The sequence below is a fragment of the Pinus tabuliformis genome, chromosome 4_2, assembly GCF_031772625.1.
Source record: "Pinus tabuliformis cultivar Carrire ecotype Pingquan chromosome 4_2, CPIR1, whole genome shotgun sequence".
NCBI lineage: Eukaryota > Viridiplantae > Streptophyta > Pinopsida > Pinales > Pinaceae > Pinus > Pinus tabuliformis.
Window position 1 is genome coordinate 882,469,986 of NC_142304.1, and position 72,089 is coordinate 882,542,074.

A 72,089-nucleotide genomic window follows, 5' to 3' on the forward strand; every position below is an offset into this window, starting at 1 on the left:
CCTTGAATACCATTGATTCAACATCAGAACCATCAATTCTAGATGAGTCTCTATTCCTCATTTTGTCATCTAACTTGTGGTATGGAGATATAATGATTTATCTCCAGACCCAAACTTTCCGGCCAGATACCTCTTACTCGCAACAATGACATATCTAATACCAAGCCAAATATTATCTGATCATTGGCAACACTCTTTATCGTCATGGTATTGAGACAATTTTTTGAAGGTGCCTCACTCATGAGGAAGCCGAGAAAGTTTTGAATGATTTCCATTCAGGTGCTTGTGGTGGAAACTTATCTGGTTATGCTATCATGTAGAGAATTCTCCGTGCTTATTACTTCTGGCCTTCCATATTCAAAGATTACATAATTATTGTCAGAAGCTGTCATGCATGCCAGATCTATGACCGTAAAGCTAGATTACCACCTGCACCATTGTATCCTGTCGTCAGTATTGGAACATTTTCCAAATGGGGCATTGACTTCATGACATGTAACCCCACCTCAGCTGGGGGGCATGGGTACATTATAGTCACCATTGACTATTTCACAAAATGGGCCAAGGCAATGCCAACATTAAACAACAGTGGCAAGATGGCTGCTATTTTCTTTTTCAACCACGTGGTTGCCCGGTTTGGTGTACCACAGGCTATAGTTACAGATCATGAGTCACATTTTCGCAATCACATGATGGCTAAGTTAACTACCAATTTAGGACATTCACATGATAATTCTACTCTTTATTATCCGCAAGTGAATGGACAAGTTGAGGCCATCAACAAAGTCTTGAAGCAAATGATTCAAAGAATGATAGGGGTTCATAAACGAAACCGGAATTTAATCCTGTACTCTACCTTGTGGGCATATCGAACCTCAGTGAGAAATGCAACTGGATTCATGCCCTTTCAATTGGTGTATGGTCTGGAGGAAATCTTGCCGATACAGTGTGAAATTTCATCTCTCAAACTCACGATTGACTTGTTACCTGACACTTATGAAGAAGAAGCGCATTTCTTGGAACTTATCCATTTGGATGAAACTTGTCATGAAGCCACATTGGCTAATGAAGTTCATAACAAAAAAATCAAGGCACAATATGATAGAAATGTCAAGCCTCACGTTTTCTCAGAGTGAGACCTGGTCTTGCTTTACGATCAGGAAGCTGCTAAACTAGGAGCATGAAAAAATTGAACCACTTTGGATGGGTCCTTATATTGTCAAGTGTGTTTTGGAAAAAGGTGCCTACGAGTTGGTGGATTATGATGAAATTCCATTGTCACAGCCTCGAAATGGGCTGTACCTCAAACGTTACTATGCTTAATTCAGTATAGTAAAAATCATTGTATATATGCTTTAATTGCATGTGTGTGTGTGTCAGTGTGTCTTTTAGAGTTTTTATGTGGTTAAGTAATCCGCTTTGCATTTGTTGCAGATGTTGGAACCTTTGGAACCATTTGTTGGTTACGCCGATGGTGCTAGTCGTAGTACACCGAACCTATCTTCTGTAGCATGGGCCATTTTTGCTCCAAGTGGTGAGTTAGTGAGTTTTCTCGCCGAATCATAATTAGGCTGGACTCACAACTTGTCATACTACAACTAACAAATGTTTATACTGTCTGAAACCCAACAATTCTTCATATGTTCCTTAGAGTTGGTATTTTGGAAAGACATTTTGAGTACATTAAATATCAACATATTTCCAGAAACTTTAACACATTAACTGACTCATTAGCAAACTATGTGTTAAACATACAATTGCAACACATGTAAAAGTAAATTTTCAATTCACATAATTAATTGAATAGGATTGCTCATAACCATATATATAAAAACTATAAAAGTAAAATAAATAGATGTTTTAAAAGTTTTTACAAACTTTGTGTCCAAGACATGTTTGGTCATCTAACCTAAACACTCAAAATGCATGCAAAAAAAATCCTAAGTAGACATAGTGATGCTCATGATAATAGGTCACAACCTAAGCTATCATGCGCAAAAGCTGCATCCAATGGCCTAGAACACCAATAGTATGGCGATGCAGCCTCATAGGTAACTCCTCGATTCGGACATCCAGAATACCAAGGGTCAATCCAACTACATGATCCTGCAACTCTGCCAGTGTCTTGACCAAATCCAAATGCTGGAGAATTGCTCTCCCAACATTTCTCCGCGCTTGCCCACCTTCCTCCTGTCGGTTCCTCATAGGTCAAACAATACCCACATATGCATGCATGAAAACGGTTTTAGTTTAGTCTTGGAACATCAAAACACAAAAACATGTAGAAACTCAAAAATAAAAAAACATTTTGGTCAAAAACAATTTACCTATATCACCCCATTGAGCACCCACTGGTAGACTCAACTCTGGATCTCCATGAAAGTCCATCCCTGAGTATGGATGCTCCTCAATGAGAATGTGTTTTTGATTGAGCCAACTAAAGAATGCAATGAAAATGTAATTGATGACTGACCAGCATGCCTAGCCATCGATTCGACCCACTGTTGCATTCGTGGATCTATAGGACCAACTACACCCAGTGTTACATGCTAGGGTTGTATCAATGGAATTATTTTTAAGGTAAAAGAAATTAAGAGTGATCCACATCTAAATTTATTTGTCTTACTGCTCTTTACCTTTGTGAGCTGCTCTTTCAGTGAAGAAAGTACTGCCTCACACCAGTTGAATAAAGTTGGCTCAAGACACTCAAGAGCATATTGCACATATGACGTGTTCTCTAGATGAAGTGTCACACTGCTTGCCAACTTTGTGATGGTGAAAAGGATTGTTCTCAAAGGAAAATCACAGATATCTTTGATGATTATCTTTCCGTCCTTGCTAGGCTGTGTACCTGGCCGACATAATTTTCGAACATAGTCCCTCACTGTCTCCCCTCCACGGGAAGAACCTGAAAGAGATATGGGGGCACCATGTCTCGACAACCCTATAAGAAAGTAAACATCATCGATCGCAATAGGGACAACTTTGTCCCTTATGTGAAAAGCCTGATCTGTCGGATCCCATGCATGAACTAGGAACTGCAATAGTTCTAATTGTTGCCTCATTTCGGAAAACTTGAAGTATTTGAGAAACCCACAGTTTATGAGGGCCTCAACTGTACCTAGATCATTTAGGGCAACCATTTATTTTTCTTCATGCTCTCTTTCTCACCAAGTAATAGACATTCTAATCTGATGAAAGCCTGAAATCAAACCATAAGCTTAGTTAGGATTATTTTCATGCAAAAAATTGGAGAAATTTTGGGTCAATTTGGTGAAACAAGTTTGTGAAACTCACCCAGCACAACCCAGGTAAGGAGACACTATGTTACAGTGTAGAATTCCTTCTGTCTAGGTGCTCCCTAGTGTAGTTTTTGACATGCAAGCTTGCGTTGATCCCAGGGCGAAAAATTCAAACCCCAGGGGCCCTAAAAACCCTAAAAGATTGCATGAAAAAGTAAAAGAATGACATGAAAAGAGGAGGGGTAGATATCCTAAATGGTCTGGAAGGCACGAGAAATGATCCATAGAATCTCTTGCAATAAAGTGATCAAGATTGAGGTAAAAAATAGGGTCAGAGCACAAACTGAATGATAAATATCAAATAGTGAAAATAACATGGTAAATTCTTGTTTTTATGTTTATTTCATGAACATTAAATGAGTAAACTTTAGTGTTTACCTATTTTTACCAATGAAACATGTATGTTTTAATCCGTTTGGGTGTTTCTTTGAAAAGATTTACAGCTGACTTACATAATTTGACATGCACGATTGTGAATTATACTTTGACCACATAGCATACTTTTATCTCTTTTTTGAGCTCTATTAAACATCGAAATAGGAACCCCCTTGGAGTCCTATTTAAGCTCTTTTTAGACTCTCGAAATATGAAAATATTAACGAGCTCTTGTCATTTTCAGCTCGTTAACGGATTTGAAATGACATCTACTCAATATAAGTTTAACCCTTTTTCAAACTGAGATGGATTATTTATGAAAAAGGAATACGTTGATCGAACATGGTCAATAGGTTCTCTCTTGTATTGTTTTACGCTTTTTTAGACTTGAGAGACAAATATACAAAAAAGAACCTGTGGAGTTTTCTTTTTGTCCCTTTTCAAACTCTCTAAACATGAAAAGGATCGAGTTATCATTGTCATTAAACTTGTTAAAACATCAAATAGCGACAAACTTGTCCATGATGAAAAGAACGAGTTTCACCTTTTCTAGAATTGTTAAAACATCACATAGCGATGGATTCACCTGAAGGGTGGAATTATACAACAAGCATATGTTATCCTCCTTAACCTTGATAAAAATAAAGAGGTACTGGTCAGTAATGACTGGGGAAAATGGGAAAAGGGGTAAACCACTTTATGGCATTAAGTCGCTCTTGAACATGACACTTTCACTTCATCATTATGACTATTTGGGTTTGGTTATCTTCTTGATGGTCATCATACCTTGGTCTATCATACCATCCATTACTTTTGTTTTGGGTCAATGCTACCAATCCATTCAGTGTCGCCGACATGTTCAAGAGAAGTCACTCAGTCTAAAATTCATCCTTTGCAATACTCATAAACCTTCATTTTCATGACTGTCATTCCTGAACGTTGTGTCGTCAGTCAAATTCCGTCTCCAAAATCATTACACTTGTTTCGTGTCATTGCTGTGGGATACATCAAGGCCCTCCTGCAATGAGTTGTTTCTTGTCAAAATTAGCACATTATCCAAGAAGTTGAATTAGAAACACCCTTCCGGTAACTCGAGGCTTGCATACATCAATGACAATTTTCTCGCTTTCGACGATAGGTTGACATCACTGGCCTTTGACCAAAAGACTGTTTATGGTGTGTGACATAAAAACATCCATTCACACCATGCATAATGTACAATAGTACCTTGAGGATCATTATCATTATCGGTGATTTCTCTCATGTTTGTTAAGGAATTACATCATTGGTTGATAATCAGATGGTGTCTTCCCATCTTCGACTTCGGATCACATATTCGCATGGTCAGACTTTCACTTGAGCGAATGATTGAATGAGATAGAATACCTTAGATCTAGTTTCCTCCATCCAAGGTGCGATTTTAAGAAATGTACCAAATCATTCGTACAATGGATTTACATTGATGGTCATCCTATCATGGGTCTATATCTGTAGACAACTGTCTATGTACTTGTAATAAAAGTTTATATGTTGAGCATGGGTATGCCTTCCCTCAACAATTCAAGAGAAAAAATCAAAATATCATGATATTATGGATCGCATTAGATGCAAGTCACCAACCACTTCGGAACCTCCTCATCACATCGTAAAGCATATCACTCGACATCATTATTTTTGAATTCATGCTTTAGGGGGCAACTGTTACAGATCCATTTGGGAAAATCACTCCCATCATTTAGATCAGTACTATTAGGGCTCATCAAACCCTAATTTAGTTGTTATATGCCCTAGACAAGTGATTTGGATTTAAACAGGAACGCAACAAATTACAGAGATAACCATATACACAAAGATGCAGCGGAAATAATACTTCATTTCATTAATGGAAAACACTGAAATATGCTTACAACCAGAAATTGAAATAAACCAGCTAGGGCGATGGTAGCTTATCTCTGAGAAGAGATGTGATGGCTACATGCCTCTGAACTGTCTTACAATGAGGCTCGAAGGCCTATTTATTGTTGAGAAACAATGGAAAAACCATTAACCTTCCAAAACCTAACCCTAGAAGATGAAACGCCAAACTATGGGCCCCGTTTGGGGTAAGTTGGTACATCAACTTCCCGGGGTCGTAACTTTGGCATACGATCTCCGTTTGACGCATACAATAGCTCGTTAGAAAGATCTATCCGAGCACTATCATTGTTGGAAGGGGAAACATCGGTCCATTCCATGGACCCATGTTGCCCCCGGATTCCCCAAAAAACGTCGTTTAAGGCCTCAAAATGGCTCCGGAAGTTCAGGACCCGAAAAACTGCTAAAAATAGTAAGTTGTGCTACAATTAAGGAAACTGAAAATGCTGAGAAGAACAATGGTGGGGGTCCAGGTGGACTTGGCAGGTGGCCACCAATATCCACCTGGATCAACAAGTCAACACTTTGAATGCCTCCTTCCCTGAGAGTTTCTTGGCTTTAATCCCTCCAAAAAAGCCTCCTTGAGGGACCAACGCAGCCTTGGATAGGGGTAAGTGCACTTTAGTGTAGGTAGGACCATGTCAAGGTGCTCTGAAGAGCACCTAGGCCCACTTTGACCTGCACTGGGCAAGATTGAGTAAAATTCACATATGGTTCTGGGAATATTCTTATCTTCTAGAGCCATCTAGAAGATTCCCACACTTATCATGTCCTATGAGCTCGAAATTGGATAGGGAATGAGTTAAGTAACCACCTATCCTCTAATCCCTTCCTCCATGGAAACTAACTCTAAGTTTGGAAGGCCATTCAATACCCTTATTTATGACCAAAACTCCTCCATTTTCCTATAAATTGAGCACTCATCTAAGTGATTAGAGGCTGGACTTTGAGAATTTGTAAGGAGATAATGTTGGTGTGAAGATTGAGATTATAAGAAAGTGTTGTTATTCTTCTCGAGTGTTGTGCTATTGATGTGATGTTGGTTGGAACCCAAGCTGGAAGAGTGACAATGGATCAGACTTCATGGTTGTAATTCTTCCTTCTAGTTAATAAAGTTGTTTACACCTTTTTCCATATGCTTGTCTTGATATATGATGTTTATATGTGTGAATGTAGCTTATTCCATTTACTTATAGCCAATAGATCTCTTGCTTTTATTGGTTCTCTATCCTCTGTTTATGCTTGCAGGTACTTTTTGAGGGAGTTAAGTTCAATAAGGAGCGATAGGAGTCATACAAAGGAGACAAAAGGAAAGCGAAAGAACAAGTAGGTCCTTTGATTCCCTTTGTCTTATTTATCATCTATAGAAAAAGGATAAGCTCTTTAATTCTATTGTTCTAGGTATATCTACCTACCTATGGAATTAGTATTTATATGTAGATGCAAAATTCCTCATAACAAGGAGAGGCAGTTGATATCCGACCCAGAATTGCTAAAAGACCTGACAGGGTGAGTGATCCGGATCTCTTCAACTACTGAAATTAACCAAGATCTTTAACTTCTATGATGTTAGAATAATTTCATATGAACAAGTATAATAAGCCACATGTGCATACTATAAATAAGATGAAATATAGTGATAACCATCAAATCACAAGACACAAACACATTGATAACAGAGTTCACCCAGTGTGGGTTATGTCTTCGGGCTCAGTGTCAAGAGTGGGATGGCTTCTTCATAAAATGTTGCAAGATGATGATGAGTACATAGTACATTCTTTATCATTACAAGGATAAATTATCTCAACCAGAGTCGCATGTCTCTCCACAAGACATTCTCAGGAACTCTCACTCAAATGGGCCCTCCTTCAACATGACAAGCTTATAAATTTTCACATGATGTGGCATACAAGTATACTTCAACATAATGGTAACAAGGATCTTGAAAATAAAATCATCATCCCATAAAATCAAAAGAAAGAGATGGCATAACTGCATCATATACCTCCACTTTCAAGGATGGTTGGAAAATGCAAAGCTCCGCTAACAAAATAGACTTCACCATTGAATTCGTGACATAAAATTGTATCAAACAACTATAAACTTGGCCCCTTTATAACAACTTCAAATTCTGGACCCTCGGGAATCTCGAATATTCCCTCAAAGATTCATTCCTAGAGATGGCTGAAAAATCTGCTGTTGGGATGAAAATTCTGAGCACACCATTGCACTCCTTGGGAAATTTTGTGAAAAATGACTATAAATTCGGTAACATTTCGCCTCAGTAAAAATTCAACGTCCAAGGGAATCTTTTAGATTCTACAAATATTCTTTGCTACTAGTTTCCTAAAGTTTTGCTGATCATATGGGGGAACATACCACACCATTGCATTCCCTATGAAATTCTGGTTCTTTTGAGTATAAGGTTGACATTATTTTGTCACTATGAAAAATCACCCTCTAGGGAATCTTTCAGATTCCTCGCCATTCTGCAAAAAAAAAATAAAAATTGTGGAATATTCACCTAGAATATTTTGTCTCAAAATACGTGTCCATTTGGGTGTGGTTCCTCGACTCCTGGTTCCGCATGCTCCTCTCTCTTGTATGAATTTACAGGGTAAGTTCCTTAGATAGAACATCAAGGGACACCACTCACAAACAGAGGACAAATTAATACACCAATATTCTTGACGTGGTTAAAACCCTCAATGAGGGAAAAAATCCATGGTCTAAGCCAACGCAGCCACTTCAGACAATTTATTAATGTAAAAGAAAGAAAATTTACATAAGTTTCTCTCATGAACAGTCACCTTACAAATGTCCCTCCATGCTCTTTAAATAGAGATCATGGACCAATCAGGTGTTAAGCCACAAATCAAGTGTCAGTAATACCAAGGAGAGAATGAACCATTGGATCACTTCATGTCTAGAACATATCACAACTGCCAGATTGTAAGTTACAAAAAGTACATAGTAAATAAACACACTTTACCTAACTATACACTAGACCAAGTTATACTTAACTATTTCCTATGTGTCGGAATATCCTAACATCCCCCCTTATGAACAACTTGGGATAGGATCCAAGGATGTAAAAAGATAACAAAATAGGAGAAGGAAGGATGCATTAGAGCCTATCCCCCCCTTTGTTTAGTAGACTTCACCTTTGTGAGAGCCTTTGTAAAGATGTCTGCAACTTGATCATCAATTGAAAAATATTGCACTTCAAGAACATGGTCATGAATGAGATTTCTGATGAAGTGCATGCGTAGTTCAATGTGTTTGCTAAGCTGATCTTGGATTGGATATTTTCATAGTTGAATAACACTTTGATTATCACACCAAAGTTTAGTCAGATGCTGGTGCTGAAAACCAAACTCTAACAGGATTTGAAGAAGCCATAAGGCTTCCTTACTAGCTTCTACAATGACACGATACTCTCCTTCTGTTGAAGAAAGAGAAATGCAACTTTGTTTCTTGCAAGCCCATGTAATAGGTCCAGAACGAAGAGTGAAGACATAACTTGCAATAGACTTCCGATCATCAGGCTCACCAGCCCAATCAGAATCAGTGAAGCGAACCAACAGATGAGATGCTTCTACACTGTAATGAATCCCAAACTGAACTGTACCTTGAACATAACAAAGTACTCTTTTAGCTGCTTTCCAATGAATTTCATGTGGGTTTTTCATAAACCAAGCAATAAGGCCAAAAAAAAAGGAAAGTTCAAGACGTGTATGGGTCAGACACAAACGTTTTTCTACAAGCTGATGGTATAAGGTAGCATCAACTTTAGGGGAAGTACAAGTGACTGAAAGTTTGGCTCCACACTGAAAGGGAGAACGGGATGAGTTATAGTCTTCCGTGTGAAAGTGGAGTAGAAGATCACATGCATACTTGGACTAGGAAAGGGAAATACCCTCTTTGGATTGCAAGACTTGAATACCAAGAAAATAACGCAAGTGTCCTAAGTCCGTCATTTCAAATTTATTTTTAAGGCTGGACTTCACATGGTTTATAAGGTTGGGATCACTACCAGTAAGGATAAGATCATCAACATAAAGAATAATAATGATAAGAGACTTACCCACTTTCATGGTGTAGACAACATTGTCAGAATGACACCTAGAAAAGTCGGTATTTAAAAGAAACATATCCATTTTGGTATGCCAAGCCCGAGAGGATTGATTGAGACCATAAAGGGATTTATCAAGCTGACATATAAGGCTAGAGTCTGTTTGTATAAAGCCAGGAGGTTGTTCCATATAGATTTCTTCATGCAATTCCCCATGCAAGAAGGAATATTTAACATCCATCTGATGGACTTCCCATTTGAAAGAGAAAAGAAGGGAAAGAACAAGGCATATAGAGTTCATTTTGGAAATAGGGGAGAATGTTTCAGTATAGTCAATGCCTTCACCTTGTGAAAAACCCTTAGTAACAAGACGAGATTTATGTTTATCTACTTTTCCATCTGGTCCAAACTTGGTTCTGTAAACCCATTTGCATCTAACATATTTTCGTCCCTTTGGAAGAGGAACAAGGTCCCATGTATCATTTTCCAATAGTGAATTATACTCCTCATTCATAGCTAAGTCCCAATTTGGATGGCCTCAAGCTTCTGCAAATTTCTCAAGATTGTAATTTGCCGAAGCTTGAGCCAGTAAAGAAGAGGCTCTATCAAATGGAGAAAGTGTTCAACGCTGAACTGTAGGATCACCTACAAGAGCACGTGCTACATCCTGATTAGTGCAGACCCATTTTGGAAGCAGAGGAGTTGAAGGAGGATGTCGAGAAGGGTGGGTGGGGGGGATGATTTTCATCCACGCTGTCATCATCTGAAGAAGAAGTATTTTCAGAAGTAGAAGGGATAGAGAGAGGTGGCACATCTACTAAACTAGGCTCGTACGATGATATATTTTTAGCAAACTTTACATCTATTCTAATGATAACAATTTTGGATTTAGGTGGAAAAAGTCTATATCCTTTAACATCTTCAGAATATCCAACAAAATTACATGTTTCACTCTTAGGTTCTATGGCTTTATGTTTCTCATCTGGAATATGGGCCCATGCTTCACTTCCAAAAACACGAAAGTGACTTACATCTGGTTTAATTGATCTCCATGCTTCTTCTGGAGTGATATTCTTTAAAACCTTAGTAGGAGTGCAATTTACTATGTAATTTGCATAGTTAATTTCTTTTGCCCAAAAATTAAGACTAAGTCATTTAGATTGAAGCATAAAATTAGCCATTTCCTTTAAGGTGCGATTATTCCTTTCAGCTACACCATTTTATTGTGGATTATATGGAGCAATATGTTGCAATTGAATTCCATGCTCAGTGCAAAAGTTGATGAATTTGTTGTTAACATATTCTCTGCGATTATTAGATATTAGCTTAAGAATTTGATGTCCAGATTGTTTCTCAACAAAGGCCTTAAAGGCCAAGAACATGTTAAAGACTTCACTATTGAGTTTTAAGAAGTATACCTAAGTGCATATGGAGAAATCGTCAATGAAAGTTAAGAAATACTTGTAGCTAGAGAATGAAGCAACTGGAAGTGGACCACATAAATCACCATGCACAATTTGTAAAGGGGTTGAGGCGTGCCAAGAGGCACGTTTTTCAAAACTATATCGATGATGTTTCCGAGTACACATCTGAAACAAACACCATATCTGCAAGATACCATAGGAAAACCTGTCACCATATTTTATTTACATAGATTTTGAAGGGAGCGATAGTTTAAGTGACCAAATCTCTCATGCCAAAGTTTGTTCCCTTCATCATTATGAGCAACAAATTCCGAGGGAAGAGTTGATGACCCAAATTTGTTAAACTTATACAACCTTGTAAAATCATCAACAATTCCAGTAGCTAAAATCTGTCTAGGATCTCTTAAGTCCTTAATTACAACATCATGAGGTGAAAATTCAAGAGTGAAAATTCAATGATTTTACCTTCACCTGAATGAGTTATAAGATACACAGATAGAAGGTTGCAAGATAAGGTAGGAACACATAATACATCATTAAATTGACCATTGTCTAGATGAATAGTTCCAGCCCCTATAACACTAATAGATATATCATCACAACCATATATATTTTTGGTGTTACAATCATTTAAAGAAGAAAACATGGCCTTGTTTTTGGCCATGTGATATGAAGCTCCAGAATCAATGAGCCACTCATGAGAATTAGAAGAAGAAGATACATTTAGTGCATAACCAGACCGAGATGCTTGACAACCACATGAAGAAAGTGATATTCTTGAAGATGAAGTTGAAGTTGAAGTTGAAGAGTGCTCCAAATGGATGTTATGCTTCTTCATTTTTGCTTCCAAGGATTCCATCTTCTTAAAGCATTTGGATTCTAAGTGGCCATCTCAACTACAAAAGTTGCAATGTCTATCAGTCTTCTTCCCTTTTTTTTATTTGCCTTATGATTTTGTTGAATTGATTTTTCATTTTGAGACTGAAATTCCTTAGGACCTTTGTTTGGTTTAGCACCATTCTTTTTAGGATACTGCTTCTTAGGATTCTTTGAATTTGGTTGCTGCTAGGCTGCTAAGGATTTCTTAGAAGAGTTTCCACTATTAATAAGACCAAGATGTAAGGGTGTTTGTTGTTCTCTTATTAAAGAATCACAAAAAGCATAAAAAGAGGGAGACTTGTAGGCTTTTACTATAGAAATAAAGGCTTCTCTAGTAGAATGGAAGGTGGAAGCAAACACAGAGTAGGCTGGTCCTAACTTAGTACGAATGGAATAGATAAGACTACCATATTCTTTCTTAACCTTAACATCTTCCAAGAGAATTTTAAGGGCCTTGAACTTGGACAAAAAATCTTCATTGGAAGAAAAATTATTGAGGTCCAATGTAAGAAACTCATTTTCGAGTTGATGGGCTCTAATTTTATTTTGAATTCCAAAAAATTTATTGAGCTATTTCATTGCTTCATTAGGGGTATCAAGTTCTACGATATGGAATCTAAGGTATGGAGAAATAGACATCCCTATCAACCCACGTGCTCCATCATTCTTATTTTCCAATTTGGTTGCCTTATCTTCATCTTTAAGTTTATATTCTTAGTCTGAGGCTATTCTATAAAGAAATTTACTTCTAAGTAAATCCACAATGTTGGAAAACCATTGGAAGTAGTTGGTGATGTCAAGAATAACTTAGCATGGAATTTCCATTTTAACAAAAACTGGAACTATAGATGATGAAACTAAGTGTTCCAATGGAAAGAACTCGAAAAATTAGGCTGATTAAAAAAAACGACTTCCAGATGAAGAAGTTATGACTTTTTGAAGAAACGTTGTTGAAGATGCCGACAAAGTACGTGAATGTTCGGAAGCGAATGATAATGTTATATTTAAAACCTCCTCCCTTCCAAAAATAATCTAATTAGCTCACTTTTAAAAAAAGTTTACTTTATGTGACCCACTTTTATAAATAAGTGAAAGTCACTTTTACAATGATACTTTGTGAGCTACCCCCCCGGATGCGGGTGCCACAGGTGAAGAGATGGGACCGCCACCTGGTCACCATGAGCGGTACCAAGGTTAAGTTGGGCATTCACTGCAAGCAGCCGTCGGGGACTGCAAGCGTGGGTGCTGTTGAGGGAAGGGACGACAATTTAATGCCTGGTCCGGATTACAGCCTTGGTTGCTGTGTGCAGTTATGGCAGGAGAGGGCCGAGTCGGTGCAGAGAAGAATAAATGCAATGAAGGTAAGGAATATTTTGCAGAGGATCATTTACAGTGGGGGGAATTAGGATTATGGTTGTCAGTTTCTGGAGGTTTGGCTCAAGGCGCCCCCGCTGCACTTGGATTTGGGAGCAAGCTTGCTAGCGCGGGCGACGGGTGTATTTCTGCTCACCCTGCTCCACTTCGCTATCTGGTATCCAAGTCCACCATGGTTAAGCTCTGGAAACGCCTCATCAGCCGTCGAGGCTCTAGTAGAGGTGGAACTTTGCGCCCAACCGTCGACAATGTCTCTTCTCGCTGTTGCCGCTGTTTGTGTCACCGAGTTGAAGAAGCTAATCCCTTGCAATCGCGCCAGTTCATGGATTCTGGCAATCCTGAAGCGGGTTCTGGCAATCCTGAAGTGGGTTCCGGCAATCCTGAAGCGGGTTCCAATCCTCTTCCTACGTTTGGAACCGCAGTTTTCTCCTTTAACAGCTCCCAGGCCAATTCGCGCATTAATGCCCATGTCTCTGTCCTTTTTCTGGAAGAACCAGTGGAGGAGGTCGGGGAGCAGCCCCGCCCATAGCTTCATCAGGCTGAGAGCTCCAGGGCTGCTGAAGGATTGCCGGAGGACCACCCGAGGCCAGACATCGACCCTCTAGTGACTCAGCTAGAGCCTTCGTCAAAGAAAGCCAAGGCCGATTGCCCCCCCCGGAAGGATCATGCTGGATATATGAGGAGGAGCCAGAAGATTAGTCGTCTTCTCGCTCACTCTCTTCCTTGTCTTCGTTGCTCTGATTTTGGTATGGAACGTCAGGTAAGCCGCTATGGCAGTAGGTGTGTTTTGAATGTCTCTGTTTTGTATGCGAATTCTTCTGTTCAGTGTGTCTCCACGCCCCTGCGAGGGAGTTTGATGAAGATTTTCTTTTTCCCCTCCACGCCCCTGAATGGAATGACTACTTCTGCTATCACTGTTACACTAAGGTCTAAAGCCCCTGCGTGGGCATTCAATTTCTGTGGTAGCGCTGCTCCGTGGGTGTCTAGTCTCAAGGATGCTGCCCCTGTGTGGGTAATTTGCTTTCATGTCAAGGCCCCTGCGTGGGTAATCAATCTAGTGGTGTGGACCCTGTATGGGTGGTTTTTTTAGCACTGTAAGTCTAGAGTGCCATCCCCGGCCTCTGGCACATGACTTCATGGCTGTAACCATTTTTCTGTTTTAATGTAAATAATAGCATAACATAGTATTAACGAGAAAAAAAAAAGATACTTTGTGAGCTACCCACTAAATTGTAACTTAAATAAAAGATAAAATGACTTTAGAATTATAACTGACTCACTTTTTATAATGGGTGAGAACATTTCTATATAAAGTAACTTTAAAACATAAGTTACCTGTGCTTTTTGAAAACGTAACTCAATAAAAAGAAAGACTTGAACGCAAGACCTCTATTCTCATAAGGTAACGTTGGACCAAGTGAGTTAGTTTAAAAAGTTAGCAATTTTTGGAAAAGATGAGGTTTTTTTTTTTTTTTCTTTGCTCACTGAAGCTTTGGGGTGCATTCTTACTTGAAAAATCCCTTTTATCCTTCAAAATAAAGAAAACCACACAACCCAAAATGAACATGCAAAAAAAACAAACCTTACGACTTAAAGTTAGATTTCACCAGAAACTAAACTTTTTTTCCTCAATGTTTCTGATTTTCCGAGATCACACTAAGGCACGGTGGAAAAGAGAATATGCATGAGAAAAATCCTTACTTTCTGTTTATGATTTTCCCAGATAGTATAGAGTTGCGGGGAAAAGAGCATATGCAGAAATGAAAGGTATAGATCCGGTAATAAAAACAAAGAGATAAATAAATCGAAATAAATAGAGATATAAATAACTAAAATTGCAAAATAAAAGGTTGCATACCTCCAAATCTTGAAAATGACATATCTAGGGCTACCAGAAACCTTTTTGCATGAAACGAAAGGGGTTCCTCACTGGAACAGATGCTCCTAACACAACAGAGAAGTCCTCTCAGCTTGAAAGTGGCTAGAAATAGTAGATCTAGGAAACGACAGTCGGATGCAGTTGTACCAGCTTCAAATTTGGATCACCAATGAATGCAGCCCTCAAATAACTCTGACAACATGTAAGAATTTACAGGGTAAGTTGCTTAGATAGAACACCAAGGTACACCGCTCACAAATAGATCATAGATCAATACACCAATATTCTTGACGTGGTTAAAACCCTCAAAGAGGAAAATAGTCCATGGCTTGAGCCAAAGGGGCCACTTTAGGAAATTTATTAATGTAAAAGAAAGAAAATTTACATAAGCTTCTCTCATGAATGATTACCTTAAAAATCACCCTCCATGCTCTTTAAATAGAGATAATGGACCAATCGGGTGTTAAGCCATGGATAAAGTGTTGGTAATACTAAGGAGAGAATGAACCGTCGGATCAATTCATGTCTAGAACTTATCTTGACCGTCAGATTGTAAGTTACAAAAAGTACATAGTAAAGAAACACACTTTATCTAACTATACACTAGACCAAGTTATACTTAACTATTTCCTATGTGTCGGAATATCCTAACATCTCCTCTATCCACAAATGATAAATGTCGGGGTTTAAATAATGTTTGTGAGGTGAATATAAAAATTATTGGCCACTTGGGCCATTGGTTGGCCCACAACTAGCAATCCATTGGGCGGATGAAGGACCAAGGGTTGAATCCACCAAAGGAAATTTTGTTGGCACAATAAGTTTTGTTGGAATTATGAAATGGTTAATGTGGTAATGGTTTGGGCGGAGTGTTATGACTATTTGGCATGCGATTACAATGCTTTGGGTTTTACGTTGTTGTTATGTGGTGTATTGAAATGTGGTAAGAACGCCACGTTGGGCGGGGCTGGTGGACCTGCCAATCGTGGGTTTGATTCCCACCAGTCTTGGTTTATTTAATGACCACATATATGTTGAAGGTGTTTGAAGGTTGGCGGAGTTTGAAAACCCACCAACCATATTTTTTGTTTTTAAATTACATATATGCAGTGTGTGGTTAGGGATTGGATGGCTGGGTTTGACCATCAGCCAACTGACCCATTTAATTTTTTTCTTTACTTTTTTTATTTTTTAATAACCAACCATTCAAAATTAATCTGTTAGTTTTTTAGGTTCACTGGAAAAACTAAAGAGGCAACAAATTTGCCCATTCTGGTGGCCATATTCTGTGCACTGTGATTCTACCAAATTGTTGCCTCATTAGTGATTGCCACTTGGTCAAGCTTGACCAAAAATTTGACCTTGAATATCTTTAGCATATGAACCCAGATTTGAGTGTCATTCACGTTGGAATCAGGACGTCGAGCACTATGATCTTGTCCTAGTTTCACTTCAATATGATGACTTTGATTTTTGAGATTTTCAATAACCATTGTTGAGTTCTGAGCATGTCTGGAGCCACTAGATCATTCCTCCCCACTAAGGATCTTTTGGTCGTCCAAAAGCATGAAGATAATCTGCAACTGTTGTGTTACATTGTTTGCACCACAAGTGTACTAGCAGGTCACACTTCCTTGTCCTTCACCCTTGTTCTTCAAATCCATAAGTGTTGAGCCAATACTTGAATCATGTAAAATCCTATAATACAATATTTGCAAACTACATGCTCAATTACATGACCAATTATGACCCAAGCATCCCCATACTTTCCAAGAGTCTATAAGAGAAACTCTTTGGTCAAGTTTACATGAGAATAAAAACCAATACCCTAGGTATCAATAAAATGCCAAAAAAACACCATTGTTGCTTTGAAAAGCGATCAAAAACACATCATCACTTTTACACTTATATGAAAACTCATTATTTACAAAATTCAGTCATGACAAGCTCCCATATATAGTAAAACCATTCTCTTACTCAACAAACTGAACCACCAGGAATGTGGCAGAAGATTCTCTTGTTGAACATCCTTTCCAACTAGTTCCTGCACGGGCCCTTTTTCCTTGAGACGCTACTCTGGGTGGAGCCTCCAACATGTGGCTCTTTGGTGTCCACCTCTGTTGAAATGTATGCAAAAGGCCTTCTTCCTCCAGACCTGCTTAACTTTCTTCCTTTCTTGATGTGGATAAGCCCTTTCATTCCTAATCCTTTTTCTTGATGCCATTCTCTTCCAACACTCAACAACCACATGGTTATGTAAACCAGAAAAACTACATGGTTTTATATGCCATGATTTCTTCTCATCATTAACATATGCATGTAATCAAAATGAACTTTAGAATAATGAGACTTTTTATACATCTCTTGTCTGTCTCTAGTGCAATCCCGATAATGAGAGCCTGCCTCAGCTCATCCTATGCAATGTGCACTGTCATGGGAGGATTGTGATGAGTTCCAATCATCCTCTTTCTTTGATGGCTTCAACAATTCCTTGGAAGGTTATGATACCTTTGAGCACTCTCCTCTAGTGTATCCCAAACCTGCAAATCAAGGTCTTTGTACAACCTCCAGTGGTTGAGTCATTCCTTGGCCATTAATAGCAAGAACTCCTCCTTTATACCCCATCTTGGTAAGGAGTCTCATGCAGTTCCTGAAATTTCTACTTCAAGACTTCAAAGATAAATAATATCATGTGAAAATGAAATTGAGGAATGATAAACATACTTTACCCCTGTTGTTGATTCTAAAACAGGTGATGATGACTTTTCTAAGTCTTCATTGTGCTTCAATTTTTCCAAGGCCTCTTCCATGGTTCTTAACCGAAGCTATAGTATTTATTTCTCCTCTTTTTATTCTCATAGAAGTATCCTTAATTCAACATTTTTTTCTTGAAGATTATGATTGATCTCCTCGTTTGAATGACGAGAAGATGATGAATAAGGTGAATGTTCACTAAAGGGGGTAGATTGAGCATCATCCTATGATATTTCTTTCTCCCATTCATCTCTTTCCATCTGCTCCTTATAATATACATACATTATGTCCACCATGCATGCCATCTTGAGGAGGTCCTCATAGAGATCTTTGTTGTTCTCCATTTCCCTTCTTGTTACATGTTTAATAATGCAATTCGCATCAACAAGAAGACTGCTTTGATACCAAACTTGATCCAAATCTCTTCAGCTACAAAAATTAACCAAGATCTTTAGCTTCTGTGATGTTAGCAAAATTTCATATGAAAGAGTATGAAAAGCCACATGTGCATACTATAAATAAGATGAAACATAATGACAACCATAAAATCATAGGACACAAACACATTGATAATATAGTTCACCAAGTGTGGGTTATGTCTTCGGGCTTGGTGTTAAGAGTGGGGAGGGTGCTTCATTAAATGCTGCAATATGAAGATGAGTATATAGTACATTCTTTTTCATTACAAGGATAAATTCTCTCAACCAGAGTGACATGTCTCTCCACGAGACGTTCTTTGGAACTCTCACTCAAGTGGGCCCTCCTTCAGCATGATAAGCTAATAATTTCTCACATGATGTAGTATACAAGTATTCTTCAACATAATGGTAACAAGGATCTTGACAACGAAATCATCATCTCATAAAATCAAAAGAAAGGCATGGAAAAATTGCATAATATACCTCCACTTTCAGGGATGGTAGGCAAATGCAAATATATGTCGATGAAATGGACTGCGCCTTTGAATTTGTGGCGTGAAATTGTGTCAAATGACTATAAACTTGGCCCCTTTCTGACACTGTGAAATTATGGACCCTCGAGAATCTCAAAAATTCCCTGAAAGATTCCTTCTTGGAGATGGATGAAAAATTGGTTGTTCAAATCAAAATTCTAAGCACAACACCGTGCTCCTTGTGAAATTCTATAAAAAATGACTATAAATTCGGCAACATTATGCCTTGGTAAAAAATGAACCTTCAATCTAGGGAATCTTTTAGATTCCACAAGATTCTATAAAGATTCCTTGCTGTCAGCTTCTTGAATTTCTACTGCTCATATCGGGAAATAGACCACACCATTATATTCCTTGTGAAATTCTGGTTATTTTGAGTATAAAATTGGCATGATTCTACCACTGTGAAAAATCACCCTCTAGAGAATCTTTTAGATTCCTCACCATTATGAAAAAATAATATTCTATGGAATATTCCTCTAGAACATTTTGTCTCGAAATATGTGTTTTGTTGGGCACAATTCCTCGGCTCCTAGTTCCATAGTTTCTCCTCTCTCCTCTAGCGGTGAATAATAAATGTTGGGGTTTAAATAATATGTGAGAGGTGGATATAACAATGATTGACCACTTGGGATGTTGGGTAGGTAGAAGACCAGGGGTGGACTCCCCCAACGGAAATTTTTTTTAGTGGGATAAGTTTTGTTGGCATGCGTTTTATGCGTTGGCAAGTCGTTATGAAATGGTTCAAGTGGTAACGATTTGGGTAGAGTGTTATGACCGTTTGGCTTGTAGTTACAATGATTTCGGTTTTATGTTGTTGTTATGTGGTGTCTTGAAATGTGGTACGACCACCGCGTTGGGTGACGTTGATGGACTCGATGGTTGTGGGTTCGATTCCCACCGGTCTTGGATTGTGTAACAACCGCATATATCTTGACAGTGTTTAAAGGTTGACGGGGTTTGACCACCCGCCAACCATATTTGTTGTTTTTTAATTATATATATGTGGTGTGTGGTTGGGGCTAGGTTGGCCAGGTTTGACCATTGGCCAAATCACCCATTCAATTTTTTTTTTCATTATTTTTTTTATTTTTTGATAACTGACCATTCAAAATTAATTCGTCGGTTTTTAAGGGTCACTGGAAAAATAAAGAGGCAACAAATTCACCCATTCTAGTAGCCAAATTTCATTCGTCGAGATTTTTCCAAATTTTTTCCTCCTTGGTGACTGCCACGTGGCCATCTTTTACCAAAACTTAGACCGTGAATATCTTGAGCATACTTACTTGGATATGAGTGTCATTCATGCCGTTGGAATCAAGATGTTGAGCACTACGATATGGTCCTAGTTTCATTTCACTTTGAGGACTTCGATTTTTGAGATTTTCCATAGCCACTATTCAGTTCTGAGCATGTCTGGAGCCACCTAGATCTTTCCCTCCCACTAAGGATATTTTGGCCCTCCAAAAGCATGAACATAATCTATAATTGTTGTGATCAATTGTCTACACCATAAGTGTCCTGATAGGTTACAGTTCCTTCTCCTTCACCCTTGTTCTTTGGAGCCATAAGTGATGAGCTGACACCTACATCCTTTGCAAACCTGTAGTATAATATTTGCAAACTATATGCTCAATTACATGACCAATCATGCCCCAAGCATCCCCATACTTACCAGAAGTTTATAAGACACACTTTTTGGTCATGTTTACACTATAATAGAAACCAATACCCAAGATATCTATAAAAAGCCAAGAAAACTTCATCGTTTCTTTAAAAAGCGATGGAAAACACATCATCACATTTACATTTATATCATAACACATGATTTACAAAATGTGGCCATGAAGAGATACCATATCTAGTAAAACCATCTCTTACTCAACAAAGTGAACCACTAGGAATGTGGTATATTCACTTGTTGAACATCCTTTCCAACTAGTTCCTACACGGGCGCTTTCTCCTTGAGATGTTGCTCAGGGTGGTGCCTCCAACATGTGGCTCTTTGGTGTCCACCTCTGTTGCAATATCTACAAAATTTCTTCTTCATGTAGACCTACTTAACCTTCTTCCTTTCTTGATTTGGAGAAGGCTTTTCATGCCTCATCCTTTTTCTTGTTGCCATTCTCTTCCATCACTCAACAACCACATGTTAATGTAAACCGCAAAAACTACATGGTTTTCTACGCCATGAGTTCTACTCAGCATTAACAATATGATTGTAATCAAAATGAAATTAAGAATACTGAGACTTTTTATACCTCTCTTGACTATCTCTGGTGTGATCTTGGAGATGAGGTTTGTCTCAGCTCTTCCTCTATAATGTGCATTGTCATGGGAGGATTGTGATGATTTCTAATCATCCTCTTTCTTCGATGGCTTTGAAAATTCCTTAGAAGTTTCTGATACCTTTGAGCACTCTCCTCTAGTGTATCCAAAACCTGGAAATCAAGATATTTGTACAACCTCTAATGGTTGAGTCATTCCTTGGTCATTAACACATAGTCCTCCTCCTTTATACCAGATCTTGGTAAGGAGTCTCATGCTAGTTCCTGAAATGGGTACTTCAAGGCTTCCAATAGAAATAACATGATGTGAAAATAAATTGAACAATGACCAACATTTTTTTACCTCAGTTGTCGATTCTGAAACATGTGATGATGGCTTTGCTAAGCCTTCGTTGTACTTCAATTTTTCCAAGGCATCTTCTGTGGCTCATAACTAAAGCTGTAGTCTTTGTTTCTCCTCTTTTTCTTCTCATAGAAGTCTATGCAATTCAAGAATATATGATTTAAGGCTCTGATTGATCTCCTCATCTAAATGATGAGAAGATGACAAATAAGGTGAATGTTCACTCGAGGGGGTAGATGGAGCATCATCCTCTGCTTTTTCTTTCTCTCATTCCACTCTTGCCATCTTCTCCTCATAATATACATACATTATGTCCACCATGCATGCCATCCTGAGGAGGTCCTCATAGATATCTATGTCATTCTCCATTTCCCTTCTTGTTACACATTTAATCATGCAATTTGTATCAGCAAGAAGATAGTTCTAATACCAAACTTGATTTGGATCTCTTCAGCTACCAGAATTAACCAAGATCTTTAACTTATGTGATGTTAGCAGAATTTGCAAATGAAAGAGTATGAAAAACAACATGTACATATTGTAAAGAAGATTAAACATAATGACAACCATCAAATCATAGGACACAAACACATTGATAACGTAGTTCACCTAGTGGGTTACGTCTTTGAGCCCAGTGTCAAGTGTGGGGAGGTTGATTCATTAAGTGATGCAATATTATGATGAGTACATAGTACATTATTTGTCATTACAAGGATAAATTCCCTCAACCAGAGTGGCATGTCTCTCCACGAGACGTTCTTAGGAACTATCACTCAATTGGGCCATCCTTCAGCATGAAAAGCTAATAAATTCTCACATGACATGGCATACAAGTATCCTTCAACATAATTGTAACAAAGATCTTGACAAAAAAATCATCATCTCAAAAAATCAAAAGAAATACATGGCATGACTGCATCATATTCCTCTACTTTCAAGGATTGCCTGAAAATGCAAAGATTTGCTAACGAAATGGATTGCACAATTGAATTCATGACAAATGACTATAAATTTGGCCCCTTTCTGACCCCATAAAATTTTGGGCCCTCACGAATCTCGAAGATTCCCTCAAAGATTCCTTTATGGAGATGGAAAAAAAATATGCTACTCGGATGAAAATTCCTGAGCACACCACTACGGTCCGTACGAATTTATGTGAAAAATGACTACAAAGTTGACAACATTCCACCTCGGTCAAAAATTAGTCTCGAAGGAATCTTTGAGATTACACAAGATTATGCAAATATTCCTTGCTGCTGATTCCCTGAATTTATTTTTCTCAAATGTGGAAACGAACCAGACCATTGCGTTCCCTACAAAATTTTGGTTTTTTTGTGTATAAAGTTGACATGATTCCATCATTGTGAAAAATCACCCTCCAAGGAATATTTTAGATTCCTCACAATTCTGTGAAAAGGGATATTCTGTGGAATATTCCCCTAAAATATTTTGTCTCGAAATACGTTTCCATCTAGGAGCAGTTCCTCGACTCATAGTTCCATAGTCGCTCCTCTTGCCTCTATCGGCGAATGATAATTGTTGGGGTTTAAATAATTTTTGTGAGGCTGATATAACAACGATTGGCCACTTGTGATGAAAACTTAAACATGAACACAACAAATTATAGATATAACCATAAATATAGAGAGGCAACAAAAATAACACTTCATTTCATTAATATCAAATACTGGAATATGCTTACAAATAGAATGAAAATAAGACTAGCGCAAGCGATGGTAGCTTATCTCTGAGAAGAGATGTGGTGATTACATGCCTCTGAACTATGTTACAATGAGGCTTGAAGACCTATTTACTATTGATAAATAATGGAAAACCCTAAACATCCAAAAACCTAACCCTAGGAGATGAAGCGCCAAAACTATGGGCCTTGTTTGGGTAAATTGGTACATCAACTTCCAGGGATCGTAACTTTGGCATACGATCTATGTTTGATGCACAAAATGCCTTGTTAGAAAGATATATCTGAGGGATACTATTTTTTAGTGGCCACCATAAAATAATGACCCATGTTGGCCCAAATTTTCCCAAAAACATCATTTAGCACCTCAAAATGGCTCTGGAAGTTCAGGACCCGAAAAACTACTAAAAATAGTAAATTGTGTTGCAATTAAGGAAACAAAAAAATTGAAAGAGACAATGGTGGGGGTCCAAATGGAATAGGTGAGTGGTCACCAAAATCCACCTGGATCAACTTGTGCCATTTGTTGGCCCATGGCTAGCAAGCCGTTGGGCGGGTGGAAGACAAGGGGTCGACGCCCCCAATTGCAATTTTGTTGGCGTAATAAGTTTTGTTGGCATTCGTTTTATGTGTTGGAAAGTCATTATGAAATGGTTAAAGTGGTAATGGTTTAGGCAGAGCATCATGACCATTTGGTGTGCGGTTACAAGCTTTGGGTTTTATGTTGTTGTTATTTGGTGTATTGAAATGTGGTAAGACTGCCATGTTGGGTGGGGCCAACAGACCTGACAGCTGTGGGTTCGATTCCCATAGGTATTGGCTTGTATAATGACCACATATATGTTGACGGTGTTTAAAGGTTGGTGGAGTTTGACTAACTGCCAACCATATTTGTTACTCTTTTAATTATATATATGTGGTGTGTGTTTGGGGCCTAGTTGGTTGGGTTTGATCGCTCGCCAATCGACCCATTCAATTTTATTTTTATTTTTTAACAACCAACCATTTAAAATTAATCCGTCAGTTTTAAAGGGTCACTGGAAAAACTAAATATGTAACAAATTCACCTATTCTTGTGGCCGGATTTCGTGCACTGATATTCTGCAAAATTGCTTCCTTGTTAGTGACTGCCACTTTGCAAAGTTTGACAAAAAATTTGATTGCGAATATCTTGAGCATACAAAAGCGGATTCAAGTGTTATTTATGCTATTGGAATCAGGATGTTAAGCACTATGATATGGTCTTGGTTTCACTTCAATATGAGGACTTTGATTTTTGAGATTTTCCATAGCCACTATTGAGTTTTGAGCCACTTGGATCATTCCTCCCCATTGAGGAGATTTTGGTCCTTTAAAAACACGAACATAATCTACAACTCCTATGTTAGATTATCTGCACCAAAAGTGTCCTGATGGATCGAACTTCCTTCTCCTTCACCCTTTTTGTTCAGAACCATAAGTGATGGGCCGGTCCCTGCATCCTCTGCAAACCTGTAGTACAATATTTGAAAACTATATGCTCAATTACATGACCAATCATGCCCCAAGCATCCCCATCCTTGAAAAGCTTTTATAAGACACACTCTTTGGTCAAGTTTACATAAGAATGGAAAAAAAATACCCCAAATATCAATAAAAGGCCAAAATGACATCATCGTTGCTTTAAAAAGTGATGGAAAACACATAATCACTTTTACATTTATATCGCAACATATGATTTATAAAATGCATCCATGAAAATATACCATATCTAGTAAAACCATCTCTTACTCAATAAAGTGAACAACCAGAAATGTGGTGGCTTTTCTTGTTGAATATCCTTTCCAATTGCTTCCTGCACAGGGGCTTTCTCCTTGAGATGCTGCTCTGGGTGGAGCCGCCAACATTTGGTTCTTTGGTGTCCACCTTTGTTGCAATGTCTGAAAAATATCTTCTTCCTCCATACCTACTTAACCATCTTCCTTTCCTGATGTGGAGAAGGCCTTTCATGCGTCATCCTTTTTATTTTTTCCATTCTCTTCCAACACTCACCAACCACATGGTTATGTAAACCACATAAACTACATGGTTTTCCACGCCATGATTTCTGCTCATCATTAACAATATGCTTGTAATCAAAATGAAATTTAGAATACTGAGACTTTTTATACCTCTCTTGACTGTCTCTAGGGCGATCTCAGTGATGAGAGCTTGCCTCAACTCTTCCTCTACAATGTGCACTATCATGGGAGGATTGTGATGTGTTCCAATCATAATCTTTCTTTGATTGCTTCAACAATTCATTGGAAGCTTGTGATACCTTTGAGCACTCTCCTCTAGTGTATCCCAACCTACAAATCGAGGTCTTTGTACAACCTCCAATTGCTGGTCATTCCTTTGCCATTAAAACCAATTCCTCCTCATTTATACACTATCTTGGTAAGGAGTCTCATGCCAATTCCTGAAATGGGTACTTCAAGGCTTCCAAAAGAAATAACATCATGTGAAAATGAAACTGAGGACGATAAATATTGTTTACCTCAGTTGTCGATTCTTAAATAGGTGATGATGGATTCGATAAGCCTTTGTTGTGCTTCAATTTTGTCAAGGCCTCTTTCGTGGCTCATGAATAAACATGTAGTATTTGTTTCTCCTCTTTTTATTCTTGTAGAAGTTTCCTCAATTCAACATTCTGTTAGGGTCCCACCCTAACCCCCTTATTTATGTCATGGGATCACGTCACAGTCAAGAGTTAATAAAGACCATATTAATATTTGTAAGTGGTTAACCCGCAATTAATGACGGGACCACAATTAGTTGCAAATGGGCCGTAGTATTAGATAGATGGTATTAATAAAACCCACGGTATTGGCCCGTGGTATTGCATGTATGAGTCATATATAAAGGATAGAGACTCCCTGCGAGGAGCATTGTGTCTTATTTCTGTAATCGAGCTCTGCTCTATTGGAGGTTGCCCCCTCGAAGAGGCATGTGAACATTGCTCTCTGAATAATAAAATCATTGCTATTCTGTGTTTTGGGTATCTTTTTCTTCGCATATTTTGTATTTGGGTATTATTTTGCAGGTTAAGAGAATAACAAGTGGTATCAGAGCACTTTCCAGGGCTCGGTGGGATCTCCAATTTTTAGCAATTTTTTTTTTTGGCTAGAGACGTGTTCCGGCGTCTTTAAACCACGGGATCTATCGTTGAGCGCATAAACCTGCGGATTTGGGGAGGCATGCACGCAGGAAATACAAGAGGTGGTCACGTCTGTTGGACTCCCTTGTAACCCCTGTGGGTACCCCTTCGAGTAGTAGCGCATTAGACAAAACCGCGCACAGACTATCTTCCACGTACCCTCTGGGTATATAGGAAGCCCCCTAGGTTCCCTTGAAACCTCACCATAGATAAACCTTCGGACGTCTTGTGGCTACAGTACACCGAGAACAGCACTCAGAGAGATTACTCGCCCGTACGATAGGGTAGTCGGGTTGTACGGCTAAGGGTACGGTCGATCCTCCTTAGTTAGAACCCTGAAACATTGGGCCGAGTACTACTGTCAGACCCTTATGTATATTGCGATCTGTAGCACCTGACACTCCTCTAGACCATAGTTCCCTTTCCTATACGGGGGTATACTTTTCGCAAGACTTTTGGCAGCATTGACATTTTGAGGATTTGGCGACTGCAGTATTGATCAAGAAGGAGTAAAACTCCGTTAGGAATTTTTGAGTCTGAGATCTTCCGAGGCGCTTATTGGTGATCTAGCCCATCAGCATCAGGACGACGAGTTGAGCAAGGTGGTACCATTCAATTTATTAGAAAAAAAAATTTAGGCGGTCCCAATTTTTTTCATCAAGTTGGTGTATGGTAGAAGCTAGAGCTCAAGCGATGGCCAATGAAAGGCTGGACAAACTTGAAGCAAATATGAGCTCCCTCCAACGTGAGATTAGCGGGCTAAGTCTCCAGATACAACAAGCACTCTCGGAGGGCAAGGAGCCAGCCCATGAGGAGGCGTATAATGGCCATGAATACCATGAGGGTGAGTCTAGCCACTCTCCTCACGTCTGGCCCACCCATCCACCACCCAGTCAGTGACCTCCCAAGTTGGATATGCATAAATTTGACGGTTCTCACACGTCCGCATGGCTAGCACAAATGGAGCAGTATTTCAAATTGAATCATATCTTAGATGATTGGACTAAGCTTATGGTGGGGACCATGTACTTGGACAATGAACGATGGCAATGGGGGGAATGGCATCAGCGTTGCAATGGACCTTTTCAGAATTGGGCCCAATTTACCAAAGCTCTTCGAAATCGCTTTGAACATGAAGACTCTTTTTTGGGGTGTCTCACTAAGCTCCGACAAATGGGTATAGTGGATGAATATATTACCGCTTTTGAAGCTTTAACCTTCCGCACTAAGGGTCTCACAGATGAGTTCTACACGGAATGTTTTATCAGCGGTCTTAAAGAATCCATCAAAGCTCAAGTTCTACTCCACCACCCTCCCACGTGGACAGAGGCTTGCCAGGTAGCTCGTAAGGTGGAACATGCATTAGCAGCCCAATACAGCTGCCACAATTTCCCCGCTAAAGGTTGTCCCCCATAGGCTCCCAACACGACTCAAACACTTAAGATTCAAAAGGTGTCACCTGCGGAAATGGCCGAAAGAAGGAAGCAAGGACTATGTTACTACTGTGATGAAAAATATTCCCCGGGTCATAAATGCAAGGAGCCCAAGTTTTCTCAAATAGATGCCACTGACTACAGCTCCATCGAGGAAGATCCACCACTTGAGGAACCAGAGGCAATCGAAGAAGAAAACCAAAAGGAGATTGTATCTGACGAACCAGTTATTTCGCTAAATGCGTTGGCAAGAATTTCTTCCCCTCAAACTCTCAAAATGAGGGGTTTTCTTAAACATCGCCTAGTAGTAGTCTTGATTGATAGTGGAAGTACCCATAATTTCATCCATCAAAAAATAGCAGAAGTAGTGCATTGTTTTGTACGGGCAGTCTCTAACTTCCAAGTCCAAATTGAAGATGGGGGCACAATGAAATGTGAAGGCCGCTGTGAAAATGTCAAACTTCAAATGGGGGATTATCAGTTAAAAACCCACATGTTTTCCATACACATGGGGGGTTGCGACGTTGTCCTAGGCACTGAATGGCTCCGCACTCTTGGGCCAATCACAATGGATTTCCAGGAGTTATATATGAGTTTTATGTAGAACAACTCCACACATACCCTCCGTGGACTCCAGGCGGGAGCCCCCTCTATCATCAGCTCGCATAGGATGGAAAAATTGTTAAAAAAGGGCCATCATGGAGTGGTCGCTCAATTTAATGCCATCCAGGTAGTTGAAACCCTGTCTCTGCCAATTCATCCTGAGATGCAACAGATTTTAAATAACCATCAGACGGTCTTTGACAAGCCTCATGAGCTTCCACCCTCGCGAGGGGAACATGATCATAGCATCACCTTGGTTCCAGGGGCCCAACCCCCAAATGTGCGGCCATACAGATATCCGTTCACCCAAAAGAATGAAATAGAAAAAATCATCAAGGAATTGTTGGAAGAAGGTGTCATTCGTCCCAGCATTAGTCCTTATTCATCCCCAGTGGTCATGGTCCTCAAGAAAGATGGGGAGTGGCGGATGTGTCCCGACTTTAGGGCCCTCAATAAGTTGACAATCAAAGATAAATTTCCCATCCTGGTGGTTGACGATTTGCTGGACGAACTCAATGGGGCTCAATTATTCACTAAGTTGGATCTTCGCTCAGGCTACCACCAAATTTGCATGAAGGAAGTCGACATTCCCAAGATAGCTTTCAGAACTCATGAAGGCCATTATGAGTTCCTGGTCATGCCATATGGTCTCTGTAATGCCCCCTCTACTTTTCAGAGCCTTATGAATCACATTCTAAAACCATATCTCAGAAAATTTGTCCTTGTCTTCTTCGATGACATCCTCATCTATAGTGGCACTTGGGCGGCACATCTTCAGCATGTAGATCTACTCTTGCAACTTCTCCGCAAGCATAAATTATTTGTCAAGATGTCTAAGTGTTCGTTTGTCAAGGTGGACCCCAAAAAGATCCAGGCAATGCAAGAATGGCCTCAACCTAATACCTTGAAGAGCTTGAGAGGATTTTTGGGTCTCACAAGCTATTATCGTAAATTTGTCCGCAACTATGGCCGCATAGTGAAGCCCCTCACTCAACTCCTAAAGAAAAATTCCTTCTTCTGGAACGAGGAAGCACAACAAGCATTTACCGCTCTAAAAAACGCCATGTGTTCCACTCCTGTCTTAGCACTACCTGACTTCACCAAATACTTTGTCATTGAATGTGATGCTTCGGGTACAGGTATTGGGGCGGTCTTAATGCAGGAAGGGCGACCATTGGCCTTCACAATCCAACAACTCAGTGGGAGGAATCTGGGCCAATCTACCTACGAGAAGGAAATGATGGCCGTCTTACATGCAGTCGAGACCTGGCGACCTTACTTATTGGGGCGACGTTTCCAAATCCGCACAGATCATCACAACCTTAAATATTTTTTGGAGCAACGCCTATCCTCCCCACAACAAAATAAATGGTTAGCCAAAATGCTGGGATATTATTATGAGATCATTTACAAGAAAGGGAAAGACAACAGTGTAGTAGATGCATTATCTCGCCAATTTGAGGATGAAATTACTCTGCTCGCAATTTCCCTCCCCATTCCAGACTGGATTAAAGAGGCTCGCAGGGAATGGTTTTCACACCCCGGGCTCTCCAAACTCATTTCTCAATTGCAGGTAGATCCTAATTCCAGCAAGGGCTACTCGTGGCAGAATGATATTCTTCGCTACAAGGACAGAGTTGTAATATCACCAACATCCACCCTCAAAAGTCGCATTTTGGCAGAATTGCACTCATCTCCCATTGCAGGACATTCGGGCTTTCAGAAGACGTATGCTCGCACCAGAAGATCTCCTTACTTTCGTAGCAGAATGTGATGTTTGTCAATGCCACAAAGGGGAAACTGTCAACACACAAGGCTCATTACAACCATTGCCCATTCCAGAATCTATTTGGACGAAGGTTTCTATGGATTTCATTACAGGTCTTCCAAAGTCAGGGAACAAGTCAGTCATCATGGTGGTTGTGGACCGACTGTCGAAGTATGCTCATTTCTGCTCCCTACCCCACCCGTTTACACCAAATTTGGTTGCTCAATCTTTCATGGATCAGATATTCAAATTGCATGGCATGCCCACTTCTACTGTGTCCGACCGCGACCCGATCTTCACCAGTAATTTTTGGCAGGAACTCTTCAGAATACAAGGCACTCAACTCAAACTCAGTACTTCATATCATCCGCAAACAGATGGTCAAACCGAAGCCGTCAACAAATGTCTAGAAACCTACCTTAGGTGCTTCACTTCAAAAAAGCAACACCTTTGGGTACAGTGGTTACCTCTGGCTGAATGGTGGTATAACACCAACTATCACGCCACCACCAAAATGACTCCCTATGAAGCAGTCTATGGTCAACTTCCGCCTTCCCCTACTTATTATCTAAAGGGGTGCTCCAAAGTACAAGAAGTGGATCAACTCCTACAACACCGAGCAACCATCCTCACCCATCTTAGAGAGAATCTTCATCAAGCTCAGAACTGCATGAAGCAATAGGCCGACCAACATCACTCAGAGCGCCAATTTCAAGAAGGGGATCAGTTCTTTTTGAGGCTGCAAGCATATAAGCAAACATCACTCAAAGACAAGGGTTGTCAAAAGCTCTCTCCAAAATTCTACGGACCATACCAAGTACTTCAGCGCATTGGAGAAGTGGCTTACAAGTTGGCTTTGCCACCTACGACAAAAATCCATCTAGTTTTCCATGTATCCTGCCTCAAGAAAGTGATTGGGAACAACTGCCGAGTTCAAACCAGTCTACCTGAATTGGACGAAGAAGGGTCAATCTGGCTTCAACCTGAACAGGTTCTAGATACACGAGACAAACACCTGCGCGGCCGCATGATTAAGGAAGTCCTCGTCAAATGGAAAGACACCTCTCCGGAAGATGCAACTTGGGAACCAGCCACTATTCTTCAGCAGTTTCTGCAGCTTCAACCTTGAGGACAAGGCTAGTCTTAAGGGGGAGGGCATGTTAGGGTCCCACCCTAACCCCCTTATTTATGTCATGGGATCACGTCATAGTCAAGAGTCAATAAAGCCCATATTAATATTTGTAAGTGGTTAACCCGCAATTAATGATGGGACCACAGTTAGTTGCAAATGGGCCGTAGTATTAGATAGATGGTATTAATAAAACCCACGGTATTGGCCCGTGGTATTGCATGTATGAGTCATATATAAAGGATAGAGACTCCCTGTGAGGAGCATTGTGTCTTATTTTTGTAATCGAGCTCTGCTCTATTGGAGGTTTCCCCCTCGAAGAAGCATGTGAACATTGCTCTGTGAATAATAAAATCATTGCTATTTTGTGTTCAGGGTATCTTTTTCTTCGCATATTCTGTATTTGGGTATTATTTTGCAGGTTAAGAGCATAACACATTCTTTGCTTGAAGGCTCTGATTGATCTCCTCATGTGAATGACGAGAAGATGTTGAAGAAGGTGAACGTTTACTCGAGTGGGTAGATGGAGCATCGTCCTTTCCTCTTTCTTTTTCCCATTCCTCTCTTGCCATATTCTCCTCAAACGTAATAAATAATGTCTACCATGCGTGCCATCCTGAGGAGGTCCTCGTAGAGATCTATGTTGTTCTCCATTTGCCTTCTTGTTGCATGTTTAATCATGCAATTCACATCAGCAATAAGACCACTCTGATACCAAACTTGATCTAAATCTCTTCAGATACTAGCATTAATCAAGATCTTTAAATCATGTGATGTTAGTAGAATTTCATATGAAAGAGTATGGAAAGCCGCATGTGCATACTGTAAATAACATAAAACATAACGACAATCATCAAATCACATGACATAAAAACATTGATAACAGAGTTCACCTAGTGAGGGTTACATCTCCGGGGCCGATGTTAAGAGTAGGGAGGTTGTTTCATTAAATGTTGCAAGATGATGATTATTACGTACACATTATTCGTCATTACAAGGATACATTCCCTCAACTAGAGTGGCATGTCTCTCCACGAGATGTTCTAAGGAAATATCACTCAAATGGGCGATCCTTCAACATTAGAAGCTAATAAATTCTCACATGACGTGGCATACAAGTATCCTTCAACATAATTGTAACAAGGATCTTGACAACAAAATCATCTCAACCGATGAAAAGAAAGACATGACATAACTGCATCATGTACCTCCACTTTCAGGGATGGCCAGAAAATGCAAAGATTACTGATGAAATAGACTGCAGCATCGAATTCGTGGCATGAAATCATGTATAATGAATATAAAATTGACCCCTCCTTTCTCACACCATCAAATTCTGGATCCTTGAGAATCTCGAAGATTCCCTCAAATATGCCATTCTAGAGATGACTGGAAATCTGCTGCTCAAATGAAAATTTTGAGCACACCACTACACTCCCTGCGAATTTCTGTGAAAAATGAGTATAAATTCTACAACATTTTGCCTTGATAAAAAATCATCCTTTAAGAGAATCTTTTAGATTCCACATGATTATGTAAATATTCCTTGATGTTGGCTACCTGAATTTCTGTTGCTCAGATGGGGAAACAAACCACATCACTACCTTCCCTGTGAAATTCTAGTTCTTTTGAGTATAAAGTTGACATGATTTCGTCACTATGAAAATCACCCTTTAGGGAATCTTTTAGATTCATCACCATTTTGCAAAAAGGAATATTCTGTAGAATATTCCCCTATAATATTATGTCATGAAATACATGTCCATCTTGGCACAGTTCCTCGACTCTAGGTTCCACAGTTACTCCTCTCTCCTCCATCGGCGAATGATAAATGTTGGATTTTAAATAACAATGATTGGCCACTTGGGCCATTGGTTGGCCCATGGATGGCAAGATATTGGGCGGGCGGAGGACCAGGGGTCGACTCACCCAATGGAAATTTTGTTGGCCCAATAAGTTTTGTTGGAATTCGTTTTATGTGTAACTTAGGAAGTCGTTATGAAATGGTTATGGTTAAAGCGGTAACAGTTTGGGCAGATTGTTATGGCCATTTGGTGTGCAGTTACAATGCGTTGTTGTTACGTGGTGTATTGAAATGTGGTAAGACTACCGCATCAACTGTGGGTTTGATTCCTACCAGTCTTGTCTTGTGTAACGACCACATATATGTTGATGATGTTTAAAGGTTGGCGAGATTTGACCACCTACCAAACGTATTTGTTGTTTTTTTTAGTTATATATGTGGTGTGGTTGGGGTCTAGTTGGTCGAGATTGATCGCCGACCAACCAACCCATTCAATTTATTTTTTTTGATTTTTTAATAACCAACCATTCAAAATTAATCCGTTGGTTTTTAAGGGCCACTGGAAGAACTAAAAAGGCGATAGATTCACCCATTCCAGTGGCCGGATTCTGTGAGCCAAGATTCTGCCAAATTGTTGCCTCATTAGTGATCGCCACTTGGCCAAGTTTGACCAAAAATTTGACTGTGAATATCTGGAGCATACAATCTCGGACTTCAAGAACTACAATCTGGTGTTGGTTTCACTTCAATCTAAGGACTTTGATTTATGAGCTTTTCCGTAGCCACTATTGAGTTCTAAGCGTGTATGGAGCCACCTGGATTAGTGGGTGCCAGACCCTAGTCACACCAAGGGGAGAAAGAAACAATACTTGAGCTTAGTTTCACTCCATTGTAAAATGAAGACATTCTTGGGTTTGGTACTGAGAGATAAATAGGTCAAGAAATACAACATTTTCGCCTCCCTATAGGATGTCAAAAGGATGTTGAGGAACTTGCGGTTCTATGTGGATATAATGGATGATCGACTCATGCACGTGGAGATCCATGTTCCTTATGAGTCAAATGGAGGAGATACCAGAGACCCTCCTGGATCAAATGTTCGTGTTCCGATAAATGTGTCTTGTTCAAATAATGAGAAATGATATTGGGTGGTGGGTGATGGCTTTTGGCTCCCTCCTGAAGCACTTGTTTTTTGTTTCTGGTTGGCCCTATGATGGCCTTCTTTCATGGGATTATGATGACATATTTTAGTCGCAGCCATGTTTTTTTGGTTTGGATATGGTCTTTTTTCCCGAACTCTAGTGCATCTTGTCTAGTGTGGGGTTTATATTTCCTAAGTCCTCTTAGTGGAGGGGTCTGGGGTTGGTGGCTATTATGTCATGGGTCTACAACAATGTTCACGCTTTAGCGGTGTGATGGTGACAATGATGCCCTTGGGGACTTTACCTGGCGACATTTCGGTGGGTTTCATGGATGAGTAAGAAGCAATGAAAGTGGTGTTCGTCTCAGTTTTTTTGGCATTACCTCCATCTAAGTTGTAATGCTTCCTTGTTTGGAGGGTTTCCAGGCTTAAATAGGTCAAGAAATACAAATTTTGTATGCATGTAATTAGTATCAGTTGGTATAAGCAACAAAGGTCAAGATAAAGTTGCTAGAACTTCTTATATACGCAAAAACTATTTATATATCTTAATTTTTTTTATTAATACACAATTCTTAAATTCACACAACAACAACAACATAAAAAAAATAATAATTTGATTAATTAATTAATAATTAATAATTAATAATTAATAATTAATAATTAATTTCAATCTTTTATAATATTGACATATTGTTTTACAAACTTCTAAGTAAGAAATAATTTTTAAAAATATTTTTGATAAAATATTCAAAATATATTTACATATATATTAAAATTTCATATTCTAGAAAAGAATTAGATGATTAATAAAAAAATTACCATAGATCAGCAATAAAGTTAAAAAAAAAAATGAAATTTTCAATTTTTTTTCTTTTTCTTTAGCATTTCCAAAAATTCATTTATTTCAAGTTTAATATTCTTAATTTTTAAAACCAATTTTATATATATATCTATATATAGAATAAGTTTTTGAAAACTATCTTTTAAACTAATTTTAGTAATACTTTTAACAAAATCATCACAATTCAACATAGTTGTTAAACTATATATTGTAATATATCGTTAGTTTTTATTATTCAAATAACTCATTGGATTACTTTTATTTTTTTTTACTAAAAATATATTGCTCTTCGAATCTATATCATGTATTGTTTTATTACAAATATTATTGTTATTGATAAATTTCCTAATTTCTTTTTTGGGTTAAAATAAGATTTCAATTTTAATCGGAAAGAAATTAAAATAATTTTAATGATGATTTTTACAAAATCATCACAATTCAACATAGTTGTTAAACTATATAAATGTAATATATCGTTAGGTCTTATTATTCAAATAACTCATTGGATTACTTGTATTTCTTTTTAGTAAAAATATATTGTTTTTCTAATCTATATCATGTATTGTTTTATTATAAATATTATTGTTTTATATATATTAAATAAGATTTCAATTTTAATTGGAAAGAAATTAAAGTGATTTATTTAAAATAACTTAACTATGTAAATTAAATGGCTAATAAATGTGGATGAATATAAAAACACTTAACTACATTAATATTTTACTTGAAATTATTATTGAGTCGAGAGACTCATTTTACAACCCAGGATGATGTGTAACACTATGTCATCAAAGTTGAAATTTTACTCATGCACGGCAAAATAAATTTAAAAAAAATCTAAAAATTAAAGAATTAAATATCTATACAGAATATTTAAATAATGTGGACTCATAAAACATTTTGCACATGAAGAAATTGGATCCCTCTCCACTCACGTTAGATAAGCATTTAAGATGAATCTATGATAATTTTAAAAAATTTAAAAAATTATTTATGTAAAATTCAATGTTTAACAATATATATCTATATATATATATATATATATATATATATATATATATATATATATATATATATATATATATATATATATATCTCAAAATAGTTACTTGATAGTTATTATACATATAAATTTTGTTGTTTTCATAGTTATTAGACATAGAAATTTCACAACATAAATCTTTTCACTTTCACTATTTATTAATGCAACCATATAAATTAGATGGCTGAAAAACATGGATAGGCATCAAAATACTATAATAAACATCAAAACATATACTTATTTATCATAAAAATTAACTAAATTATAACTTTATTTTAAATTGTTATTATTATTTTTTGTATTTAGGTAAACATCAAGACACATACTCATTTATCATAAAAATTAACTAAATTGTAACTTTATTTTAAATTGTTATTATTATTTTTTGTATTTAGGGGAATCAACTTTCAAGCCTTCCTCCTACTAGGTAATAGGTTCATCTCAAAGATTTGAAATTGAGACCCTTATACTCATATTTTCATCTCAAAGATTTGAACTTGAGACCTTTAGACTCACATTTACTTTATATTTTTAAGGGCTTGCCTTTCCTCCTACTAGGCAATAGGTTCATCTCAAAGGTTTAAACTTGAGACCTTTAGACTCATATTTTCATCTCAAATTTGAACTTGAGACCTTTAGACTCACATTTACTTTATATTTTTAAGGGCTTGCCTAGTAAGCTTTCTGAATTGTTATTATTATTGTTAATTATAAAAATAATTCGTATATAAATTAAACATATATACATTTAAAACAAAATTTAACAATATTTTTAATTATGGAAATCCACACCATTTTACCACGCGGATTTTTATTTTGTGAATAAGATGTTTCATAATACCATGGCTTATCAATGCCACATGCCTAAAAAACCATAACTTCCAAAAAAAACAATAATTCATTTCATATGACACTAGTTATTATAACAAAATTTTTAATTAATCAATTTAATTAAAAAACAAAAATAAATCTCATTACTTTAAATATATATTATTTTAAATCTCATATATATTATAAAAAATATTTTAAAATTATTTCACTAAAATTAAAACCATACCATCATTAGTTAAATTAACATTTTGTGACCCATATTCCAAAAAATAACCTTATGACATAGTTACGTTACTTCCATGAGAGTGATCCTTGTTTTCCTTATTGGAAATGGTTATTTTGTTGCAACCAATGTAAAAACTGTCATAATAATATATTCTCCATATTTTGGACCGCATATTGCAATTAGATTATGAAGATAACCTTATGACATAGCTACGTTACTTCCATGAGAGTGATCCTTGTTTTCCTTATTGGAAATGGTTATTTTGTTGCAACCAATGTAAAAACTGTCATAATAATATATTCTCTATATTTTGGACCTCATAATGCAATTAGATTATGAAGAAATATGTAAGGATTCTGGCTCATAATTTAGATTTTCTTTCTCATATAAATTACTATTCATTTGTTTGAAAAAAGAAGAAGGGTAGAGATAAAGGTTAACAACCACCCTTTCATGCATAAAATTCATTTGTTTGAAAAAAGAAGAAGGGTGGAGATAAAGGTTAACAACCACCCTTTCATGCATAAATCTTATCTACGAAATGGGAATGAAGTAATTAAAAATGGTCTAGAAAATAGATTCTAAGGGCCATCAAACCTAGAAAAAAGTTTTAAAAGTACCTTTCTTTAGTCCCTCAACATAAAATTATTTTGATTATCACATAAAAAATTTCATTTAAACCTAAACCATGGTGTGGAACAAGAGAAAAATCCACATGTTATACATCTCAAAATTTACACAATATCCCATGTGCAGGCTAGATATTCCTTCTATATAACATATGTGACATGGCTTAAGACCTTGTGCATAGATCATGAGTTACAGAGGTGAACGTTGTGGCATAAGGCAATTCCTATTTCCACCTCCATAGCAAAGTTAATGGTATGTCCTTACACCATCTGACAACGACAGACAACCTCCTTGACGTCATGGCGCCCTTACATGCTCGACCATGGATCATGGCATGCATCCCTCTCCAGTGATTACAAGTCACGTAGCTCCGGCGACTCTGTCGTCTACCGTGCTCCTACCCATCAACCCTGTGTGCCTCCACTTTGGTCTCCACTCTGGCGTATTGATGAGGCACATTTACGAACCTTACCAACCATCCTCCAAGCAATTCAAACTCCCGGCAATTCAAACTCTCGACAATTCACGCATTGAACTCAAGCGAACAGAGGAGAGGTTACAACCATTGAACTCTGGTGAACAGAGGAGAGGTTACAGAAGGTGATTCAGTGCATGCAGTGCTTCGAGGACAGAAGATTTCAAACGCTCTTTCGACCTATGTCTTGCGTGTATACAGGTATTATTGTATACCCCTGCATACCTTTCTTTTTCATCATGGTCTAACAGTGGCAGTAGCAACCTAGCCGGCCCGAAATTCCTCCCAATATTCAATAATTTCAGCGCATATAGCCCAATTGACATTCCAAGACAGGGAAATTTCACATATTTCCCAAATGCTTCATTAAATTTTACTTTTGCAATTGTAATTCCTATCAGATGTAACACTGGCTGAGTTTTAACTTGATTTATTTACTGTAATTAAGATTGGAATCGATCTCCAGTGATTTGGATTCATAGCACAAACTCAATATGTGAAACGATCCTAAAAATTAAGCATTCTACAATTCAACACAATCAATGTCGATCCAACACATAAAATCTCCATTTAATCAGCGCACAACACATAAAATTCAGAATGCGACACCCGATATGGAATTGGAACTGTAACTGTGAGGGCTCTCCAATGGGTTATAGGAAGGAACAAAACCAAGGCCCATCGTTTTAATAATGATAGAACTTTTAGTGAAATTTTGAAAATGTAGTATACAACTCAGAATTTCAATAATAGAGGAGCTTTTACTGAAAGTTTGAAACTATATGCAGCTGGCCATTGGTGATCGAAAATTTCTTTTCGCAAGGTTAGTGTGCATCCTTTTCATGCCTCGAAGCCGTATTTTAAAAATCCATATGCAACGCGACAAAGCCCTAGCATTTTGAATAGATTCCGAACGACATTTCATGTTTTATGAACTCTTCCCTGGTTAATGATCTGTAATTGATTTAGCATAGATTCCAAAACATGTTTCGATTGATTTAAAGATTTAAATATATTCTAAAGATTCAGAGATTACAGCTCGATTTGCTCACTCCGCCAAACTGTCTTGTAAAAGATAGCAAATTTATTCTAGACCGGTAATATATGGCCAAATTTAGATCACAACTGGACTCACAGTTTGGAATAAATTTTATTTGACTCCTCAAGAATGCGGTGCCATGAAGAATCTTGTTCATCATTCTCACAAGCATCAGTCCTGGTCACAGTTAATTATAAGGAGTATTCCAAAGCCATATGGCTCTGAAAATCTTATTTTGGTTGGAATTTGATTAATAAAAGGTTCAAGTTTCATATGATTAGATGAATTTTAAAAAATTAGGGTTTTGATGAAGTCAGCGCTCGCAAAATTTTATGAGACAATGAAGAACCGTGTTCCGGAATTTTAGTTAGGAAAATCGAAATTTCTTCCCAATGAAGGAAAGTTAAAGTTTTAAAGAATCTTTTTTCTACATGTTTAGTCAAATATCTTGTGACTAAAAGCATTTAAATATCGTAAATGCAGTAAGCAAGCATTTAAAGATTCTAAATAGATAGAAGTTTTTCCTCGCTCTAATTTATTTTTTCCAACGTGATAAAAAAAGATTTAAATTTTTGAATATAATTATAATTTTTTGACGATTCAATTTTTTCTCCTAATGACTTGTTTTTCTCAAAAATCTGCTTTAGGATCGTAAAAATTTTCAATTAAATGTTTGATTAATAAGTATTCGTGTTTCCTATATTCACAAAATCTTACAACAAATCATCTATCCTCATTTCATTCAATTTTATATTATACAAATGAATTATGAATACTGTAGGTATAATATACGCAGTGGAATCGGTAGATGAATCTGGTGTCATCTGTTTGGATGGAGAAATGGAAAACCATAGTAAAAAATCACAAAACAATTGCACAGTCTAATAAATTTGGAATATTGTTGTTAAGGAATCTGTTTAGTTATTAACACTGTGAGTATATATACACAGTGGAAACAATAGATAAATTTGATCTAATAAGTATAAATGGAGAAATAAATAAATGAGGTACACATGGAAACAGCAGAAGGATTCGATGTCATAGGAAGAAATGAAGAAGTAAAGAAATGAGAGTTGACATTATTTACATTAAATATTAACACTTTAGATATTCAGACTAAAATCAGTTGATGAAAGCACTTACAGACTTTGTCCTTGCCGGATCTAGACGATAACGTTTTAAATATATCAAGGATTTAAGAACATTTTATTCTATTCCAGTTTTCAAAATTTTAGTGTTTAAAATGGATTTTAGTGTTTATTCTATTATTATGTTGTTCTTTTTAGATTATGGTATATGGAGAGCATTAGTGTCTTTACTCTCCTGGTTATGTTTGCAGGGAAAAAATATGTCATGTAAATAAATGGCATCCTATTTTTCCTTTGTTGAAGAATCCATAGAGCCCTCCCCCATGGAGTGTGCGGGTTACGAGCAGTATGTGCATATCCCCGAGCTCAGTGCCATGTGGAAATTCAAGGAATGGCCTGGTTGGTCTAGAGAGGGGTTGGTAAAGGCTGCCTTACAGTAATTGGAGATTACTTTTCGGTTTGTTTCGTCTGTCCTCTGTGACACAAGGACTTACATTGACAAAGAGGAATGGAAGAGAAGGCTTGAATCCTTAATTAGTTCCCAGATTGAGTTGATTTCAATGATTTGTGAAAATGACAAGTAGGTTCCCACTCTTCAATTGTTAGTAAGTAGTGGTGTTCTCTCATGGAAAGTTTTCCATGAGGTATGGCAGAGACCTGGTGCTTTACTTGTGGTTAGTAGAACAAGTGAAGAGGGCTTACTTCCTCGTTTGGGTACATGGAAAAGCGCTGGAGCTATGGTTTCTAGAATATGGCTTGCCATTGAAGGCCATATGCAGAGGACTCCCTTCACTTTAGGTCTTGGGGAACCAAATATGTCAGGTAAGCCTCTTCTTTAATATGATAGAATCTGCAAGCCAAGATATTTTCACTCTTTAAAACAACATAAACAGTTCCATAATACAGAAGATGCCAAACTTTGCAATGTCCTATAGATCTTTGAGGCCTGGGTATTTGTAGGCCAAGAATTGTTGCACATAGTATATGAAAGAATAGACTCTGGGGATTTCGTAGGAGCATCCACAGACTGTTGGATGGTTGAAAGGATGTGGAACATGCTCACAGAAATTGTGAATTTCCTTCTAGTGATGGACCCATATGATTTCCTTTGCCTTAAACACCAGTTGGTAATTAGCAACACTAGTATGCTTGCAGGCACATATTACCTTCGGTTTGCCCCCCTTAGAGACCTTATAAATTCATGGAAGGAACTAAGGCATCTGGTGCCCAAAGTCATGGGTGTTGAGGCTGATCCAAAGGGTGGAGCAAGGCTCCAGGAGGCACTTATGCATTTGTTTCATTTACATGGACTTCGCTCACATAACACTTCAGGTGCTTATCATGTTGCAACAATACATGTTCTGTTGGCCTTCCAGGTAATAAAAGCCGCAGTGAAAAGGTTTTTCTTCTCATATCAGCAGCTGGTAGTAACAACCATGGGTAGCATTGAAATGAAGGGTCCATCATATCTAGGTGCTTGTGATGCCCTGCGTCAGATATATTTTGAACCACCTTATTTCCCTAGTGTGGATGGTGCAAAGACATTTTTGGGTTACTATTGGCACTAGAAGTCTACAACTATGGTGGATGGTACACTGGAAGATCTACAGACAAATCAAGTGAAGTTTACAAGACAAAGAGCAATGCGTTCAGTTTTTCAAAGTATTACCCCAAATTCATACATACACTTCTTACATTGACAGTTTTGAGTACTATACATAGAATTATATTGGATATAGGATTAGACTCATTTTTGTTCATCCCCATCAGTAGGACCAATCAATAGAACAGTGCTAGAAATTTGGAAAATAAAATAAAATTTCTCTCTCCAACATGGATAGGATACTAAGGATTCATAGTGTGCAATTCCTCCTTCGTTAAATACTGTAAAAGATTGTCCAAAATTAAAAAGGTAATTATTAAAATTATTAAATTTTACGAGTTGTTTCTTTTTTTTAATTTTTTAATTCTTTACCTAAATTCTATGATGAGTTTAATGATATTTATATAATTCATTATAAATTTTAACATGAAATTTAGTTTAATGCTGTTATTCTTTTTATTTTTTATTAAGATTTTTTAAATCAGCGTGTGAAACTCAGATAATTATAATTTTAAATTGTTAAGTTTATTTAATGGAATGCATCATAATTTTTTTGATGCATTATTTTTTTTATATTTAATCATTTTTAAGATTTTTTAATTCACCATGTGAAATTGAGCTAATTATAATTTTAGATTATTGAATTTATTTAATGGAATATATCATAAAAAATTTAATGTATTAAATCTATATCATATTTAAATATATAATTTAAATGATGGAACGAAATTGAGATAATTATAATTTTAGATTATTGAATTTATTTAATGGAATATATCATAAAAAATTTAATGTATTAAATCTATATCATATTTAAATATATAATTTAAATGATGGAATGAAATTGAGATAATTATAATTTTAGATTATTGAATTTATTTAATGGAATATATCATAAAAAATTTAATGTATTAAATCTATATCATATTTAAATATATAATTTAAATGATGGAACATTACAATTTCATTACGGGTCATACTAAATAATTATCTCTTTAAACTAGGCCTCAAAAAATATAATTCTTTTATTTGAATATTTTCTGCTTCAAAATTAATATGAGTGAACCAACTATCCAAGGGTCTTATTGGATCTTGTTCTGATTTATTGATTTAACGATATATAAGATATATCATTATACTATTGATGAGTCATCTTATACGGTGGCTTTATCCAATTTTCTCTTATTGACAAAGATAGTTATCTTATATATATATATATATATATATATATATATATATATATATATATATATATATATATATATATCAATTTTTTGGATATATTGACATCATACCGTTATGTTTTTTTCCTTTTTGCCCTACATTTGACATTTCTGTGTTACGTGTTTGTGTCATAACAAATTTGAGTGAGTAGTAAGGGGTGAATGAGACTATTCTAAAGGTTGTCTCTTGCTCATCATCTCTGCAACGCTTTTCATGGTGGGTTTCTACTTTGACAGTGATTTTCTTCCTTTGCAGATTGTTCTTCAGAAACCATTTTGATGCATCTTTTCTATAAAAGTGGACATACTTTGTAAGTCAAAACACCAAAACCATAATGAAATTTGTTCCTTCATACTTTGGTATAATTGTAATAAAATCCATTATGGCCTCTTCCCAACACTCACTTGGTATGGACAATGGTTCTAGTAGACTTGGTCTCTTGATTATTCCTCTTTTGTATTCAAGCTACATTCCTAGCATAAATATCCACTCATTTCCAAAGTTTTGAGAAAAAATATTATATAATGCATTTTGGATTGACTAATAACATATAATTAGTATAATTTTTTATCTCTACATTTATTTTTCAAAGTGCTCTGATACTTATTTATACTCTACTTTAATTTTCTTGCACATGGCCTTGTGTTATTGCTTAGGATGTCATTTAATTTAACTGAATTTATGGTAAATGTATAAATTTTGCCTTTAGTTCTTCAATACTAATTTGTTTTAGTGAGATTGTAAATTTTAGTCAAATTATTTCTAGTATGGTATCATTTATAAAATACGTTGTTCTTTAATCATATAAGTTTAAATTTAGAACATTAATAAATTGCTTATAATCATTCTCACTCTTAATATCTATAATTTGGCTTAACACTTATCATTTTCTTGCAGATTGACACACGGTTCGCTCTCTTGTGCATAGCCTAACCCCACAATTTACAAAGAACAAAAACAATCATTGTAATTTTTCTTTCGTGGGTGACTGGAAACCTTTAGTGAATTGCCTTCACCTCTGCAATTTTTTTCCATATAGTTCAGATTGTTTTAATAATCAGTATTAGTAGGGCAATTACTTAGCCTTTACTTTAAAATTTTTACATTTCACACATAGCTTAATTAATGGGAAAAGTAAGTGGCCATAATCCACACTTTTTTTTCAATTTGTTTTGCTATTTTACCCAAGTCAAATAGCTTAATTAGCAAAGGAGTAAGTGGACCATAATTTACTCATATTTTTTACTAACCAAAGCATCTTTACTTCATTAGCATTGGGACTAGGAACTGGTGTTATTAAAGAAAGGGAGTAGCCCCTGCTTCCCTTGCGTCTTTTAGACGATCCTGGGCTTGCATCTGAAATCTTTCTCAAAGCACTCAGTTTTTCATCTCCCTTTTTAGGCTCACATAGTGTAATAGGAAGGAAGTAAGTGGCCCATAAACCACACATTATTTCATTTGCAGGTAAGGAACAAATATAATTTAGTGTAAGTAGACGAATTTGAAAAGGATCATCGAATATCCACATGACTACAAACTTTGTATGTTCACTCTGTCACTTACACACACATTTCACTACACACACTAAGCTACTCTAAACTTTGAATAAAGGGAATCAAGTGTAAAAACCTTTTGTACTTAGTTTATTTAAGCTTAATTTTTCACACCATAAGTGAAGGAAGAAACGTAAAAGAAATCATAACTTGAACAAACTAAATTTCCCCACATGGGCCACAAAAAATTTATAGTTTAGGTTAGGACTGTTGGGGGTAGGCATCCAATAAGCTGCCATGGTCATGTTACATTTTGAAACATAGAAGTTGTCTCTTAGGGTGCTTTAAATCCTTCAATCAGTCCACGGAAAAGACAACTAGGCCGCACATAGACCCGATTCAGAGGGGATTCGGCTTAGGCTCAGTGTGTGTGGTCCTATATGGGGCTACCCAACCTGTATAGTGCTCGGTACTGATAACCGATTACCAAGAAGCTAAAGACTCGACTGTCTCCGTGAGACGAAGTATCATATTGGCCAAATTTTAGGGCATCTTTCCCTATAGGTGGAGGTGTGGGAAGCACTAAAGCCTCATTCAATACCTTGGTTTATTCTTTTTGTTGTTGGAAGCATCACCAGTTCCTTCGGGATGTAGCCCCAGTACTCATCATTTTTTGGTTGTTGGAAGCGTCACGAGTTCTTTTAGGACGTAGCCCCAGTACCCATCATTTTTTGGTTGCTGGAAGCGTCACCAGTTCTTTCGGGACATAGCCCTAGTACCCGTCACAAAAGATATCTCCGCAAGGCCCAATTACTTATAGAGTAGAAAGGATGAATAGGTCTTCATAGGACCTTTTATCATACACAAAACAAACTAAAATATTTTCCTTGTTTGATTGATCACATAGCTTAAATTAAAGGGAAAGTAACACTTTATTTTTCATTTTGTTTTATATATGTAATTTCCTTTTATACACATTCCTCTCCTCACCAAAAAAGTGACACACATTCCATTTTAAGAATACATAAATACTTTTTCATATTAAGAATAATAAGACAATGCTACACAAAACATTCCAATTCTTGTTTCACCCGAATATACATTAAAATAAATTCTACAAATAAAAATTGAAATGAAACATTTTTTTTAACTGATTTAAAATGAATTATTGGATAACTTGTTATTTATTTTGATATTTTTTGGGTAAAAAAATTGGAGGAATTATCTTTTGTGACATATTTTATGATATGTCTTAATTTTGAGATTTAGAATTTAAAGCCCTCTAAAGTTATTTTGGGATATGAAATGAGTGAAAGATTTGTGAGCATAGCTCTCTGCCTCTTGATGTCGTTTTACACACCAATTCTAGATCTCAAACAATGTGAAAATCACCTTAATCAAATTTCATATGGAGAAGCTATGCCTCCCATAAGTTCAACTAACTTGTTCATACGGTGGTACCAAGTGGACGCTGCATCAACACCATTACTTAGATATGTGGAGTTAGTCACGTCTGGAAATTCAAGAAGATCCTAAAAGGTCCAAAACCGTAACACTAATAGTGGCTTGAAAAATGTGAAAACCCTAAACCTTAAATAGTTTCCAAGCTATGTTAAATACTACGTCACTAGGAAGAGAAGGGGTTCCATCTTTTTAGGATTGTATTAAAACATAGTTGAGCACAACATCTAGGAGTGGGATTTGAGATCAAAACAAAGGAGAAATATAATTTGCAACAACCATATAGACAACAATGTCATAGGCAACTCGATCATAAATACCCCTTTCTTTGTATTTGTATTTCCATAATTAAATAAAAAAAGAGTAGAGTATAAGCCTCACCTTCTAATTAGGTTTTCTTTTATATGATATCCCATGAGTTATATCTTGTATTAAATTATATGTTTTTTATATTCACTTACATTTTTTTCTTTTATGGGTTTAAATATTTATATGTATTTAACACTAACGAAGTGTTGAGACATGTGAAAACCCTAATCTGAAATCATTATCAAACTATGTTAAACACCAAGTCACTAGAAAGAGGGGGTTCCATCTTTCTAGCATTGTATTGTGTCGTGGTAGAGTAGAGCATCTAAGAGTTAGATTTAAGAGCATAACATAATAACCATTTAGAATACAATGTAAAAAAAAACTCTGTAATAAATACTCGTTTTTCTGTATGTAAAGTTTCATAATTAAATAAAATATAATAGAATATAAGTCTGCTTTTTAATTAGATTTCTCTGATATCATATTTTATAAATTACATCTTTTATTAAATCATATAACTAATATTTCCATTTACTTATTATTTTTTAAAATTATTTTCAAATATTTGAATAATAAAATAATAAACAAAATTAAAATTCAAAAAATAAATTAAATAATAAAAATTCAAAAATGACAATGTAGGCTATAATAAATTACTTCGGGTGAATATCTACAATAATCTATATATCTTTCACAATAACTTAAACTTAATATTACTTTTTGAAAAATTCACTCTCAACTTTCAATACCATGACATCTCATGGTGAAGACCTCTCCAATATACTTATGTAAAAAACAAAAAAACGAGGGGTATTATTAGACTCGAGAAGCCTCAACCTATGCTTTTACACTTAAAAGTTACCTTTCTCAATGACGCATTATCATCTATAACCACATACCTTGAGATCTGGTAAAGGACTCTCCATAATCTACTTAATTAAAAAAGAGGGGTGTTATTAGGCTAAATAAGCCTCTAACTTATGCTTCTAATAAAGCAAAGATGCGGGGTGCATCAGCTTATGTTAAGTTGGTTCATTGTTTAATATTAAGTATGTAAGCTAGGGTGAACAATGATATTATGGGGACGACTAACTTAAATTCTTTTTTTTGCTGAAGCAAGATTCGTACCTTCTATTCATTAGAAACAAAGAAACAAATTACATATAATACAACTACCCAAAGAGACCTGAGGGACATAGAGTCAACTATCCACTCAGGGCTTGGGTACCAAGCCAAAAGCTTAACATCCGGGCCACGGGCCCACAAATTTAACTATGAGACCTTCAAAATACAAACAAAAGCCTAAATCGGCCAATCAGTTTGCAAAGTTCTGGCGGATGAGACGCAAATCGGAGCCAAAAAAGTCATATTCTAGGATTCCAAAAACGGACCCGATGAAATAATAGAAAACACACTAAACGGATTTCGAGTCCGAATGGTGGAATAAACTTAGCGCATGTGAATCTCCCGAATCCACCAATTCAAACCTCAAGGCTCAACATGCACGGAAGATAACAGTGAATCCGAGCCTGAATTGAAAATAACCCAAAATTGCCACTCACCCCTGTAGCCCGCGAGATCTCCCGCAATTCTGTCCCCAACAGAGTCCCTTTGACACGAACAATATTGACTGTTGTTCCACATAGAGAAATCCAATGGAAGAGCATAATATCGCACCGAAAAAGTGGACCAGACGTTAGTGTGCGATGGAGGGTAGTTTTCCAAACCCTCTATCTACCACGTGTAGGATGTTGGATGGGATCGCTGCAAAATCGCTAAAACCGTTTTCCACTTTAGAAAGATGCGAACAACCAAAAACCATCAAGGAAGCGGTTTTACTCTACGAGGCCCAAAAATGTAAAGATTCCGGTTGCAGGTAAAACAAGGATTCCTTCCATGCCTGCTCAACTTTCTTGCCTGAACCTAGATCCCAGAAAAGAAGAGAGGCTCTCCATTAATTAAAGAACTATGGTATCCACTATGCTCACACCAATGAACAATGATGTTCATCTGACTGACTCTAGGTATTTTAGCGTCCAACCTGTGATTTCCATAGAAAAAACTATTGTATTTTATTGAGTTCTTCTTGTGGTAACGAATCTACTCCTCCCGTGGTTCCCTGTATCAAAAACCCTTGCAGATCTAGGTTTTCTTTATCAAGAATTTCTTGTAGTTCATGATCCTCCAGGTCCATCTCATTTTGGTTCATTTCCCGATCCATCTCCAGTTCTGCATCACTCATTATGGCTTCCTTTTGATAATCGATGTCTTGTGTGTTTTCCCGGTTTTCTTTAGATTCCTTGTCCATAGGACTTCCTTCCATTGCTTGATCTTCTTTTGAGATCTCTTCATCTTCCTCAAGCACTTGGAATTTGTTCTGACTCATTTTTTGACCTTCATCTTGATGTTGTTTTGGTCCTCTTTTGCCGCCCTTTCAACGATTCACCACTTTCTGAAAGCTGTATGTTTCCTTAATTGTGTTATTTTTGCTCTTGCTTACTACTTTAATGAGTGGACAATCTCTGAGAAGGTTTCCATGTTCATGAGATCTGCGACATCTAAATGGAATGTGCTCATAATCTACTGTTTGCACCCATACTTCATCAAAAACTTCCAAGATCACCTCATCCAGTAGAGCTCCCGATAAATCCATTTCCACACATATTTTGGCAAATGAAGTATATTTTTCTTTTCTTGTGGCTTCAAAAGCTTTAACAAAACGACCTAATTTATTGCCGATAGCGGCCAACAATTCATTTTGCCAGTAATCAAGAGGTAGAGAATAGAGCCTTACCCAAACCGATACTGAAGTAAAAGTTTCACGTTCTGGAACAAAATTCATCATCCATGGCCACATGTAGAGTCTAGTTGCTGCATAGAAGTAAGGTCCTCCTTCAAAAACTCTTTGATCAATATATATGCAAATCAATGCCACCCTTTATTCTTCAAGGACGATGGTTATAGGCTTTGGCTTTTTAGCTAGAGGAACTAGATTGCAAATTGAGGTGTGGTTTGGTGAGTCTTGTCTTTTCGAGCTAGTTGATCCTATTATATCCTAGTCGAGTCCCTATCCTACTCTATAACATTACTAAGTCACCACCACCATGTATTTTTTTCTCAAAGAAGATTTAATAGAGGGGATTTCCTCTTGTCTTAATTCACAAATTTTTTTAGTGGTTTTACTCTTGATATTGGGGGGTTTGTTGGGGACAGGTTTTATGTCTCTCCCTTTCATCCCTATTTGAAGGGACCCATTAATGCACCATCTTATGTGTCAGTGTTAGGAAGTTCCCTTTGACCAATTCCAGCTTAGCGACTCATCACAAGTCGCCCCTCGATAATAACATGGTGGCCCCACCTCCAGAAAGAATTCATATGTCATACATGGGTTAGTCGAAATTTGTCAGAGATATTTAAGCTTATTATGACCCAATTTCTTATGATCTTAGTTATCGTACAATGTCATCTAAGATCCCCTGAATATTACTTAATCCCAAAGTGGTTTACGTGAAAAGTATAAAATATTTACTAAAAAATGAGACTTCCATGCTTAGTATGCTATGCATTGATCAAGACCATATTATTTACTCAAACTAAATTATTTTCGATGCAATTTGGACAGGTATTTTAAGAATGAATAAGTGGGGGAGGATTAACGAGTTGGAAGTTGAAGACCTGGAAGATATGATACAATTTTTAGCAGAAGACTTAACATGGAAAAAGATTGAGGGGGACCAAGTTGCAGTTATTCCATATTGTCGACTTGATGATTTCATAAGTGGAGAGGAATCAAATGAAAGTGCACCCACTCAATTTCTTCTTAAGAATCATCGAAGTAACAAAATAGAGGATATCAAACACACCAATTACTAAACATTCGTGGAGTACAGTGTGTGAGTCTCTATATGCTTTTTCAAGGTACGTATAATTTTTTCAATATGCATAAATATTATATCTAATTTGTAGTAATTTTTTTACATACAGTTATTGGTGTTCATATGGTCCACAGTCGACAAGGAGAATTAGGATTGCATCATCATATCCAAAGACAAACCACAATCGACATGAAAGTATTAAAGTTGGTTGGCAATGTCACTTCTTTGTGCGACGACTTCAAATGAGACCAGATGATGCTGTAATAATATATACTACATGTAGACATATTGATAAATCCAATGTTATTTGTCATGGGACAGATGCAATCGGTAGGTCCATGAGATTCAATTATGCACCAAATTTAAGTTGGGATATGCGATCTAGTGTCCAACATTTCGTTAAAAGAGGTTTTAATGTTACAATGATATGGGACAAGTTCATCTCTGATGTGAAGGATGGATCTGGTGAGTTATACACAGGGATACCTCGAGATACCTACATGACAAAAAAATATATAAGTAACATTTACAATGATATTATAAGGCTAGAGTATGTTAAAGATCAAAGTGATCCAAAGAGTGTAGAGTGCTGGTAGAAGGAAAACCCAGAGAGTTTTTTCTTCTACCAAAAACAAGATCTTGTTGAAAATATCCCTCTTATCATAGGTATACAAACAAAGTGGATGTGTTCAATGATGCTGAAATACTCTCACAATAATATTATCTCAATGGATTCAACCTTTAGTACAAATAAGTACGGGGTGAGTACATATTTATCCTAAATCCGATTCATTTATTTAACCTCATATTAATGCATGTATCTTATATAAATATAATTATGCACATTTTTTGTAATGTAGTATCAACTTTACACCTTAATGGTTTTCGATGAACATCACAATGGGGTCCCAATAGCTTGGGTGATATCATCACGCAATACTATAGCTGATCTTTCTAAATGGATGTTGGCCTTACTTGCAATTGGAAACAAAGAGCGACCAGATTGGCATGTTCTTGCCTTCATCACAGATGATGCTACTGCCGAAATTGAAGCATTGAGGTGATGTGTTTATAATTTTTATAAGAGGCATAAAAAATATTGTTAATGTATAATCTCTCTAAGAATTATGTTATTACAGGTCTTCAATCAAGTTCAAAGTATTATTATGTGTTTGGCATGTTCCTCGTGCATGGTTGAAAAATGTTGGAAACAAGCTCAAAGGGAGGGAAAACCAAATACGCATTTTTCGTGGTTTAGGAGAAATCATGCACATGTGTAAAGATGATGAATCTGTGAGAAAGAAAGTTGAAAACTTATTTGAAGAATTCAGTGAACAAAAAATATTTTTGGAATATTTTAGAAATACTTGGTTGTCCAACAACAAAATATGTAAGCTTCTTATTGGTGGTTTTAATGAATCTATTTTTCATGTCATATGTATACTTATTAATATATAACTAATAAATTTCTTTCTACAGATATGTGGGCAAAAGCATACATAAATTTTCCACATTCAAATCAAGATACGAACAATGCCATTGAATCTTACCATCGGTATATCAAGGAAAGGTACCTATGTGAGAAGAACAATGCATGCCATAGAAGGGTTGATTGGTTAATCTATGTTTTGTTGACAAAGGTTGTATTATTTTACAATCATATGCACCGTTTAAAAGAAGCTGGTTTTGTACGACCCAGAAAAATACAGGAACAATTGAATTCATCCAAGTGTAGAGCTAAGAAAATCCCAAATGAAGATTGTGTGCCTGATGAAAAGAGTAATGACTACTGGGTTTGTAGCCAAAATAAGGATACTCGTGACATTTGGTACAATGTTATATATAAGGGTTCTATTCTCACTTCTGCAATTGCAATTGGGCCCTAAATGGAAATATCTGTAAACATGTATTGAAAGTTGAGATGTTAGTGAGTAACACTATTTTGGGTGAAAATGTAGCACCTAGTGTCACTGATCCCATGACAGAAAGGCCTAGAATTTTATTTGATTTGAATGAAACACCTATATTGGTCCCAGAAATCCAAATAGGGCTTTCACCATGCTTTGATTCTCCTCCCAATCCGAATTATCATAATGAAACGAGCATTGATAATTTTGAGAATTTCTCATATAATGTTGAATCGACCAATGTACGACAAGATAGTGCATTCTCTGAACATGATGAGATGAAACGTGTTAACTCATCAACTCTTGAGAAATTGAGATCCATAATACCTAAAAATTTGGAACAGGCATATGCATTGAACAACTTGGTAGACAAAGCATGTCAAGAATACAACAAAATGTTTTTCAATACTATAACTCCATCCAAGATCACTACCAAGAGAAAACATAGTTTCTTGAGTCCAGTAAATAAAAAGAGGCGATGTGGTCGCAAGTCAAAATCAGGGACAGATATACTACAATTTGAAAGGGTTGGACGAGTTCATGTAAGGAAAAAAAAATGGATGAACAATTGGAGTCATCTTCTCAAAAACAAAGAAATGTGGACCACGCGCCTGAGATAATGTAAGATTCTATTATACCCAATATTGGTATGGAAATTTCATGCTATGCATTGTTTTACGTTAAATGTGATATATTAGCATGTTCAACACATTTGCATGATTATATGAACTATTTTTATTGTTACAACTGAGGAACCCACATCTCACAACATTCCAAATTGTCGAATTCATTTATTTGATGAACATGCTATTGAAAAAAGATCTAGCATTGGGAACACTGCTTCAACCATTAACACCCCAATATCCTCCCCAAGGGTGCTCCCCCCTATTGTTGAACCAATTAGGATGTATCATCGCCCACACCTACCACTTTTTTCCTCCATAAATTCTTCCATGCCTATAACCACCTTTGTAATACCTTCACAATGCTCACCCCTACCCTTCAATCATCCACCATTCTCATTTTTTCAATCGTCCACCCTTAACATTCCAATTTCCCCCCTAGGTTTATCCCCCGGCCTACAGTGATTCCCATTATCGTACAACCGGTGGGGGTGTATCATCGCCCCCACCCACTACCTTTTCCCTATTTCTCATCCACCATGCCTTTATCCAGCACCCCTGAACCATGCCTAAATCCATCACCAAGTGCTTTGCCATCTACCCAGGAAGGGTTGACTTCTCCATTGCCTCAAATCCTCATGGTGAGAATGAGTATTTGATCAAAATATCATCATGAATTAATGAAATTGATTATATGCCTTTCAATTTTTACAACTAATTGATTATTGTAATTTTTTGCAGAGATATCAATTTGGAAATCTACCTGGGAGTGCCAAGAGGGATGAGGGTGACTTATAGACCCATACTTTAGATCGATCATGATGTTGTTTTTCCATTATGTCATTTATGGGCATGAGATTCCATTATTTATGTTGGAAATGAAGTTCTATTTTATAAAAAAGAAACATGTATAGTTGGACCTATTTTGAATAAAAATACATAAATTTATATTTGTGTTTATGACAACATCTTCATTGAATTTTAAATCCTTATGTGGATGCAATGTTATATTCCATCAATGTTACATTACTTTTGATGAATAGTTGTAACAGATTTTGTTTTTATTATTTACAAATTATCAAGTTTATAAGTTAAGTTACTTTTATATTTATATCTTATTTGATGTTTAAAATGTAATCTTAAGACTTATACCTCGCACCTCAAGATTAATCTGTCTAAAAGTACATATGCCTTTCAAACTTGATACTAGATAAAAAAACAATAACCACACATTACAATCCAATATCACTTTAAAAATATTCCTACCAAGTCTCTTAACAAATATGTAACCATAGATATTTTTATCATAAGCTACCATACAATAACCAATCTCAAGTATAAATAAAATATATATCGAAAAAACAGTTTCCGTATATGCGCAATTCCTGTATATGGAATCTGCGCATCTGCGATGCATATACATAAACGATGTGCATATACGGAAGATATGCACATACAAGAAAGTTAGGGATATATGAAAGACATGCGCATATCTTCCGTATATGTCCAATTTCTGTATATGCGCACATCTTCCGTATATGCACAATTTCCGTATATGCGTAGATACATAAACGAAGATATGTACAATTTCCATATACAGAAATTGCACGTATACGGAAACTGTGTATATACGGAAGATGTGCGCATATACGGAAATTGGGCATATACGGAAGATATGCGCATATACGGAAATTGCGCATATACGGAAGATATGCGCATATACGGAAATTGCGCATATACAGAAGATATGCGCATATTTTTTGTATATCCCTAACTTTCCTCTATGTGCATATCTTCCGTATATGCACGTCGTTCATGCGTCTACATCGTATATGTACAGATTCCATATACAGAAATTGTGCATATACGGAAACTGGGCATATACATAAGATATGCGCATATCTTCCGTATATGCCCAATTTTCGTATATGCGCATATCTTCCGTATATGCACAATTTTTGTATATGTCCAATTTCCATATACAGAAATTGCGCATATACACAAACTGTGCATATATGGAAATTGGGCATATACAGAAGATATGGGCATGTCTTCCGTGTATCCCTAACTTTCCTGTATGTGCATATCTTCCATATATGCATGTCGTTCATGTATCTGCAACGCAGATACGCAAATTCCGTATACAAGAATTGCGCATATACAGAAACTATGCATATACGGAAGATGTGCGCATATACGGAAATTAGGCATAAACGGAAGATATCTGCATGTCTTCCGTATATCCCTAACTTTCCTATATGTGTATATCTTCCGTATATGCACGTCGTTCATGTATCTGCGTCGCAGATGCATAGATTCCATATACCGGAATTGCACATATACGGAAGATATACGCATATACGGAAATTGGGAATATACGGAAAGACATGCGCATATCTTCCGTATATCCATAAATTTCATGTATGTGCATATCTTCCGTATATGCACGTCGTTCATGTATCTACATCGCAGATATGCAAATTCCATATACAGAAATTGTGCATATACGGAAATTGGGCATATACGGAAGATATGCGCATATCTTCTGTATATGCCCAATTTCCGTATATGCGCAATTTTTGCATATGGAATCTGCGCATCTGCGATGCAGATACATGAACGACGTGCATATACGGAAGACATGCATATACATGAAAGTTAGGGAGATACGAAAGATATGCGCATGTCTTTCCATATATGCCCAATTTCCGTATATGCACATATCTTACGTATATGCATAATTTCTGTATATGCGGAATTCCTGTATATGGAATTTTCACATCTGTGATGCAGATAAACAAACGACGTGCATATACGGAAGATATGCACATACATTGAAGTTAGAGATATACAGAAGACATGCGCATATCTTCCGTATATGCCCAACTTCCGTATATGCGCACATCTTCCGTATATGCCCAACTTCCGTATATGCGCAGATACATAAATGAAGATATGTACAATTTCCATATACAGAAATTGCGCATATACGGAAACTGTGCATATACGGAAATTGGGCATATACGGAAGATATGCGCATATACTGAAATTGCACATATACAGAAGATATGCGGATATCTTTTATATATCCTTAACTTTCCTGTATGTGCATATCTTCTGTATATGCACGTCGTTCATGTATCTGCATCGTATATGAGTAGATTCCATATACAGAAATTGTGCATATACGAAAACTGGGCATATACGGAAATATCTTTCGTATATGCCCAATTTCCGTATATGTGCATATCTTCCGTATATGCACAATTTCCGTATACAGGAATTGCACATATACGGAAACTGTGCATATACGAAAGATGTGCGCATATACGGAAATTAGGCATATACGAAAGATATGCGCATGTCTTCCGTATATCCCTAACTTTCTTGTATGTGCATATCTTCCATATATGCACATCGTTCATGTATCTGCATCGTAGATGCGAGATTCCATATACAGGAATTACGCATATATGAAAATTGTACATATACAGAACATATGCGCATATACGGAAATTGGGCATATACGGAAAGACATGTGCATATCTTCCATATATCCCTAACTTTCCTGTATGTGCATATCTTCCATATATCCCTAACTTTCATGTATGTGCATATCTTCCGTATATGCACGTCATTTATGTATCTACATCGCAGATGCGCAGATTCCATATACAGAAATTGTGCATATAAGGAAATTGGGCATATACGGAAGATATGCGCATATCTTCCGTATATGCCCAATTTCCATATATGCAGAATTTCTGTATATGGAATCTGCGCATATACGATGTAGATACATGAACGACGTGCATATACGGAAGATATGCACATACAGGAAAGTCAGGGATATGTCGAAGACATGCGCATATCTTCCATATATGCGCAATTTCCGTATATGCGCACATCTTCCGTATATGCACAGTTTCCATATATGCGCAATTCCTGTATATGGAAATTGTACATATCTTCGTTTATGTATCTGCGCATATACGGAAACTGTGCATATATGGAAGATGTGCACATATACGGAAATTGGGCATATATGGAAGATATGCGCATGTCTTCCGTATATCCCTAACTTTCCTGTATGTGCATATCTTCCGTATATGCACGTCATTCATGTATCTGCATCACAGATGCACAGATTCCATATACAGGAATTGCGTATATACAGAAACTGTGCATATACGGAAGATATGCGCATATATGGAAATTGGGCATATACGGAAAGACATATGCATATCTTTCGTATATCCACATATAGGAAAGTTAGGGATATACGGAAAGATATGCACATACATGAAAGTTATGGATATACGGAAGATATGCGCATGTATTTCCGTATATGCCCAATTTCCGTATATGCGCATATCTTCCGTATATGCACAATTTCCGTATATGCGCAATTCCTGTATATGGAATTTGCGCATCTGCGATGCAGATATATGAACGACGTGCATATACGGAAGATATGCACATACAGGAAAGTCAGGGATATATGGAAGACATGAGCATATCTTCCGTATATGCCCAATTTTCTTATATGCACAGTTTCCGCATATGTGCAGATACATAAATGAAGATATGTACAATTTCCATATATAGGAATTGCGCATATACGGAAATTGTGCATATACGAAAGATGTGCACATATACAGAAATTGCGCATATACGGAAATTGTGCATATACGGAAATTGAGCATATACAAAAGATATGCGCATATCTTCCGTATATCCCTAACTTTCATTTATGTGCATATCTTCCGTATATGCACGTCATTCATGTATTTGCATCGTATATGCACAGATTCCGTATACAAAAATTGTGCATATACGGAAACTGGACATATACGGAAGATATGCGCATATCTTCTGTATATGTCCAATTTCCGTATAGGCGCATATCTTCCGTATATGCCCAATTTCCATATACAGGAATTGCACATATACAGAAATTGTGCATATACGGAAGATATGCGCATATACAGAAATTGGGCATATATGGAAGATATGCGCATGTCTTCCGTATATCCCTAACTTTCCTGTATGTGCATATACAGAAACTGTGCATATACGGAAGATATGTGCATTTCTTCCGTATATCCCTAACTTTCCTGTATGTGCATATACGGAAACTGTGCATATACGGAGGAAATTGTGCATATACGGAAATTGGGCATATACGGAAGATATGCGTATATCTTCCGTATATGCCCCATTTCCATATATGCGCAATTTCTGTATATGGAATCTGTGCATCTACGATGCAGATACATGAACGATGTTCATATAAGGAAGATGTGCATATACAGGAATGTTCGGGATATACGGAAGATATGCGCATGTCTTTTCGTATATGCGCATCTCTTCCGTATATGCACAGTTTCCATATATGCGAAATAACTGTATATGCGAGTATCTTCCGTATATCCCTAACTTTGCTGCATGTGCATATCTTCCATATATGCATGTCATTCATGTATCTGCATCGCAGATGCGCAGATTTTATATACAGAAATTGCGCATATACGGAGTGGGGCATATAAAGAAGATATGCGCATATCTTCCGTATATGCCCAATTTCCATATATGCGCAATTTCTTCCGTATATGCACAGTTTCCGTATATATAAATACAAGAAAGTTAGGGATACATGGAAGACATGCGCATATTTTTCGTATATGCCCAATTTACGTATATGCGCATATCTTCCATATATGCACAGTTTCCGTATATGCACATACAAGAAAGTTAGGTATATACGGAAGACATGTACATATCTTCCATATATGTCCAATTTCCGTATATACCCATATCTTCCGTATATGCACAATTTCCGTATATGCGCAATTCCTGTATACGAAAATTGTGCATATACGAAAGATATGCGCCTATACGAAAATTGAGCATATATGGAAGATATGTGCATATCTTCCGTATATGCACAATTTATGTATATGGAATCTGCACATATACGATGCAAATACATGAACGACGTGCATATACGGAAGATATGCACATACAGGAAAGTTAGGGATATATGGAAGATATGCGGATATCTTCCACATATGCGCAATTTCCATATATGCGCATATCCTACATATATGCGCAATTTCCGTATATGCACAATTTCTGTATATGTGCACATCTTTCGTATATGCACAATTCCTGTATATGGAAATTGTACATATCTTCATTTATGTATCTGCGCATATATGAAAACTGTGTATATACAAAAATTGAGCATATACGGAAATTGAGCATATACGGAAGATATGCGCATGTCTTCCGTATAACCATAACTTTCCTGTATGTACATATCTTTCGTATATGCACGTCGTTCATGTATCTGCATCACAAAAACACAGATTCCATATACAGGAATTGCGCATGTATGGAAACTGTGCATATACGGAAATTGGGCATATACGGAAAGACATGCGCATATCTTCCGTATATCCTTAACTTTCTTGTATGTGCATATCTTCTGTATATGCACGTCGTTCATGTATCTACATCGCAAATGCGCATATTCCATATACAAAAATTGTGCATATACGGAAATGGGGCATATACGGAAGATATGCGCATATCTTCCGTATATGCCCAATTTCCGTACATGCGCAATTTCTGTATATGGAATCTGTGCATCTACGATGTAGATACATGAATGACGTGCATATACGGAAGATATACATATACAAGAAAGTTAGTGATATACGAAAGATATGCGCATGTCTTTCCGTATATGCCCAATTTTCGTATATGCCCATATATTCCGTATATGTACAGTTTCCGTATATGTGCAATTCCTGTATATGGAATCTACGCATCTGCGATGCAGATACATGAACGACATGTATATACGGAAGATATGCACATATAGGAAAATTAGGGATATACGGAAGACATGCGCATATCTTCCGTATATTCCCAATTTCCATATATGCACACATCTTCTGTATATGCACAGTTTCTGTATATGCACAGATACATAAACGAAGATATGTACAATTTCCATATACAGGAATTGCACATATACGAAAACAGTGCATATACAGAAGATGTGCGCATATACGAAAATTGTTCATATACGGAAAATATGCTCATGTCTTCAGTATATCCCTAAGTTTCATTTATGTACATATCTTGCGTGTATGAAAGTCGTTCTTATATCTGCATCATATATGCGCAGATTCCATATACAAAAATTACGCATATACGGAAATTGGGCATATACGGAAGATATGTGCATATCTTCCGTATATGCCCAATTTCCGTATATGCGCAATTTCTGTATATGGAATCTGCGCATCTCCGATGCACATACATAATTGATGTGCATATACGGAAGATATGTACATACAGGAAAGTTAGGGATATATAAAAGATATGCACATGTCTTTCCGTATATGCCCAATTTCCATATATGCGCATATTTTCCGTATATGCATAATTTCCGTATATGCGCAATTCCTGTATATGGAATCTACGCATCTGCGATGCAGATACATGAACGACGTGCATATACGGAAGATATGCACGTACAGGAAAGTTAGGGATATATGGAAGATATGCGCATATCTTCCGTATATGCCCAATTTCCGTATATGCACAGTTTCCGTATATGCAAATTGGGCATATACAGAACATATGCGCATACCTTCCGTATATGCCCAGTTTCCGTATATGCACAATTTCTGTATATGGAATCTGTGCATATACGATGCAGATACATGAACGACGCGCATATACAGAAGATATGCACATACAGGAAAGTTAGGGATATACAAAAGATATGCGCATATCATCCGTATATGCACAATTTCCGTATATGCGCATATCTTCCCTATATGCACAATTTCCGTATATACCCAATTTCCGTATATGCGCACATCTTCCGTATATGCACAGTTTCCGTATGCGCACAATTTCTTTATATGGAAATTGTATATATCTTCGTTTATGTATCTGCGCATATATGGATACTGTGCATATACGGAAGATGTGCGAATATACGGAAATTGGGCATGTACGGAAGATATGGGCATGTCTTCTGTATATCCCTAAATTTCATGTATGTGCATATCTTCCGTATATTCACATCGTTCATTTATCTACATAGCAGATGCACAGATTCCATATAGAGGAATTGCGCATATACGGGAATTGTGCATATACGAAATATATGCACATATACGGAAATTTGGCATATACGGAAAGACATGCGCATATCTTTCGTATATCCCTAAATTTCTTGTACGTGCATATCTTCTGTATATGCACGTCATTCGTGTATCTTCCTCGCAGATGCGAAGATTTCATATACAAAAATTGCGCATATACGTAAATTGGGCATATACGGAAGATATGCGCATATCTTCCGTATATGCCCAATTTCCGTATATGCGCAATTTCTGTATATGGAATCTTCGCATCTGCGATGAAGATACATGAACGATGTGCATATACGGAAGATATGCACATACAAGAAAGTTAGGGATATACGGAAGATATGCGCATGTCTTTCCGTATATGCCCAATTTCCGTATATGCGCATATCTTCCGTATATGCACAATTTCCGTATATGCGCAATTCCTGTATATGGAATCTGCGCATCTGCGATGCAAATACATGAACGACCCGCATATACGGAAGATATGCACATACATAAAATTTAGGGATATACGGAAGACATGTGCATATATTCCGTATATGCCTAATTTCTGTATATGCGCACATCTTCATTATATGCACAGTTTCCATATATGCGCAATTCCTGTTTACGGAATCTACGCATCTGTGATGCAGATACATAAATGACATGCATATACGGAAGGTATGCACATATAGAAAAGTTAGGGATATACGGAAGACATGCGCATATCTTTCGTATGCCCAATTTCCGTATATGCGCACATCTTCCGTATATGCACAGTTTCTGTATATGCGCAATTCCTGTATACGGAAATTGGGCATATACGGAAATTGTGCATATATGGAAGATATGCGCATATACGGAAATTGGGCATATACGAAAGATATGCGTATATCTTCTGTATATGCCCAGTTTCCGTATATGCACAATTTCTGTATATGGAATCTGCACATATACGATGCAGACACATGAATGACATGCATATATGGAAGATATGCACATACAGGAAAGTTAGGGATATACAGAAGATATGCGCATATCTTCCGTATATGCGCAATTTCCGTATATGTTCATATCTTCCGTATATGTCCAATTTCCTTATATGCGCACATCTTCCGTATATACACAGTTTCTGTATATGCGCAATTTATGTATATGGAAATTGTACATATTTTCGTTTATGTATTTACGCATATATGGAAACTGTGCATATACGGAAGATGTGCGCATATACGGAAATTGAGCATATACGGAAGATATGCGTATGTCTTACGTATATATCTAACTTTTCTATATGTGCATATCTTCCGTATATGCACGTCGTTCATGTATCTGCATCGTAGATGCGCAGATTCCATATACAGGAATTGCGCATATACGGAAACTGTTTTTCGATATATATTTTGTTTATACTTAAGAGTCGTTATTGTATGGTAGCTTATGATAAAAATATCTACGGTTACATATTTGTTAAGAGACTTGGTAAGAATATTTTTAAAGTGATATTGGATTGTAATGTGTGGTTATTGTTTTTTTATCTAGTATCAAGTTTGAAAGGCATATGTATTTTTAGACAGATTAATCTTGAGGTGCGAGGTATAAGTCTTAAGATTACATTTTAAACATCAAATAAGATATAAATATAAAAGTAACTTAACTTATAAACTTGATAATTTGTAAATAATAAAAACAAAATCCGTTACAACTATTCATCAAAAGTAATGTAACATTGATAGAATATAACATCGCATCCACATAAGGATTTAAAATTCAATGAAGATAATGTCATAAACACAAATATAAATTTATGTATTTTTATTCAAAATAGGTCCAACTATACATGTTTCTTTTTTACAAAATAGAACTTCATTTCCAACATAAATAATGGAATCTCATGCCCATAAATGACATAATGGAAAAACAAAATCATGATCGATTTAAAGTATGGGTCTATAAGTCACCCTCATCCATCTTGGCACTCCCAAGTGGATTTCCAAATTAATATCTCTGCAAAAAATTACAATAATAATTAGTTGTAAAAATTGAAAGGCATATAATCAATTTCAATAATTCATGATGATATTTTGATCAAATACTCATTCTCACCGTGAGGAGCTGAGGCAATGGAGAAGACAACCCTTCCTAGGTAGATGGCGGAGCACTTGGTGACGGATATAGGCATGGTTCAGGGGTACTAGATAAAGGAATGGTGGATGTGAAATAGGGAAAAGGTAGTGGGTGTGAGCGACGATACACCCTCACCAGTTGTACGATAGTGGGAATCACTCTAGGCTGGGGAATTAACTTAGGGGGGGAAATTGGAATGTTAAGGGTGGACGATTGAAAAAATGAGAATGGTGGATGATTGAAGGGTAGGGGTGAGCATTGGGAAGGTATTACAGAGGTGGTTATAGGCATGGAAGAATTTATGGAGAAAAAAGGTGGAGAGTGTGGGCGATGATACATCATAATTGGTTCAACAATAGGGGGAAGCACCCTTGGGGAGGATATTGGGGTGTTAAAGGCTGAAGCAGTGTTCCAAATGCTAGATCCTTTTTCAATAGCATGTTCATCAAATAAAAAAATTTGACAATTTGGAATGTTGTGAGATGTGGGTCCCTCATCTGTAACAATAAAAATAGTTCATATAGTCATGAAAATGTGTTGAACATGCTAATATATCGCATTTAACGTAAAACAATGCATAGCATGAAATTTCCATACCAATATTGGGTATAATAGAATCTTGCATTATCTCAGGCGTGTGGTCCACATTTCTTTGTTTTTGAGAAGATGACTCCAATTGTTCATCCATTCTTTTTCCTTACATGAACTCGTCCAACCCTTTCAAATTGTAGTATATCTGTCCCTGATTTTGACTTGTGACCACATCGCCTCTTTTTATTTACTGGACTCAAGAAACTATGTTTTCTCTTGGTAGTGATCTTGGATGGAGTTATAGTATTGAAAAACATTTTGTTGTATTCTTGACATGCTTTGTCTACCAAGTTGTTCAATGCATATGCCTGTTCCAAATTTGTAGGTATTATGGATCTCAATTTCTCAAGAGTTGATGAGTTAACACGTTTCATCTCATCATGTTTAGAGAATGCACTATCTTGTCTTACATTGGTCGATTCAACATTATATGAGAAATTCTTTAAATTATCAATGCTTGTTTCATTATGATAATTCATATTGGGAGGAGAATCAAAGCATGGCGAAAGCTCTGTTTGGATTTCTGGGACCAATATAGGTGTTTCATTCAAATCAAATAAAATTCTAGGCCTTTCTGTCATGGGATCAGTGACACCAGGTGCTACATTTTCATCCAAAATAGTGTTACTCACTAACATATCAACTTTCAATACATGTTTACAGATATTTCCGTTTAGATATTTCCGTTTAGGGCCCAATTGCAATTGCAGAAGTTTAGATTAGAACCCTTATATATGACATTGTACCAAATGTCACGAGTATCCTTATATTGGCTACGAACCCAGTAGTCATTACTCTTTTCATCAGGCACACAATCTTCATTTGGCATTTTCTTAGCTCTACACTTGGATGAAATCAATTGTTCCTGTATTTTTCTGGGTCGTACAAAACCAACTTCTTTTAAACGGTGCATATGATTGTAAAATAATACAACCTTTGTCAACAAAACATAGATTAACCAATCAACCCTTCTGTGGCATGCATTGTTCTTCTCACATAGGTACCTTTCCTTGATATACCGATGGTAAGATTCAATGGAATTGTTTGTATCTTGATTTGAATGTGGAAAATTTTTGTATGCTTTTTCCCACATATCTGTAGAAAGAAATTTATTAGTTATATATTAATAAGTATACATATGACATGAAAAATAGAGTCATTAAAACCACCAATAATAAGCTTACATATTTTGTTGTTGGACAACCAAGTATTTCTAAAATATTCCAAAAATCTTTTTTGTTCACTGAATTCTTCAAATAAGCTTTCAACTTTCTTTCTCACATATTCATCATCTTTACACATGTGCATGATTTCTCCTAAACCACGAAAAATGTGTATTTGGTTTTCCCTCCCTTTGACCTTGTTTCCAACATTTTTCAACCATGCACGATGAACATGCCACACACATAATAATATTTTCCACTTGATTGAAGACCTGCAATAACATAATTTTTAGAGAGATTATACATTAACAATATTTTTTATGCCTCTTATAAAAATAATAAACACATCACCTCAATGCTTCAATTTCGATAGTAGCATCATATGTGATGAAGGCAAGAACATGCCAATCTCGTCGCTCTTTGTTTCCAATTGCAAGTGAGGCCAACATCCATTTAGAAAGATAAGCTATAGTATTGCGTGATGATATCACCCAAGCTATTGGAACCCCATTGTGATGTTCATCGAAAACCATTAAGGTGTAAAGTTGATACTGCATTACAAAAAATGTGCATAATTATATTTATATAAGATACATGCATTAATATGAGGTTAAATAAATGAATCGGATTTAGGATAAATATGTACTCACCCCGTACTTATTTGTACTAAAGGTTGAATCCATTGAGATAATATTATTGCGAGAGTATTTCAGTATCATTGAACACATCCACTTTGTTTGTATGCCTATGATAAAAGGGATATTTTCAACAAGATCTTGTTTTTGGTAGAAGAAAAACTCTCTGGGTTTTCCTTATACCAGCACTCTACACTCTTTGGATCACGTTGATCTTTAACATACTCTAGCCTTATGATATCATTGTAAATGTTACTTATATCTTTTTTTGTCATGTAGGTATCTCAAGGTATCCATGTGTATAACTCACCAGATCCATCCTTCACATCAGAGATGAACTTGTCCCATATCATTGTAACATTAAAACCTCTTTTAACGAAATTTTGGACACTAGATCGCATATCCCAACTTAAATGTGGTGCATAATTGAATCTCATGGACCTACCGATTGCATCTGTCCCATGACAAATAACATTGGATTTATCAATATGTCCACATGCAGTATATATTATTACAGCGTCATCTGGTCTCATTTGAAGTCGTCGCACAAAGAAGTGACATTGGCAACCAACTTTAATACTTTCATGTTGATTGCGGTTTGTCTTTGGATATGATGATGCACTCATAATTCTCCTTGTCGAATGTGGACCATATGAACACCAATAACTGGTAAAAAAATCACTACAAATTAGATATAATATTTATGCATATTGAAAAAATTATACGTATCTTGAAAAAACATATAGAGACTCACAGACTGTACTCCAGGAATGTTGAGTAATTGGTGTGTTTGATATTCTCTATTTTGTTACTTCGATGATTCTTAAGAAGAAATTGAGTGGGTGCACTTTCATTTGATTCCTCTCCACTTATGAAATCATCAAGTCGACAATATGGAATAACTGCAACTTTGTCCCCCTCAATCTCTGTCCATGTTAAGTCTTCTGCTGAAAATTGTATCATATCTTCCAGGTCTTCAACTTCCAACTCGTTAATCCTCCCCCACTTATTCATTCTTAAAATACCTGTACAAAGTGCATTGAAAATAATTTAGTTTGAGTAAATAATATGGTGTTTATCAATGCATAACGTACTAAGCATGGAAGTCTCATTTTTTAGTAAATATTTTATACTTTTCACGTAAACCACTTTCGGATTAACTAATATTTAGGGGATCTTAGATGACATTGTACGATAGCTAAGATCATAAGAAATTGGGTCATTAATAAGCTTAAATATCTCTGACAAATTTAGACTAACCCATGTATGACATATGAATTCTTTATGGAGGTGGGGCCACCATGTTATTGTCGAGGGGCGACTTGTGATGAGTCGCTGAGCTAGAATTGGTCAAAGGGAACTGCCTAACACTGACACATAAGATGTTGTGTTAATGGGTCCCTTCAAATAGGGATGAAAGGGAGAGACATAAAACCTATCCCCAATAAACCCCCCAATATCAAGAGTAATACCACTAAATTTTTTTTTCAATTAAGACAAGAGGAAATCCCCTCTATTAAATCTTCTTTGAGAAAAAAATACACGGTGGTGGTGACTTAGTAATGTTATAGAGCAGGATAGGGACTCGAGTAGGATATAATAGGATCAACTAGCTCGAAAAGACAAGACTCAGCAAACCACACCTCAATTTGCAATCTAGTTCCTCTAGCTAAAAAGCAAAATCCTATAACCATCATCCTTGAAGAATAAAGGGTGGCATTGATTTGCATATATATTGATCAAAGAGTTTTTGAAGGAGGACCTTACTTCTATGCAGCAGCTAGACTCTACATGTGGCCATGGATGATGAATTTTGTTCCAGAACGTGGAACTTTTACTTCAGTATCGGTTTGGGTAAGGCTCTATTCTCTACCTCTTGATTACTGGAAAAATGAATTGTTGGCCGCTATCGACAATAAATTAGGTCGTTTTGTTAAAGATTTTTAAGCCACAAGAAAAGAAAAATATACTTCCTTTGCCAAAATATGTGTGGAAATGGATTTATCGGGAGCTCTACTGGATGAGGTGATGTTGGAAGTTTTTGATGAAGTATGGGTGCAAACAGTAGATTATGAGCACATTCCGTTTAGATGTCGCATATGTCATGAACATGGACACCTTCTCAGAGATTGTCCACTCATTAAAGTAGTAAGCAAGAGCAAAAATAACAAAATGAAGGAAACATACAACTTTCAGAAAGTGGTGAATCGTGGAAAGGGTGGAAAAAGAGGACCAAAACAACATCAAGATGAAGGTTAACAAATCAGTCAGAACAAATTCCAAGTGCTTGAGGAAGATGAAGAGATCTCAAAAGAAGATCAAGCAATGGAAGGAAGTCCTTTGGACAAGGAATATGAAGAAAACTAGGAAAACACACAAGACATCGATTCTGAGAAGGAAGCCATAATGAGTGATGCAGAACTGGAGATGGATCAGGAAATGAACCAAAATGAGATGGAACTGGAGGATCATGAACTACAAGAAATTCTTGATAAAGGAAACCTAGATCTGGAAGGGTTTTTGATACAGGGAACCATGGGAGGAGTAGACTTGTTACCACAAGAAGAACTCAATAAAATACAACAGTTGTTTCTATGGAAATCACGGGCTGGCCGCTAAAATACCTAGAGTCAGTCAGATGAACATCACTGTTCATTGGCGTGAGAACAGCGGATACCATAGTTCCTTAATTAATGGAGAGCCTCTCTTCTTTTCTGGGATCTAGGTTCAGGCAAGAAAGTTGAGCAGGCATGGAAGGAATCTTTGTTTTACCTGCAACCAGAATCTTTACATTTTTGGGCCTCGTAGAGTAAAACCGCTTCCTTGGCAGTTTTTGGATGTTCGCATCGCTCTAAAGTGGGAAACGGTTTTAGCGATTTTGCAGCGATCCCATCCAACATCCTACACATGGCAGATAGAGGGTTTGGAAAACTACCCTCCATCGCACACTAACGTCTGGTCCGCTTGTTCGGTGCGATATTATGCTCTTCCATTGGTTTTCTCTATGTGGAACAACAGTCAAAAATTTTCGTGTCAAAGGGACTCTGCCGAGGAAAAAATTGTGGGAGATCTCGTGGGCTACCGAGGGCGAGTGACAATTTTGGGTTATTTTCAATTCGGGCTCGGATTCACTGTTATCTTCCGTGCATGTTGAGCATTGAGGTTGGAATTTGTGGATTTTGGGATATTCACATGCGCAAAGTTTATTCCACCATTCGGACTCGAAATCCGTTTAGTGTGTTTTCTATTATTTCATCGGGTCCGTTTTTGGAATATAAGAATATTCCTTTTTTGGCTCTGATTTGCGTCTCATCCATCAGAACTTTGCAAATGGATTGGCCAATTTAGGCTTTTTTTTGTATTTTGAAGGTCTCACAGTTAAATTTGTGGGCCCGTGGCCAGGATGTTAAGCTTTTGGCTTGGTACCCAAGCCCTAAGTGGATAGTTGACTCTATGTCCCTCAGGTCTCTTTCGGTAGTTGTATTATATGTAATTTGTTTCTTTGTTTCTAATGAATAGAAGGTACGAATCTTTCTTCAGCAAAAAAAAGAATTTAAGTTAGTCGTCCCCATAATATCATTGTTCACCCTAGCTTACATACTTAATATTAAACAATGAACCAACTTAACATAAGCTGATGCACCCCACATCTTTGCTTTATTAGAAGCATAAGTTAGAGGCTTATTTAGCCTAATAACACCCCTCTTTTTTAATTAAGTAGATTATGGAGAGTCCTTTACCAAATCTTAAGGTATGTGGTTATAGATGATAATGCGTCATTGAGAAAGGTAACTTTTAAGTGTAAAAGCATAGGTTGAGGCTTCTCGAGTCTAATAATACCCCTCGTTTTTTCATTTTTTACATAGGTATATTGGAGAGGTCTTCACCATGAGATGTCATGGTATTGAAAGTTGAGAGTGAATTTTTCAAAAAGTAATATTAAGTTTAAGCTATTGTGAACAATATATAAATTATTGTAGATATTCACCCGAAGTAATTTATTATAGCCTACATTGTCATTTTTGAATTTTTATTATTTAATTTATTGTTTGAAATTTTAATTTTGTTTATTATTTTATTATTCAAATATTTGAAAATAATTTTAAAAAATAATAAGTAAATGGAAATATTAATTATATGATTTAATAAAAGATGTAATTTATAAAATATGATATCAGAGAAATCTAATTAAAAAGCAGACTTATATTCTATTATATTTTATTTAATTATGAAACTTTACATACAGAAAAACGAGTATTTATTACAGAGTTTTTTTTGACATTGTATTCTAAATGGTTCTTATGTTATGCTCTTAAATCTAACTCTTAGATGCTCTACTCTACCACGAGACAATACAATGCTAGAAATATGGAACCCCCTCTTTCTAGTGACCTCGTGTTTAACATAGTTTGATAATGATTTCAGATTAGGGTTTTCACATGTCTCAACACTTCGTTAGTGTTAAATACATATAAATATTTAAACCCATAAAAGAAAAAAATGTAAGTGAATATAAAAATCATATAATTTAATACAAGATATAACTCAGGGGATATCATATAAAAGAAAACCTAATTAGAAGGTGAGGCTTATACTCTACTCTTTTTTATTTAATTATGGAAATACAAATACAAAGAAAGGGGTATTTACGATCGAGTTGCCTATGACATTGTTGTCTATATGGTTGTTGCAAATTATCTTTCTCCTTTGTTTTGATCTCAAATCCCACTCCTAGATGTTGTGCTCAACTATGTTTTAATACAATCCTAAAAAGATGGAACCCCTTCTCTTCCTAGTGACGTAGTATTTAACATAGCTTGGAAACTATTTAAGGTTTAGGGTTTTCACATTTTTCAAGCCACTATTAGTGTTACGGTTTTGGACCTTTTAGGATCTTCTTGAATGTCCACACGTGACTAACTCCACATATCTAAGTAATGGTGTTGATGCAGCGTCCACTTGGTACCACCATATGAACAAGTTAGCTAAACTTGTGGGAGGCATATCTTCTGCATATGAAATTTGATTAAGGTGAACAATGTAAACTTTGAAATGGGAACTATAAACTCAAAATGGGAACTCTGGCCAAAAAACCCCAAAAAAACATCAAAACAGTGCTAAAAATGAAAAGTGTGTATACTGGAACGATGTTTTTTTTTTTTAGGTGTCAATTTTGAACGTGTTTTAAAAATGGCAGTGACTACGAAATTTACTACGAAATTTTCGTGAAAAATATAGCTTCAAAACGAAAGTGTTGATACTGGAATATTGATTTTTTTTTAGGGTCAATTTTCAAACTTTTTAAAAAATGCTAATAAAACCAATTTTTTATGTCTCAAACAAAGTTAAATTTTAAGGAAAAAACACATTAATGTTTCTGGTAGAATATCAGTTTTCTTTCCTAAGTATAAATTTAACATGTTTTCAACCACAACATGCTAGATACAAAAGAAATTGAAATTTTTTCAACTATAAAACTAAAAAAACATGACATTATGAACAAATTATATCACTGAATGAATTCAAAAGTCTTTATTTGTATACTGAATAAAACAGACATTATATCTCTAATTTGATATTGCATTGTAGATATTTAAACAATAAAATTTATCATACTTAAGACATAATCCAACAACATAAAAATGCTTCATAACTTCTCATTTAACAAAATATGGAAAACATTAATTTTATTTGAAGATACGATGCATACATCCGTTATATAAACTGTCTTAAACAATTATTCAAACTCAATCACCCAATAACCATGGGTAGGCCGTTGTCGCGCCCCCTTCCCCCAACCCGTTACCGATCTTTCCCATTCACCCATGCCCTCTTCCCCCTTCTGCCCTACCCATGCGTCAACCCTTGCTACCCCCAACTCACCCACCCATGCACCATTTCCCCAACTCTTCCTTCCCTACCCCACAACTCTCCTCCCCATAAGCCCACCCCCTAACTCCCATTCCCCTCCAATCTCAACTCCTCCCCCCCTTCCTTAACACCGGCCCCATGGGCCTCGCGCCCTACCCCCCTCCACCCTACCCTTACCCCTACCCCCTACCTTCCCCCACCCCCCACCCTTACCTTACCCCCCACCCCCCGCCACCCCCCTACCCTTACCCTACCCCCTCCCCACCCCCCCCCCCCAACCCCTACCCCCCTGCCGCCCCCCCCCCCCCCCTCCCCCCTTCCCCCCTCCCACCCCCTACCCTTATCCCCGCCAACCCCCCCACCCCCCCTGCCCCCTACCCTTACCCCCCCCCCCTACCCCCCCTGCCACGCCCCCAACCAATGCCCTGCCACCCCCTACCCTATCCCCCCTCCCCCAACCCCCTACCCTACCCCCCTCACAATCATATCTATAAATCAAAATCTTCTATAGTCACTTCTCAAATCCCAGGTTACATATCGATAAACCAATAAA

The 72,089-nt window shown here is 36.7% G+C and overlaps 1 protein-coding gene across 1 annotated transcript; it reads left to right on the forward strand.

Moving 5' to 3' along the window:
* Nucleotides 1-14,019: 14,019 nt before the first annotated feature.
* LOC149172514 (nematode resistance protein-like HSPRO2) lies at nt 14,020-42,057 on the forward strand. Its single transcript, XM_089426349.1, has 4 exons — nt 14,020-14,103; nt 14,170-14,355; nt 41,143-41,311; nt 41,450-42,057. The coding sequence occupies exons 1-4, from the start codon at nt 14,020-14,022 to the stop codon at nt 42,055-42,057; spliced, it is 1,047 nt and encodes a 348-aa protein (XP_089282475.1).
* The last annotated feature ends 30,032 nt before the right edge of the window (nt 42,058-72,089 follow it).

Excerpts from the sequence above, each read along its gene's own strand:
- LOC149172514 (XM_089426349.1), top strand. The coding sequence starts at position 14,020 with ATGAGGAGGAGCCAGAAGATTAGTCGTCTTCTCGCTCACTCTCTTCCT. Across the intron at positions 14,104-14,169 it reads ATTTTGGTATGGAACGTCAG|TGTGTCTCCACGCCCCTGCG; the intron begins GTAAGCCGCTAT and ends TCTTCTGTTCAG. Across the intron at positions 41,312-41,449 it reads TGGGGAACCAAATATGTCAG|GCCAAGAATTGTTGCACATA; the intron begins GTAAGCCTCTTC and ends GGGTATTTGTAG.